This window comes from Muscardinus avellanarius, assembly GCF_963383645.1.
Source record: "Muscardinus avellanarius genome assembly, chromosome: 13".
NCBI classification, from domain to species: Eukaryota; Metazoa; Chordata; class Mammalia; order Rodentia; family Gliridae; genus Muscardinus; species Muscardinus avellanarius.
Window position 1 is genome coordinate 36,660,730 of NC_137799.1, and position 64,742 is coordinate 36,725,471.

Consider the following 64,742-nt stretch of genomic DNA (forward strand, 5'->3'; position numbering starts at 1 on the left):
ACTCACGTCTAAAAGATGCAGCTCAAGTACTTTCCTTTCTGGGAAATCTCCCCTAGAAAGGATGCCGCCTGGTGGCACTCTCCCCAGCCCTCACTACGCTAACCCATCTGGATCTTGCTGCTCCATACTAGGAGGGGCGCTCACGTGTTGCCTTCTCTTCCTGGCAGTGAAAGCCAGGGGCTGGCTTATCTCTGGAATCCAGCCCTTCCTCCACCAATGAGTCTGGCACATCCCAGAGAGTGGGAAGTTCTATGAACTTCTGAAAGCAAGAAGATAGCCATCTACCATTTAGGTTGGTACTTAACAACATATGCCAAACTTTAAGGAAACTTACATCATAGAAAAATAAGGCCTCAAGTTTAAGGAAAATAAGTCATATAGGTTAAACCAAAAATAAACACTTTTAGTTTTTTTGGAGGGGGATACTGGGGATTGAGCTCAGGGGCATTCTACCTCTAAGCTATACCCCCTCCCCCAGCCTATTTTATTTTGAAACAGGGTCTTGCTGGGTTGATGAGTCTTATTTGCTGAGGCTATCCTGTTAACCTGCAATCCTCCTGATTTCAGTCTAAAGCATATGGATAATTGGATTCTAAAGCAAGCCATATGGGGGCTTTGTCAAAACTTTTCCCAGTTAAAAATTCAAAGCCAAGGCCGGGCGTGGTGGCGCACGCTTGTAATCCCCATGCTTGGGAGGTGGAGACAGGAGGATCACGCAGGTTCGAAGCCAGCCACACGCGCTGGCTTATGAGACCCTGTTTCTAAATAAAAATATAAAATAGGTCTGGGAGTGTAGCCCGGAGGTAGAAAGGCTTCTAGGAACCCCAGTACCAAAAAAAAAAAAAAAAAAAAAAAAAAATAAAAGCCAAGCCCAGCTTGGGAGGCTGAGACCAGATTGTAGTTTGAGGCCAGCCTCAGCTACTTAGTGAGGCTCTCTGCAACTCAGTAAGACCCTGTTTCAAAGTAAAGAGAATAAAAAACAGGGTAGGGGTGTAGCTCAGAGGTCAAATTCCCCTGAGTTTCATTAAAAAAAAAAAAAGAGAGAAAGAAATTAAAAGCCAGAAGCCAGTTATGGTGGCCCATGCTTGTAATCCCAGTACTTGGGAGGCTGAGACAGGAGGATTCTGACTTGTGGCCAAGCCTCAGCTACTGAGACCCTGTTTTGAAATAAAGAATAAAAATAGTGCTGGGGGTATAGCTTGGAGGTGGAAAGACCCTGGGTTCAATCCAGCCCCAAGTACCAACCACAAAAAAAAAAAGAAAAGAAAAAGCCAGGCATGTTGGTTTAAACTTGTAATCCCAGTACTTGAGAGGCTGACAGAAGAATCATAGTTTCAAGGACAGCCTCAGAAAGTAGGGAGACTCATCAACCTACTAAGACTCAAAATAATGAAATAGGGCTGGGGGTATATCTTGGGGGTAGAAGGCCCCTGGGTTCCATCTTCAGTTAAAAAAAAAATTAGATCCTTTCATGTTGCTTTTACATGTATCCCAGTAGCTCCAACTAACTTACTAAAACCCTGAAATCACCCACTACAAAAAATACACTGACAATACAATCATATACCTATTGTCACTAAATGGTTGGACACTGGATACAGACTACAGAATATCTTGTCCTCATCCAAACCACTGAAGATCTGTAGGAACAGAAAATCTCCACCTTCTGCTAAAACTGAGCTGAAGCTGGCATAATGGTGCAGGCCTGTGACCCCACTACTTGGGAGGCTGAGAGAGGAGGATTGCAGGTTTGAAGTCAGTCTCACTCAGCAATTTAGTGAGGCTTGTTTCAAAAAAAAAAAAAAAAATTGGTCCGGGGGATAGCCCGGATAGAAGGCCCCTGGGTTCCACCCCTAGTACCACACACACACACACACACACACACACACACACACACACACACACCCCTATCCATTCCTGGACCACGCTTTCCACACATTGTTCTTTAGCACGCCTGTCTTGTAACAAACCACTTTCTGTTCACCCATCAGTCAAACAGGCTGTGTCTCAGCCTTGGAATGAAGGCTATTTTTTTTTCTTCTTCCAGATCTTCCTATCAGTCAGGGACACATACTGTCAGTGCTGCAAAAGACTTCAGAAGCCTGATCACACCCCTTCAATTTTAGACTGGGAGGAAACTCAGAAGTCACTCAAGGTCACACACACAGGAATGAATGGCAGAGCCAGAATTCTGGTCTTACAGAAATCTGGTTAAGGCCTTTTTCCTCAAATCTTTAATTCACATATGACTTGAACCTAACATTAGTTTACTGGTTGGCAAGGGCTCTAGAATACTCAGTTCCAAGCATTATATTTTTCTAGTGCTGAGGATTTAAATTCAGGGTCTTAAGCATGCTAGGCAAGTATTCTACTATATACCACCCTCTGAATATTTTTTATCTTTGCAGTACTAAGGATGGAACCCAGCAGTATTCTAACTCTGAGCTACCCCTCCCCAGCCCTATTTTTTATTTTGAAGCAGGGTCTGAGTTGCAAAGGGCCTAAGCAGCTGAGGCTGACCACGATCCTGTCTTAGCCTTCCAAATGCTGAGATTACAAGGGTGCACCACCACATCTGGCTGAACATTATTTTTATGTACAGTACTGAGAATGAACCCAGGGGCATTCTATCTGAGATACACCCCCCACCCGTTTATTCTGTATATGTGTGTGGTACTGGGGATGGAACCCAGGGGCTACCTCCAGAGTACATTCCCAGACCTATTTTATTTGGAAACAGGGTCTAAGTTGTGAGAGCCTAAGTGCTGAGGCTGGGTTCGAACCTGCATGATCCTCCTGTCTCAGCCTCCCAAGTACTGGGATAACAAGTGTGAGCCACCATGCCCGGCTTACTTTTTCTTTTGAAACAGGGTGTCACTACTAGGTTGCTGGCTGCAATTAACCCGTTTCAGCCTGTCAAGTACTAAGATTATAGGTATGTATCACCATACCTGGCTTATATTTTGTTTTGAAATAGGGTTTTCCCTACCATGCCGAGGCTGTCCTCCAACCTGGGATCCTCGTCTCCCAAGTACTAGGGTTACAGGCGTGTGCCACCATGCCTGGCCTAATCTTCATTCTTGATGACTATGGGCATAAACGAGGCTGACATTTTTTTTTTCTTTTTGCCATAGTGGGGATGGAATCCAGGGGCATTCTACCTCCGAGCTACACCCTCAGCCCTATTTTTTTTTTTTTGAAAAGGGATCACACTGAGTTGCCAAGGGCCTCACTAAGTAGCTGAAGCTGTCCAGGAACCATGATCCTCCTGTCTCAGCCTCCCAAAGGCTGGGATTACAAGCATGTGCTGGGCAGACATTTTGAAAATAATGTTTAGCCTGGTAGTACATGCCTATAATTCCAATACTTGGGAGGCTGAGACAGGACTGCAGGTTGGAGGACAGCCTCAGCAATAAGCGAGACCCTATTTTTATATATAAAAGAGGGAAGGGGGTGTGTGGCTCAGAGCCAAAAAATCCTTTTCTTCAGTGTATTTTGACAGGAGCTTACAATTACAGCCCAATTTTATTTTATTTTTTTTTGGCGGTACTGGGGATGAAACCGAGGGGAATTCTACCTCCAAGCTACAACTTGTCCCTATTTTTTATTCTTTATTTTGAAACAGGGTCTCACTGAGTTGCAAAGGGCCTAAGTAGCTGAGGCTGTCCATGAACCATGATCCTCCTGTCTCAGCCTCCCAAATGCTGGATTACAAGCGTGTGCCACCACGCCTGGCTATACAGGCCCAATTTTAAAATATAAGCATACAACTAGACATTACCAAAGAGTAATGTGTTTATTTCACTTAAAGTCTTAAAATAATACTTTTTTGGCAGTTGTCACATAAAATGTCCTAATGTTAAAACCCACAAAAAACATTGAAAAGAAAAGCATGAAAAAACAGACCCAAAATGTTAAGATTTTATTTACAAAGCTTTTTTTTGTTGTACAGAAAGTAAAAATGCTGTTACAATCTCGGTGTAACTGGTAGCCACAGACGGTTGACTCACCAATCACAGTTATCCACGCTACAGCAAGAGTCTTACACAAAAACCTAACAACGCTTACAATTCTTTTGGGGCCAAGTCCCCAAGCTTGGTGGTGGATTACCAAGAGGGACTAAATGGAGGAGGGTGGAATGTCACAGGAACTATTCTTTGGCTCTTTGGGTGGGTGGGTGTCCTGGGGTTTGTGTCACAGCTACCCTTTTTTTTTTTTTTTTTAAAACAGCTACCAAATCCATGAGCAGTCCAACCAATACTGAACAGTTCTGTTTTTGTGGGTTATTCGGGGCCTTAGTCATCTTCTCCTTCATCATCTGTTTCTCTCTTTCGCTTTTCACCTTTCCCGCTTTCTTCCTCCTCTGTACAACAAAGGAAAAAAAAAAAAAAAAAAAAAAAAAGCAATGTTAAGACCAGTGGAAAGGCATTCGGCCTAACTGATAGGCAAAATACAGAGCAACACTACCCCACACAGCAAAGTTAGCCCAGTTTTCTCAAACTTACATTTTCTTCCAAATGTTTAATTTTTCTTAAACTTGTTGGCTCCAATAACCTAGCAATTATTATTATTAGTAGTAGTAATTGTCAATACTACTGAGCTATATACCCTCAGCCCTTTTTATTTTAACAGAGATTCTTGTGTCAGCCTCATAAGTACTGGGATTACAGGCATGTGTCACAGCGCCTGGTTTAATCACAGCAAAGTGTTTTTCAGAAGTACTCCCTTTCAAGTAACCTTGGGCAAACCACTTAGTCTTCTCGTGTCTGTCTCACTTGTGAAATAGGGACAATGGCACAGACATGAAAGGGTTATTCTGAGAATAAGATACCAAATAAAACACTCAGCAAGTCATGCTGACAGTGACACACATGCATACAGCACTGATGGTCCCCTCCCCAGTTCCCCCACCCAACAGTGTGTTGAGAATGACTTCAGTATATTCACATATGTATACAGAGTAGATGGCAGTATTTCGTCTTCTCTCCCCCTCCCTTAGACCTCCTTGCCTGGCTCCACTGAAGTTCTCCTCCATTATCTGGAGTCCCTCTGGTATCCCATTACTCCCTAGCTATATGTAAGAGAAAACATGCCCCTTCACTTTCTAAGACTAGCTAACTCAAGCAGGATTTCTTAGAATATTTAAAAAAAAATTTTTTTTTGGTGGTACTAGGGATTGAACACAGGGGCATTCTACTTCAAAGCTACACCCCTGGTCCTATTTATTCTTTATTTTGAAACAGTGTCTCACTAAGTTTTGGAGGGCCTAAGTTGCTGAGGCTGGCTGCAAACCTGCAATCCTCCTGTCTCAGCTTCCCAAGTACCTGGATTACAAGTGTACACCACCACGCCTGGCTGATTTTAGAATGTTTGAGAGACACCTACTCCTGTTTTATCAATTAGTAAAAATTGATGGTTATTTTAATGAACTTAATTAATCTGTTAAATCATGTTCCAAAAAGCTCACTGAAGGCAGTACTGGACCAGGCCCCAACCCATGTAAATAGCCTGTGTAAGTTCAGTCCTGCGCTTGGCACAGTGCAGATGCTGAGCAGGTTATCACTCCTTGGATGGCACAGCAAACAAGCTGTTCTCCAAGACCTAACAATCAGGAAAATTTGTATTTCATTTCTTTATTCTTTCCTGCAGTACAGGGGATACTTTCACCAAGCTACTCTTAATCCCCGATCCCCTTTAAAAAAAAAAAAAAAATTTTTTTGGGGGGGGTCTGGAACTCAGAGGCATTCAACCTTCGAGCTACACCCCTGCCCAATTTTTTATTCTTTTATTTTTAAACAGGGTCTCACTGAGTTGCGGAGGGCCTCACTAAGTAGCTGAGGCTGTCTGCAAACCATGATCTTCTGGTCTCAGCCTCCCGAATGCTGGGATTAGAAGTGTGCGTCACCATGCCCGGCTTCAAAAAAATTTTTTTGAAACTGGGTTTCAGTATGCTTTGTGGACTGGCCTCTAACCTACAGTTCTGTCTCAGCCTCTCAAGTAGCAGAAATAACAGGCACTCTGCTGAGAAGCTGTAAAATAACAGCCACTTCGCTAGTCTTGGTTGTTTTTTGCTAGCAGTACTAGGGATGGAACCCAGGGGCATTCTACCTCCAAGCTGCTACACCCCAGCCCTATTTTCTTAAATTCTTTATTTTTTTAACAGGGTCTTGCTGAGTTGCAAAGGGCTTCACTAAGTAGTTGAGGCTGTCTGCAAACTGCAATCCTCCAATCTCAGCTTCCCGAATGTTGGGATTACAAGTGTGCGCCACCATGCCCAGCTGGTTGTTGCTATTTATACACTTAAAAAAAAATAAATTATGATACATGGCCAGGTACGGTGGCACACACTTGTAATCCCAGTGCAATTAGGCTGAGACCAGAGGATCACAGTTCGCAGACAGCCTTACCTACTTAGTGAGGCCTTCTGCAACTTAGTGAGACCCTATTTAAAATAAAGAATAGGTCGCGAGCGGCGCACACCAGCTGGGGCCCGGGTCGCAGGACTCTGGGCCCCGGGCCGAACTGCGCGTAGCACGCCAGACCCCTAGAGAAACCGGGCCCAGTAAGACGCTGGGTTCTGGGCAGGGGTCGCGCGCGGGGCACGCCAGATGGGGCCCAGGTCACGGGACTTTGGGCCCCGGGCCGAACTGCGTGTAGCACACCAGACCCCTGGAGAAACCGAGCCCAGTAAGACGCTGGGTTCTGGGTGGGGGTCGCGCGCGGGGCACACCAGCCGGGGCCCAGGTCGCGGGACCCTGGGCCCCGGGCCGAACTGCGTGTAGCACGCCAGACCCCTGGAGAAACCGGGCCCAGTAAGACGCTGAGTTCTGGGCAGGGGTCGCGCGCGGGTCACACCAGCCGGGGCCCAGGTCGCGGGACTCTGGGCCCCGGGCCGAACTGCGAGTAGCACGCCAGACCCCTGGAGAAACCCCTGGAGAAACCGGGCCCAGAACAGAAAAAGATAAAGAAAATATCAGAGAGGAGGTAAGAAAGCCGTTATGGATGCCAGGACACTGGAGATGCAGACAAAACTTATCTAAATGCATTGGAACTTATGGAAAAATTCGCCGTGAAAGAGGACTGCTATTTCTCTATATTGTTAAGAATCTCAGACATCACCTGTAAGGAGAGAGTTTAGCGGAGACCAAGGAGAAATGCAGTGTTGAAAGAGTTCTCCGCGATGGTGGTGGAGACTTGTATTCAGGAGAAGCAGAAACCGGATCCTACCAACTTTATTTTTTTGGAGAAATTACACCAAATGTCGAATGCTACCATCACGCATGCTTAGGAACACTGGACAACATTCAGAGTGGAAAAAGAACCTGGGAAGGATTTGAAACGGTGGAGGCAGTGGCAATGCCAGTGGCCAATACTCAGGGGAGGCAGAGATCTGATACATTACACCTGGAACCTTTGAAATAATAACCACAGAGACAGTGATCGGAACCTGCTGAGGGGTTAGGCGGGCGCCGGGGGCCAGTGGCCGACATCGGAGCTGCTGTGAGGCAAGGCCACTACTGAGGCCTCCGTGGCCGGGATTGGAACCTGCCGAGGGGTTTGACCAATGCTGGGGCCAGCGAGGCCGGCATTGGGGCCTGCCATGAGGCAAGGCTTGTGCTGGGGCCTCCGAGGCCGGAATAAGAGCCTGCTGAGGGGCTAGGCCGGTGCTGGGGCCAGCGAGGCTGGCATCGGAGCCTGCCGTGAGGCAAGGCCGGTGCTGGGGCCAGCGAGGCCGGCATTGGAGCCTGCCGTGAGGCAAGGCCGGTACTGGGGCCTCCTAGGCCGGGATGGGAGCCTGCCTTGAGGCAAGGCCGGTACTGGGGCCTCCGAGGCCAGGATAAGAGCCTGCCGAAGGGTTAGGCCGGTGCTGGGGCCAGCGAGGCCGGCATTGGAGCCTGCCATAAGGCAAGGCCAGTGCTGGGGCCTCTGAGGCCGGCACTGGAGCCTGCCGTGAGGCAAGGCCGGTACTGGGGCCTCCGAGGCCAGGATAAGAGCCTGCCGAGGGGTTAGGCCGGTGCTGGGGCCAGCGAGGCCGGCATCGGAGCCTGCCTTGAGGCAAGGCTGGTACTGGGGCCTCCGAGGCCAGGACCGAAGCCAGCTTAGGGGTTAGACCAGTGCAGGGGCCAGCGAGACTAGACCTGGGGCCTCCCATAAGGCAAGGCCGCTGCTTGAGCCAGCGAGGTCTGGATCAGTCCACTGAGTAGCCAGGCCACTACTGGGACCATCAAGAGTGGGATCGGTACTTGCAACGCAGCATGCACAGAGAAATATCGCAGAAAATATAAATCAGACGCTTCTCTTAATCAGCAATAACTAGGAGGAAAAGGGCAACACGAAGAGGTTGAGCTATAGAAAGGGCCCTATAGTGAAGCAACTAATGTGACCAATCAGAGGGTATGTAATACTGGAGGATGGAGCCTCTTTAAAACGCAGGAGGTACATAAACAAATGTATCAAAGTAAATCACCAAAGAAGCCTGCGATGGAGGGAGGGGGAGGGAATGGGATGGGGGCTGGAGGAGGGCTAATTGGATGATGTGTGCTTGTATATCCTCTCAAGTCTTGTACTCCAATGTGATTGATATATGACTACAATGCACCAATTTAAAAAATAAATTAATAAAAATAAAAAAAATAAATAAATAAAATAAAATAAAAGAATAAAAACTAGGGCTGGGGGGGTGTAGCTCAGAGGTCGAATGCCCCTGAGTTTCATCCCCAGACCCGCAAAAACAAACAGATACAATTACAATTGTATCATAATTGTGTGTGTGTGTGTGTGTGTGTGTGTGTGTGTGTGTGTGTGTGTGTGACTGAAGATTGAACTCAGGCATTCTACCTCGAAGTTTCATCCCCAGCCCTATTTTGTTTTTACTTGGTTGGAAACAGGTCCTTGCCAGGTTGATGAGAGTCTCACTACTTGCTGGGGCTGTCCTCGAACCTGTGATCCTCCTATGTCAGTCTCCCAAGTACTGTGCTACCACACCTGGCTCTCATTAAATCTTTTTAATAAAAGAACTCCCAACACAGAAATCTCATTCTTAGCAGTAAACCAAATGGTTTCCATCTAAATCTTTTTTTGGTGTGGTACTAGAGGTGGAACCCAGGGGCTTTTATACCTCCAGGCTATACTTGCAGACCTATTTTATACTTTACTTGGAAACAGGGTCTCACTAAGTTGTAAGAGCCTCACTAAGTAGCTGAGGCTGGCTTTGAACCTGTGTGATCCTTCTGTCTCAGCCTCCCAAGCGCTGGGATTACAAGCGTGCACCACCACACCTGGCTTCCATCTAATTTTTAATTGAGGAGGATCAAAGCGCAGGTTTAACACCCACCTTCATCCTCATCCTCATCCTCATCTTCTTCATCTTCATCAACTTCTCCATCGTGTCCAAATTCTTCTTCCTAAAGAATGGCAAAGAGTTTAACAGTATTATATTAATTCTGCCAAGGTGAGAAGAACAAAAGAAACGAACTTTGCAAACAGATGAAAATTGCAATGTTATTTTTATCTACTTGGCTATACTGAGATCTGTTGATTTTCCTTAATGGGTTTAATTTTAAATATTTTTCTTAGAAAATAACTTTAGTGCCGGGCGTGGTGGCGCACACTTGTAATCCCCGTGGCTTGGGAGGCAGAGACAGGAGGATCGCGCAGGTTCGAAGCCAGCCGTGTGCTGGCTTAGGAGACCCTGTTTCCAAATAAAAATGTAAAAATAGGAAAATAGGTCTGGGAGTGTAGCCTGGAGGTAGAAGGATTTCCAGGAACCCCAGTACCACCGGGGGAAAAAAAAAAGAAAAAAAAAAGAAAAAAAAAGAACTTTAGAGCTGGGCATGGGGGCGAACACTTATAATCCCAGTATTTGGGAGACCAACTCATTAAAGGACAAAGTCAACCCATTCCCTTTTTCCTGTCCCTCTATAAGTCCTCTTTTAACATAGCAGGCATACAAATATATTTTTTCTTTCTTTTTGGTGGTACTTGGGGTGGAACCCAGAGGCTTTCTACCCCCAAGCTATACTCCCAGAGCTATTTTTATATTTTATTTGGAAACAGGGTCTCACTAAGTTGCTGAGAGCCTCACTAAGTAACTGAGGCTGGCTTCAAACCTGTGCAATCCTCCTGTCTCAGCCTACCAAGCACTGGGATTACAAGCGTGTGCCACCATGCCTGGCATCAATGTATTTTCTTAATTAAACAGAATGCATAAGAAGTTCAGACTTGGTCAACATACACTTCCTTTAATCCAACAAAGAAAGAGACATATCAGTTATCAACATTTCCAGTTTTGTTACCCTACTGAATACTCAAGAGTCAAAGGGCCAAAACTTATCTTGCAGAGTCAAACACTGTGTTCAGCTGGCATTCACTAGACATTCCAAGTATCGTTTAAAGGAGAACAAAAGCTGAATTCATCACTCATTTTAGTCTACCAAGCGGGCCTTTTCCTTGTCTTTCTCACCACACTCCTTTTGTGTGGTGCTAGGGAGTAAAGGAAAAAACCCAGGAGTCACACATCTGAGGCAGTGACATCCTCAGCCCTTAGTATTTTTGAGACAGGGTACTAGTTGCCAAACAGGCCTTAACTTTTGGTCCTCCTGCCTCAGCCTCTCAAGTACTGGGATTACAGGGGTGTACCACCACGCCCTCCCACCCTTCCTCCCTCCCCTCCCCTTTTTTTTTGTGTGTGGTACTGGGGATTGAACGCAGGGGCATTCTACCTCCAAGCTACAACCCCAGCCCTACTTTTCAATTCTTTATTTTGAAACAGGAGTCTAAATTGAGGAGGGCCTCACTAAGTAGCTAAGGCTGGCCAAAACCCGCGATCCTCCTGGATCAGGCTCCCAAGTACTGGAATTCTAAGTGTGTGTCACCACGCCAGCTGACTTTTTTCTTAACCCATACTTTTGCCTTTACTACAAATAGGAAGCAGGACAGAAAACAAGTGTACTGACCTCCCCACTGACTTCATCTTCATCTTCCTCTCCTTCTACATCTTCGTCTTCATCCTCATCCTCCTCTTCATCAAACTCTTCCTCTTCACCATCCTCATCTTCCTCGTCTTCCTCATCTTCTCCTTCTGAAAATAGTCCAAAATGAAATTCATCAAGTACCTTGATGCATTGTGAGGTAAACCTGCCCAAGTACATCGGAGGCATGGGCTCCCAGCAGAGGAAAGCCCAGGCCGCACCAGTGTCAGGGAAGACTTGTAGTCAATCTTTTTCCACCACAGGCTATAGTTCAGCCCTTCTTCCAAGCAAGCACCATGAATCAAAAAGCTTAAAGTGTTGATGAACTAGATGTAGACTAGCTCTTTTCTTTTACTGATGAAATGATAGGTTTGGGATTTGTTTCAAAACAATATGGGAAGGTAATGAGAACAGGGGTATGCTCATGCAAGACAAGCACAGCTGTGACTAATCATTGCTTAAAGAAATATAGGTTTATTTTACTATTTTTTCTACCTTTATCAGTGTCTGAAATTTTCCTCCCTCCCATCTTGTCTTTGTTTTCTTTATTGTAGTAGTAGGGATTGAACCCATGGCCGCACTGGCACTGAGCTATTTATCCAACCAACTTAATTTTTAAATGAGGTCTCACTAAGTTGCCTAAGCTAGCCTTGAACTTGTGATCCTCCTGTCAGCGTCTCAAGTTATTGGGATTATATTAAGCATGCACCACTGCACCTAGCTAATGTCTGAATTTTTCTAATGCAAAATGTTAAGCCTCTGTTGTAGTCACAGTGCTACGGCACCATTTGTGCCAACCACGAATACAGCAGTAGCTCCCGCCTGCCAGCTCCAAGCCTGCTGTTCTTCCTCTGCACGCTCTGCCCTTTCTTCCCTGGCTGCCAACCCCAACCAATCCCAGTCTCAGTCCTGTTACTTCCGCAGGCAGGTGGCTTGTTAGCCTCCTACTCCTACCAGCTATTACCCAGGAACCTGGTGCTTCTCCATCACAGTGTACTTGGCTCATCCTTAACTATTGATACTATTACTTGGTACCAGAGCTGGAACCCAGGAGCATTCAACCTTTGAGCTGCACTCTCAGCCCTTTTAACTTTTTATTTTGAAAGTCTCCCCTCGAACTTGCAATCTTGTCTCAGCCTCCCAAGTACTGGGATTATAAGCCATGTACTAAACACACCTGGACTACCTACCATGTATTGACAATTGAAAATCATTCTCCTTATTGGACAGTAACCATGGCTTTTATTTCTTTGGAACACCTGTTCTCACAGTGCCTGGCACATAGGAAGTGCTCAACTATTTGTTGTCTGGCTCAAATATTTGTTGTGAGTGGTAGGTAGAGTGTGGACATATATGAGGGCCTCAGGCTCAGTCCTAGGTGTCCTTCCCATCCCAAAATTTGGTCTGCCACTAAGGTGAATTTAAATATCAAGAAGCAAAGCAGCTTTTAGGAATAATTGGAAACCAGCAGCGAAAGGACCGAGGCACATAAATAGGTGGGCCTAGGTCATTAGATGAGATGCTAGCCTTTGTTCATTTATAAACTTGCATCTGATCAGTTTTTGCCTGTTTCAAACTGTTACAAAACAAAATCATAAAAATGCTTCCACAGCCTATATTAATTATATAAATGATTTTTTTTATCATGCTACTTTGAGCTACTTCTGCCTTATGCGTTAATTTTTAAAGAAAAAAGATGTTGAATGCTCCAAACACAACAGGAAGAAACCCAGCAGCATCAGAAATCCTAAGAGACCAAACTGTCTTCCTATTGACAGAGGTAAAAACAAATATCTCTATGACACTTGGAGATGAGAAATCTTTCTGATGAGTGAAATCAGAGTGAAAGAGTCAGTGTATGAAGAAAACAGATTAAGCCAGGCCTGGTGACGCATGCTTATAATCCCAGCATTTGGGAGGCTGAGACCAGAGGATCGTGGTTCGCAAACAGCCTCAGCTACTTAGTGAGGCCCTCTGCAACTCAGTGAGACCCTGTTTCAAAATAAAGAAAAATAGGGCAGGGGGTATATATAGCTCAGAGGTCGAATCCCCCTGGGTTCCAACCCCAGACCTACAAAACAAACAAACAAACAAAAACAAACAAACAAAAGATAACCAAGAGACCTATTTTGGGCAGAAAATATATAACAAAATTCTTAAAACATATCTAGGATATAAAAAATTCTGAGGTAAAAAATATGGAGAAGTAGCTGGGCGTGGTGGCGCACGCTTGTAATCCCCGCGCTTGGGAGGCGGAGACAGGAGGATCGCGCAGGTTCGAAGCCAGCCGTGCTGGCGTAAGAGACCCTGTTTCAAAAATTTAAAAATAGGTCTGGGAGTGTAGCCTGGAGGAAGAAGGGCTTCCAGGAACCCCAGTACCACCAAAAAAAAAAAAAAAAAAAAAAATTAAAAAAAAATAAAAAAATAAAAAAAAATATGGAGAAGTATGCCCCCATCCAACACTAGAAATTAAACCAAGGGGCGCTCTACCGCTAAGGTATATTTCCCCTAATCCTTTTTAATTTTGAAACAGAATTGAGGCTGGCTTTGAAGTTGCAATCCTCCTGCCTCCACCTCCCAGGACTCTGAGATTATAGGTATGCACCACCATATCTGGCAAAAAACTTATTCTTTGGTTCCACATTATGACCAGAGATTATTTCCCTTATTAATAAAAAGTAGAATCTAGCAGAGTACTTTAAAATTATTATTCCCCAAGCCAGGCGTGGTGACACACGCTTGCAACCCTAGCATTTGGGAGGCTGAGACAGGAGGATCCGGGTTCACCAACAGTCTCAGCTACTTAGCGAGGCCCTTTGCAACTCAGTCATACCCTGTTTCATATAAAACAGGGTTTTATATAAAAATATGGTTGGGGGCGTAGCTGGGAGGTAGAATGCCCCTGGGTTCCATTCCCAGTACTGTGCGCGCGCACGCGCACACACACACACACACACACATTCCCCTTTTGTGGTCTTGGGGAATTGAGCCCAAGGGCACTCTACCTGAGTTACTCACCCACTCCTATTTTGTTTGTTTACTTATTATTTATTTATTTTTGGTAGTACTAAGAATTGAACCCAGGGGCATTTTACCTCCAAGCTACACTCCCAGTCTTTTTCTTATTTTGAAACAGGCCTCACTGCATTGCTGAGGCTGGTCATACACCTGTGATCCTATCTCAGCCTGCCAAGTACTAGAATTATAAGGGTGCGCCGCTCTGCCCAGTTTATTGTTTATTTTGCAATAGGGCCTCACTAAGTTGTGGAGAGCCTTGTATTGATAAGGCTAGCAGCGAACCTTCATTCTTCCTGTCTCAGCCTCCCAAATCCTGAGATTATAAGTCTGTGTGCTCCACCAAGCCGTTTTCCCGTCCCCTTTTTTGTGGTACCAGGGATGGCCTCCAAGGGCATTTTACCCCCGAGCTACACCTCCAGCACTATTTTATTTTTAATTTATTTGTAGTACTGGGGATTGAACCCAGGGGCATTCTACTCAAACTACACTGCTAGACCTATTTTATTCTTTATTTTGAAACATGGTTTAAGTTATTAAGGCTGACTGTGGATCTATGATCTTGTCTCAGCCTCCCAAGTACTGGGATAACAAAAGTGCCAAGACGCCTGGCTTTATTTTTTGCTTTGAAACAAGGTCTTGCTAAATTGATGAGACTGGCCTTGAGCCTACAATCTTCATGTCTCAGCCTGGCAAGTGCCAGGATTACAGGTATGTTCCACCTTGCCCAGGCTAAAATTGTTACCTTCTTAGATATCAAAGGCAAGAAAGCTATTTTATTTCTATCTGGCTACAGCAGACAAGCACCAAGTATGGAGTAAGGAAAGAAAAATGTCTCTGCCCCAAATGATACTGTTGCACAGTAGCAAGAGACAAGAATACTGAGTGGCAGGCTGTGAGTTTCTGAAGCACAGACAAAGCTGAGCTTGTCAGGATAGGCAGCAATAACCAAGGGGATAGCTGAGGAAAAGACTGACACCTAAGAGCACAGTTCCTGAAGTACACAACAAATACTTCAAGGGGTTGTATGAAGCAGTCAACAACTTGTAGTTCCAAAGTTAAAGGACAAACCATTATTGTTTTGAATAATTTTAATGTCCCAAAGAGTTTATTAAAATTAAAGAATCCCAAGCTCCAAATCTCACAGGTTGCCCAAATACATAGATGTAAAAATTATTTTTCCTCAATAGCAAGAACATTCAGAAGTAAGGGTCACTAAGATTGGCATGGTGGTGCAAGTCTATTATCCTAGTTTTTCAGAAGGTGAGACAGGAGGATTGCAGGTTCAAGGCCAGCAACTCTGTGAGACCTTGTTTCTTTTCCCAGTACTACAAATTGAACTCAGGAGACTTCTACCTCCAAGCTATACCTCCAGCCCTATTTTATTTATTTATTATTATTATTTTTTGGTGGTACTGGGGATTAAACCTAGAGGCATTCTACTCACAGGCTATACCCTCAGCTAATTTTATTTATTTGGAAACAAGGTCTCACTAGGTTGCCAAGAACCTTGTTAAGTTGCCGGGGCTGGCTTTAAACCTGCGATTATCCTGTCTTAAGTCTTCCAGAACACTGGGCCCACACCTGATTTATTTTTTCTTCTTTGAAACAAAGTTGTTGGGAGGACCTAAATAGCTGGCTGTGAACCTTCAATCCTCCTCAGTTCTTGTAATCCAAGTACTGGGATTAGAAGTGTGCATCACTATGTCCAGCTTGTGAGACCCTGTTTCAACATAAAAAACAAAGGGCTGGAGGTGTAGCTGACAGGTAGAATGCCCCTGGTTTCAATCCCTAGTACAGAAAAAAGTCAAGTATACTCACCTTCATCCTCCTCTTCATCATCCACACCATCCACCTCTGCATCTGAGTCGGGGGCTTCCCGGTCTTCTCGGTCATAGCCATCCAGATATGTCAACTGGGGCAAGAGTTTGAAGACACTCTCTCGATAGTCATTCAAGTTAGTGACCTCACAGTTAAATAGATCCAGGCTTTTCAGACAATCCAGCTTTTTCTGAAGAAAATGATCAAAAAACATAATTCCTAGATTTTACCTGAAGGTGTGAATTCCAGTTCTCTATCAATTGGGTGCTACCTACTTACTTAGACTTACACACAGGAAAACACGACCAAATCCCACACCACCTTATATCGCCTACTAGACTTCAACCCTCCATTCCTATTTCTATTCTTCTAAAGCCTAGAGAACTCTTGCTGGAAGCATTAGTAGTCTAAAGAAATGTGCATCTGAGATAATTTTTATTAAAAGAAAATCTTTTCAAAGCATGAGACAATCATTTTAATAAATTTAGTTCAAACCTTATAGGGGAACATCTAGAGATCTCAATCTCAAAATGCTTATCATTTTACCAGGGGACAGAGATATAAAACAGTAAAGTATGAGGCATAGCAATGCAGATAAACTTTCAGGGAAGACAAGTCAATACTGGGTGGGGAGAAAGACAGGGACTCAGAATTGAAATTTAGAAATATAGAAACATTACACTCTTTTCTTCTTTTTCAAGTTCTGGTGGAAAGACTATTATTCTAGGCTTTTCTGATATAAAATGCTTATCTTGCCACACCTTGGAATTTTTCTGCAGAAATTTGAAATCATTGATTTCATCTAAAACATTTAAGATCTAAAACATTTGGCCCAAGGAAAAGTTTTCTGAGTGACCTTACGATAAAAAATGTCTCATGTCTTAGACTCCAATCTTCATCAGTTATGTCAGTATACAAGTATTTAAATGAAGGTCAATTTAAGAGATTGAGGACAGAAGTGCTATTACAGGCAAGTCAGGAGATAGCAACAGGAAATGACAGCAGACCCTTGTAGGTGGGAAAAAAGGGAACAGCTGAAAAAAGCAAATACAAAATGTATAATAATGTACAACCTGGTGCTTCCAGAATAGGGCAATAAACCTGATGAGTATATAATGTTATAACTTTTAATGTTCTGACTCTAGAGAAAAAGCCTGGTATTTTTAAAGAAAATTACACTTAAAAAAAATAAAAAGTTACTGCTTTATTTGAAAAGCTATTGCAACATTCACAGGGACCTGGGAAGAAATGCAGACAAAACAAGACCTTGTATTAAGGACTTTAGTTATCGATGTAATTCTGGGGAGATAACACTGATCTGAAAACCCACTTTAGAGCAATAGAGCAGGGGTCGACAAACCATAGTCCATTGGCCAATTCTGGCTCACCACCTGTTTTTGCAAAATAAAGTTTCCTCGGAGCACAGCCACACTCATCTGTTCATGTATTATGCATGGTTCCTTCTGTGCAACAACGGCAGAGCTGAGTAGTGTGACAGGGCTGTGTGGCACACAAAGCCTCCTGCATCACTAGCCAGCCTGTTAGGAGGGCTGCTCGACTGTGCACCAAGAACCTTCACCTCCCTGGCTGGGAAGAGGCTCCTGCACTGGCTTGTTCTCAGAGTAACCCTTATGAGCTAAGAGCCAGGGACAACACAGTGGGGGTACACGACAGGCAAATGCACCCTTCAAACACACATGTACAATTCCTGAGTCTGTGGATCAAATAATGTGCTTATGTAAGCCAACCCTGATGTCTTAAGAAAGCTGTCCTCAGCCCTTGGGAGAGCTGCTTTTGTATCAAGTAACTTTCAGATTAGGTTTCCTATTGGGCGGGCCCTGACCTACACAGAAGGTGTAACTCTTGCCAAAGAGGGAAAAATTGCTGCAATACCACCCCAGACAAATAACTAGTACACTATATTGGCTTTCACTTCACTAAGGCTGACTATACCAGCTAAGATATAATCATAAATAAATTTAGGCAGCTTTCCCAAAGAGGCTTAGTCTAAAATTCTTTACCTAAAGGAATGAGCTATTTACATCTCAAAATTATTTCCTAGAAATGAGTACACCAAATATATCCTCTGCCGTTTACCTAATGTTTTATAAAACTCACCCCCCCCCCCTTTTTAGTATTTCAGTATATAGAGCCACCAAGGCTCTTATTTCTGGCAAAGCAACCATTATCAAATAATTTGGACATGCTAAAGAGCATGCCAGAAAAATGCAATGAAAACAAAAACAATAAATCCCAAATAACTGCAGCACTCTAGCCAGCATTGTTTAAAGTAGCAAAATTGTGGTTTAAGGCCCGCCATGCACAAAATACAGACTTCAGGATCCCAATGTAATGTGTAAACACTGCTAAAAAATTTACAACTCTACCATACCAAAAGTTTGACCTAAGCTAATAGGCTAGCCATAATAAACAGTAAACATTTTATTAACAATAATTTTGCTTGCCTTCTTAGAATTTAGAAGGGCTTTGGGGGATGGTTTGGATGGCCCAGGTCTCTTAAAAAAGGTGTCCAAGGAAGTTTGAATTGATGCCTTCTTTGTCTCTCGATTAATGTCCCTGTAGCAAGCAGAGGCATTTACAATCATTGCATTGACTATAAGAACTGGGCTCAACGTAGTGTTCAAAATGTATGTGGTTAATGAGGATGAGGATGGTGTTTTTCCCACTGAAAAATACTTTTAAGAAGTCAAATGAACCCAACATCTCCCCCCTTTATCTTTTCCTACAGATTTGCTTTACTACAAGTTAGAACCTCAGGGAACCAACCTTAACACCCCCCAAGGAATCTGAACAATTACTAAAAACAGTGAGAGCTCTGTTTTTTTCAAATAGCCTTGGTGTGGAGCACTGTGATGTTGTCATGGAGTGGGAGTGTGTGACTCTGGACATGGGATTCAGTTTTACTCAAGCTTCCTTAATATAAAAAAGTTTGAGCCATGCTATATCTTTTTCTTTTCTGGGGATGGAACCCATGGGCATTCGACCTCTGAGCTATACCCCCTGCCCTATTTTTTATTCTTTATTTTGAAACAGAGTCTCACTGAGTTTTGGAGGGCCTCATTAAGTAGCTGAGGCTGTCTGCAAACGGAGACCCTTTGGTCTCAGCCTCCCGAATGCTGGGATTACAAGTGTGTGCCACCACGCCTGGCAGAGCCATGCTATTTCTATCCACTTTGTAGAAAAAAGAGTTTCGAACACTTATAATACGATAACATACATAAAGTACCCAATATAGTGTATGGTATGGGCACAGTGTATCTTTCAAAAATGGTGAATCCAACAAAGATGACTTCTCATTCACAGTGGTGGGGAGCTAAGACTTTCACAGCCACTTTTGCGGGGATCTCATGTTACGGGTCGGATGAGGAACACTCAGGAAAACTCCCACACAATATTTGCTTTTGTCTGCCTGTGTCAGTACACTGACTGACAGACTTCTGATAATCAAAAGATGCCTTGCTCAGGTTACCATGAGACTCTGGCAAGAGCTGGTCATCTAGCATAGAAAAGTACTGTTTGGTACTGTTAAAAGGGGGAGAAGCCAGGTGAGTAATGCCAGTGCTTGGGAGGCTAAGACAGCAGGTTCGAGGATAGCTTCAACAAGTAGGGAGCCTCTAAGCAACCTAGCAAGACCTTGTTTCAAAAACAAAACAAAAACCCACAAAATAGATAAGCAAATAAATAGCTTGGAGAAAGAATGCCCCTAGGTTTAATCCCCTGTACCACAAGGATGGAGGTTGCTTTTATGCTTCCAGGGACCCAGAATTTAGAGTCCTGTCATTAATTAATAAACAAAGGTTTAGTGTAGCCCACCAGACTGGGATTGTCAGCACTTACTTTAGTGCTTCTGTTGAAATTCCTAGCTTAAAAAATTCAGATATGCAGTTAATTTACATGTAGAAAGAATAAAAGGCCCTAAAGGCAGCCTACCATTTATCTCAATCAATTATTTAAGCTCTCTAAACTCAGTTTCCTCATCTCTAAAAGGACAGTCATTCTCTCATCTCTGGGTTATGTGAGGATACAACAGGAAAATGTTAATGTCCTTTCATACAAGCAAAATTGAGCAAGCATCAGGTTAACTATGGGAAATGGGGGCTGGATGGGAGGAAAAACGAGAGAGCAAGATTACCTGGACATATCTGTAACAGAATAAAGTAGGATCCTAACATTTATGAGAATATGCGCTAAACACTACTCACTTAATGAAACGTTAAAGGGACTCAGTAAAAGGAAATTAAATCTGTTTTACAGCCGAGTCCCAATTATTATTATTTTTTGCAGTACTGGAAAATTGAACTCAGGTGCATTCTACCTCTGAGCTACACCAGCTCTATTTTTTAATTCTTTATTTTTTAAACAGGGTATCCTCCTGTTTCAGCCTTCCAAATACTGGGATTACAAGTGTGCACCTGGCTATAAGTCCTAACTACTGACTGGGAGAGGTAAAGACCATATAATAGTGGCAGGAAATCTTCATTAAAAGAAGCCCCAATTTAACTGCCTTCCAGAAATATCAACAGAATTTTTTCCACAAGTGATGTGGAATTCACAGATTAAAGAGACAGATAAAGAGACAATAGACAATGTTTTATCCTCTTGGCTTCTGTTCCTCCTCTGAGTGCTGGAAGACTTCTAGCTGTAGCCCTAGCATGGCCTGGGGGCTGCTCCACACCTGCCTCCAATCCTACTTCAGGAGCTCTTTTTAGGTAACAACAACTTTATTTGAACTGGATTCCCAATTAGCAAAGCTTTCCAGCCAACAAAATAAAGTTGGTATTAGCAAACTTTAAACCTCACAACTTCTAAGTAAGGCAACAAGTTACTGTCTACCCTGCTTTATGAATGAGGAAACTGGGACACAGAGAGAAGCACTTTGCCCAAGGTCACATGGCAACTCTGTGTCACCTGAATTTTGCTTTCCATGACTTAATCCCAATCTGTAAATCTGTGAAAGATCTCAGGGTTTCCACACAAAACTTTAGGCAACAATGATCCAGCATAAAAATCACAAAGTAAAAGACCTAAAACTTATTGGGAGCTGTCCTTGATTGTCCCATCTACAATTTGGATATACCACTCAATACAGTTGTTGTCGTTAAAATATTTAAGTACAGATAGTTTGGCCAGTCTGGGGGAAAAATTAATAAACATGTTTAAGGCTACTACAAACATAGGTATGTTTAAAGGGACCAAGTCACCCCCAACAGATTCCCTTTGAAGGAAGCCACTGCACTATCAGGCAAGGAAAGCAAAGTCATAATAACACACATAATTGGTTTCTGATCTTTAAAATAAGGATTCCTATTAAAAGTTTAAAGGCCTTTCTTTCTCAATCTATTACTCCCAATAATCTCACCCACTACAAATATGAAAATGAAAATGACCAGTAACTCCCAGTTTCCAAATTCTCAATTACTTACCAAAGGTTCCAAGGTGCTGATATCTTTCAGTTTATTTCCACTTAAGTTTAGATGTGTGAGATTTGGAAGTTTTTCTGCTAACATGTCCAGACCTCCAAAGATTCTATTGTCACTGAGCTCAAGCTACAAAAGAAAATGCACACAACACATACACAGAGGAACAAACATAATTAAGATGTTTTGCTTCTTTTATACTGGGGATTAAACCCAGGACCACCCTTGTGCTAGGCAAGCACTGAGCTACATTCACAGCCCTGTTTTTTTTTTTTTTTTTTTTTTTTGAGACAGGGTCTTGCTAAGTTGCCCAGACTGGCACTGAACTTGTGACCTTCCTGCCTTAGCCTCCCTAGTAGCTGGGATTATAGGTGTATGCCACCATGCCCAGCTCGTTAAGTCATTCCAAACAGCAAACACAGTTCTCAAATACTTACTTATCAAGATCAAGTAATCCTAGCTGTGCATGGTAGCACACACCTGTAATCGTAGTATTTGGGAGGCTTAGCCATGAGGATCACAAGAATTAAATGATTTGGCCTCAGCAACTTAGCAAGACCCTCAGCAACTCAGCAAGAACTTGTTTCAAAGTAAAATAATGAAAGAGCTGGGAGTATAGCCTGGAGGTAGAATGCTCCTGGTTTCAATCCCTACTACAAAACAACTCCACAAATAATCACTATTTCTATTTAGGTATATATATTTAGTTTGATTAAATCCAAATACTTAAGAGTTTATAGATCTCAATATTTGGAGTGGGGGAAAGGGACAAGGTGAGAAGGGCTGTGTTTTCTTACAAGCTAGTAATAATAGTTTGCTTAACATCTAACATTAGTGAATACATGTTCTAGCATAAAATGTGGGTCAAAAAAAATTACAATTCTTAGCTAGGCATGATGGTGCATGCTTGTAATCCCAGTACTTGGGAGGCTAAGACAGAAGGACTGCAGGTTCACAGCCAGGCTCAGCTATTCAGTGAGGTCCTCTGAAACTTAGCCAGACCTTGTTTCAAAATGGAATTTAAAAACAAACAAAAATCCTCACCAAATTAAAATTCTTTAAAAAATTGGAATACTTTAGCCGGGCATGGTGGCAAACGCTTGTAATCCCTGCGCTTGGGAGGCAGAGACAGGCAGGTTCGAAGTCAGCCGCTTGCTCTGGCTTAAGAGACCCTGTTTCCAAATAAAAATATAAAATAGGTCTGAGAGTGTAGCCCTGAGATAGAAGGGCTTCCAGGAACCCCAGTGCCATAAAAAAAAAAAAAGTAAAAAAAAAAAAAAATTGGAATACTTTAAATTGCCAGAAAAGGTAAATGGTTTGTGCATTTTGAGCACTTATTTTGCAGCCAAGGAAAGCTAACAATGCCCACCTCAAATAGTCTGGTTCTAGACAGTACTATTACATCATGGTGTTCAGTATCTGGCAAACACCATGACAGGCTCCAAAAATTAGCCCATAGGGAAGCTCTAAGATCTCAGGAAAGTGAGTGTGGGACCTGTGGTATAGCTCAGTCATGTGATGATTCCAGCACCAAAATTAAAGAAAAAGGTAATGACGTAATAGCCTCAGGTTTCGGAAACTATGTCCCTAGAGGCCACTTCTTGCATAAACCTGGTACTAGGTTTTATTTTTTGGTACCAGGGATTGAACCCAAGGGCATTCTACCTCCGAGGTACACCCCCAGCCCTATTTTTAACTCTTTTATTTTGAAACAGGGTCTCACTAAGTTGCAGAGGGCCTCACTAAGTAGCTTAGGCTGGCTGAGAACCCGCCATCCTCCTGTCTTAGCTTCCCCAAGTACTGGGATTACAAGTGTGCACCACCATTCTGGCACCTGGCACTAGCTTTTAGAAGAACCCACTCTAACCTCTTAGCTGCAGGTCAAGCAGCACAGGCAAGTGGTGTTACGATGAATGGATGAGCCTTCATCAAGGAGGATTAGTTTTAGGGTGCAAAGAGCTGGAGTCAGAAGGCACTATGGAGAACAGCTAATGTGAGCTCTTCCTTTCAAAGATAAAAAACTAAGGCCACACAGCAGCCAATTCCAATTCTGTGTTTTGTGTTTCTCTTACATAATACTTAGGTTGGCAGGCATCATCCAAAGCACTAGAAATATAGAAACTGTGTGTGTGTTAAGACAGATACTAGGGATTGAATCCAGGGACATTCTATCTCCAAGCTACACCCCTAACGCCTCTTTTTTTTTTTTTTTTTTTTTGTGGTACTGGGGATGGAATCCAGTAGCACTGCACCTCTGAGATACACCCCCAGTCCTATTTTTTTTTTTTTTTTTTTTTTGGTGGTATTGGGAGTAGAACCCTGGGGCTTTTCTACCTCCGGGCTACACTCCCAGACCTATTTTATACTTTATTTGCAAACAGGGTCTCACTAAATTGCTGAGAGCCTCACTAAGTAGCTGAGGCTGGCTTCAAACCTGTGCGCTCCTCCTGTCTCAGCCTCCCAAGCGCTGTATTACAAGTGTGCACCACCTCGCCCAGCCCCAGCCCTATTTTTTAGCCTTTTTTTTTGTGGGGATGGGGATGGAACCCAGGGGCATGTGATCTTCAAGCTACACTCCCTGCCCTATTTTTCACTCTTATTTTGAAACAGGGTCTCACTAAGTTGTGGGGCCTCACTAAGTAGCTGATGCTGTCTACAAACCGTGATTCTCCTATCTCACTCAGCCTCCCAAATGCTGGGATTATAAGAGTGCACCACCACGCCTGGCTAAGTCTTTGTATTTTTTGAAACAGGGTCTCACTGAGTTGTGTAGGGTCTCACTAAATAGCTGAGGCTGTCCGCAAACCACAATCCCCTGGTCTCCGCCTACCAAATGTTGGGATTGCAAGCGTGTGCACAGCCCCCAACCCTGTTTGTTTTGAGACAGTCTACTAGGTTGCTAAGACTGGCCTGGAACCTGCAATCCTCTTGTCTCAGACTCTCAATTACTAGAATTACAGGTGTGTACTCCTGTATCTGGTTTAGAAACTTATTTGATCTCATAACAACCTTAGGAGATAGAATTATTACTGCCATGTATAAATAAGAAAAATTAACTACAAAGGTATTAACTGGCTTTGTCACAACTGTCAGTGGTGGCCCAAGACTTCAAGCCAGGAAGGCCAGCTTCCTAAGAACCCACGCACCCCTGACCATGCTACTGTACGCTACCTGCAAACTTTTATGCACTGAAGCCTTTGGCATCCAGTAGAATGCACTACATAATGCAGAATAGAGAAAAAAAAAAAAAAAATCCAGCCACAGCCTAGGATTTAAAGCAAGCTAACTGCCATGCTTTAAATGGCACACAATTGCGCTGGGCGTGGTGGCACACACTTGTAATCCACGTTTGGGAGGTGGAGACAAGAGGATCGCGCTGGTTCCAAGCCAGCCACGCTGTTTCCAAAAAAAAAAAAAAAAAAAAAAAGCCTGGAAGTGTAGACCAGTGGTAGAAGGACTTCCAGGAACCTTGGTACCACTAAACAAACAAACAAACAAACAAACAAACAAACAGCACACAATTACTTTGGAGGCTGAGACAGTTGGATCACAGGTTCAAGAATAGCCTCAGCAAGTAGTTAAGTAGTGACTCCCATCAACCTAGCAAGAGCATGTTTCAAAATAAAAATAAAATAGGGCTGGAGGGGTAGTGCAGAGGTAGATATCCCTGGGGGTTTAATCCCTGCACCACACACACACACACACACACACACAAATAAATAAATAAATAAATAAATAAATAAATAAATAAATAAATAAAACAAAGCATACTAGTCTAGCCAGGTATGGAGGAATACCTGTAATCCCACCTACTTGGGAGTCTGGGACAGAAGGATCCCAAATTTAGAGATGTTTTAAAATGAAAATTTAAAAAGGGCTGGGGAAGCCAGGCATGGTGGCGCACGCTTGTAATCCCGGTACTTAGGAGGCTGAGACAGGAGGATCGCGCAGGTTTGAAGCCAGCCTCAGCAGCTTAGTAAGGCTCTCAGTTACTTAAAGAGACCTGGAAATGTAACCCGGAGGTAGAAAGCTGCTGGGTTCCATCACCAGTACACACACACACACACACACACACACACACACACACACACACACGCCGGGAAAGCCAGGCATGGTGGAACATACCTGTAACCCCAGTACTCAGGAGGCTGAGATAGGAGGACTGCAAGTTTACAGCCAGCCTGAGCAACTTTGTGAGGTTCTCTGCAACTTAGTGAGATCATTACAAAATAAAAAGTAAAATAGGGACAAGGGTATAGCTTAGTACCACACACACATACAAGAAATACAGAAGGCACTGTAGTTCCTGAATCTGAGCGCACAAAGAATAAAACCTAGTTAGCATCATCATAATAATGTTAAATATTGGCAGATACATTTCTAATAAAACACTCTTTACAACTATTATCCATTGACCATCCAACATGTATTATTTCCAAACATCACTGAAATTCTGGAAAATCCAATGATGCTACTCCATTTCTTCAGAATTAAAATCCATTCAAGAGTTATCACAAATAACAATTTGAAGCCAGGCATGGTGGTGCACGCTTGTAATCCCAGTATTCGGGAGGCCAAGACAGGAGGATTGAGGTTTGCAGACAGCCTCAGCTACTACTTAGTGAGGCTCTTTGCAACTCAGTGAGACCCTATTTCAAAATAAGGAATAAAAAATAGGGCTGGTGGTGTAGCTCGGAGGTAGAATGCCCCTGGGTTTCATCCCCAGTGGCAAAAAAAAAAGAAAGAAAGAAAAAGAAAAGTGTTATCACAAATAACAATTTGAATACTAATGGTAGCATCACCAATTTCCAGGTGAGGAAACAGCCTGGAGAGATGAGTAACCTGCAGAAGACCAACCATCAAGGAAGCGATGAGAGGGAGACTCCATCCCAGTTATCTGCACATTTCCAAAGGCATGTGCTTTCTGCTACACTCACTGCTTCCTAATAGGCACAACCATACATTTTCCCTCCTTGGCTGGTTCTCTTTCACTTATGTTAAAGAAAAAGCACTTACCTTTTTCAACTTAGGTAGCTTGGGGAGATTTGAAACCGAAAGCAAGCCTACGTCTATTAAACTGAGGAACTCTAAGTTCACAAATTCAGCTGTTAGGCCCTCAATTTTTCCATCATTTGATTTGCAATTGTCCAAGACAAGTTCTCGAACCTGTGGATGACAAAGAGGGACAAATTTTTATGAACATATAGGAAACAAAACAAAGGAAAAACACAGACCATAAATATCCCTCAAACACAGCAACAAAAGCCAGGTGTAGTGGTACACACTTGCCATTCCAGCACTTGGAAGGCTGAGACAGGAGGCTTGAGGTTTGCAGAGAGCCTCAGCTATACTTAGTAAGTTCCTCTGCAACTCAGTGAGACCACAAAAGAATAAAAATTAGGGCTAGGGGTGTAGTTTGGAGGTGGAATACCCCTGGGTTCCACCTCCAGTACTGGAAGGAAAAGAAAAGAAAAAGAAAAAGCAACCACAAAGCTGGACACAGTGGTGCACATTTGTAATCCCAGTCCTTGGGAGGCTGAGACAGGAGGATCACAGGCTGGTGTCCAGCCTCAGCAACTTAGTGAGACCCTGTTTCAAAATAAAAAAATAAAATAGGGTTGGGGGTATAGCTCGAGGTAGAAGGCCCCTGGGTTCAATCCTCAATCACACATAACCATACAGTAGCAATCCTATAATTAGACAAAGATCAATTACAAATAAAAATTGAAAGCTGGGTGTAGTGGTGCATGCTTGCAATCCCAGTACTTAGGAGGCTGAGACAGGAGGGTCACAGGTATTCATGGCCAGCAACTTAGTAAGGTCATCTGCAACTTAATGGGCTGGGGTGCAGTTCGGAGGTAGAATGCCCCTGGGTTCAATCCCCAGCACCACAAAAATAAATAAAACAGGGCTGGGATATAGCTCAGAGGTAGAATGCCTCTGGGTTCAATCCTCAGTACTACAAAATTAAGTAAAATAATGACTGAAGAAACTGAAGCGTACAAGCATACCATAAGTCACCTTTCAACCCTCCCTACTAGACAGATTTCCTTTTTTTATTATAATGACAAGCTATGATATTTGTTTTTGTTTTGAGGTACTATGGATTGAACCCAGGGGCATTATACTTCTGAGCTATACGCCCAGCCCTACTTTTTATTTTGAAACAGGGTCTAAGTTTTGGAGGGTCTCACTAAATAGCTGAGGCTGGCCACAAATCTGTGTTCCTCCTGTCTCAGCCTCCCAAGTACTGGGATTACAGGAGTGTGCCATGCCAGACACGATCATAAATATTTGTTGAGTGAATGAATGACTTCAAAGACTGAATAAAGACTGAATTCAGTCTCTGTAGAGTGGTGAGGGTAGTCAGTTAATTTAGATGATGCTCTCCATGAGCACCCTGCCTCCCTGGTGCTGAGGTATGCTTCCAAGTCCTTACTGAGTGACTCTTCTCATTTCCCTTTTTTTGGCTAAATAAATAAAGCTCTGAAGAAAAAAAAAAAAATAATGACAAGCTAGATGTGGTGGGAGTCCAGCACAGAAGTAGAAAGTCCCTGGGTTCTATCCCTAGTATCACACACATAAACAAAGACATAATGCACAGATAAAAGTATATATAAAATTCCTTTGGAGCCGGGCGTGGTACACACTTGTAATCTCAAGTACTTAGGAGGCGGAGATAGGAGGATCACAAGTGCTCGGCCAGTCGCAGCTACTCAAGTCCTCTACAACTTAGTGAGACTCTATTTCAAAATAAAGAATAAAAAATAAGGCCAGGGGTTGTAGAATTCCCCCCCCCCAAAAAAGCTTTAAGGATCCCCTCCCCCAGAACCCATTTCTAGATGAAAGAATATAAACACCTGAGTATCTGTTATTAAGAGTTCTTTATTGTGTGGGCAGTGGTGGTGGTGGCATATACCTATAATCCCAGTACTTGGGAGGCTAAGACAGGAGGATCAGGTTTAGAAAAAACTTCAGCAAGCTGGGCGTGGTGGCTCATGCTTGTAATCCCCGCGCTTGGGAGGTGGAGACAGGAGGATCGCGCAGGTTCGAAACCAACTGCGTGCTCCGGCTTAAGACACCCTGTTTCCAAATAAAAATATAAAATAGGTCTGGGAGTGTAGCCCGGAGGTAGAAGGGCTTCCAGGAACCCCAGTACCACCAAAAAAGAAAAGAAAAAGCCTCAGCAAGTAGCAAGACTCATCAACCTAGAGACCCTGTTTCAAAATAAAAATAAAACAAAGCTGGGGGTGTAGCTCTCAGGTACAATGCTTCTGGGTTCAATCTCCAGTAAAACACAGACACACACACACACACACACACACACACACACACACACACACAGCACAATTCTTGCAGTCCTTACTGATTTTTACTTTCTGAGTTAACCAATGTTCAAGCTTTCTATTCTATTTCTATTTTTGTGGTACTGGAGATTGAATCCAGAGGCACTCTACCACTGATCTACCATCCGGCCCTTTTTAAATTTTTGAACCTGTTCTTAAACTTGCAGTCTGTTTACCAAATTACTGGGATTACAGGCTGGTATCCTATTATTTTAAAATAATGTTTTCAAAATGACAACAGAACAGATTTACATTAGTGGTTTGGTTCTCAAATGTGTATAGGTGGCAGACTTGTTCAAATGAAAGAAAAACATATATATCCTACTGATGGATATGTAAAGGGACCAATTCTGAAAAGCAACTGAACAGAACAAAAATCCCTTGTAAGTGATCTTACAGAGATGGTTAAATTTCAATCTATGTAAACATTAATAAAGAACCTGTAAAATATTAAATATTGACAGATGAAGATGTTCCGTGTAGTCCTAAAAAAATAAAAACAAAGCAATAAGACAATATACAAGTGAATAGCATGATCCAAGTTGTAAAGTGTGAAAAAAAATTAACTATTCTGGCAGACTGCAGACCAAAATGTGGATAGATGGTAGAATGGGTATGTGATTTCTATTCTTGCTTGTCTTTATCTACTACTACCTTTTGGCTTATTTGTATCTAATTTTTCCTTGACAAAGATGCATTACTTATACAAGGAAAAACCCCCAATTAGTTGCTATGCAACCAATTAGAATATCTGAGCTCAAAATTATATCACAGTAGACAATAGATGTAGGGGTTGAAGGGCCTAAAAAAGAAGATGCAAGCTAAGGAAAATCCCAATCCCACCCTTCCTCCAAGTAAAACAGCTACAGAGGGACTACTCTTTATGGTATGCCACAGCACAGCATATACCACATGGTTTGTTTCATAAAGGCACGGCACTTTTGTGTGTGTGTGTATGGTGTGGGGGCACTGTATCTCTGAACTACACAAGCCACCCCCCTTTTGAAATTTGTTTGAAAGCAGGGTCCCATTAAGTTGCTGAGACTCCCTATATTGCTAAGGCTGTTCTCTAACCCTGATCCTATCTCAGCTTTCCACATACTGGGAGTACAGTACACCACCACACCTAGCTAGGCACAGCTTTTTAACTAGGAAAGATTTACGTGTTGTTGTTTTTTTAAACTTTGAATGAAAAATTAAACAGAATATAAGCCAGACGTGGTGATGCACATTGTAATCCCAGTACCTGGGAGGTTGAGAGAGGAAGATCATAGGTTTGAGGAAAGCCTCAGCAACTTGTGAGACTCTCATCAACCTAGTGAGACCCTGTTTCAAAGTAAGAATAAAATAGGGATGGGGCTGTGTCTTGGGGATAGAAAGCCCGAATTCTAGTCTTAGAACAATAAACAAACAAACTGAACATGAAGACTAGCTACTCCTAGATGCAGGATTAATAGCTGCTCATAAACCTGGCATGGTGGTGTATGCCTATAATCCCAGTACTTGACAGGCTGAGACAGAAGGATCGAAGGTTAGCAAGCAGCATTAGCATTACTGAAACTCTCATTCACCTACTAAGACCCTGTTTCCAAAGATATACAATCAGGCTAGGGATGTAGCTCAAAGATAGAAAGCCTCTGGGTTCAATCCCCAGTGTGTACATACACACACACCACACACACACACACCCCAAACAAAATCTTCACGTAATATAAGTATGAAAACCTCCTAAGGTAGACGAGTTTTCTTTCCCAGTTTTGAAATACAACTAAATTTGGCTCCTATCTTGCTACTGTGTGCCAGGATCTTCTCACCTTACTGACAATACCAATTCCTATGATGCATATGGTATGTTCTAGCAATATACAGTTTATTCTCAATGAAGTAATTGATATTTTGTTTCCTGAGGACTGGGTCCTGGATTAGATTGCCAACACCAAAAAATAAAGTATTTCTTATTCTTGCCCATAAAAGATTTTAAAACAGTAACCACTCTTAATTAAGATTACTTAAAAATGTCATCTTGGGCCATTTTCCCCAATATAAGTATACACTGACAGAAGAGCTGCTTTGGACTTGGAAAAAGCTGAATTATTTCTTTATGAGCCTTTTGGGGAGGAAACTGAGCATACCTGTTTGTCTCATGTGTTTTGTACTGGGGGTTGGGGTTATTATTTATTTTATTTTTTGTGGTGCCAGGGATGGAACCCAGAGGCTTTCTACCTTTGGTCTATACTCCCAGACCTATTTTATACTTTATTTGGAAACAGGGTCTCACTAAGGTGCTGAGAGCCTCACTAGCTGAGGCTGGCTTCAAACCTGCGCAATCCTCCTGTCTCAGCCTCCCAAGCACAGGGACTACAAGTGTGCACCACCACGCCGGCCTCTACACTTTTATTTTGAAACCAGGTATTACTAAAGTTGCTGCAAGCCTTGCTAAAATGCCAAGGCTGGCTTTGAACCTGCAATCCTCTTGCTTCCAGCCTCTTAAGTACTAGGATAACAGGTGTGTGCTACCATGCACAGCCCTGCCTCTGTGTTTATCAAGAACATAGACATATTAACACATGACCCAAACCAATTATCTTGGCCTCATGTACTCTGGCCACAGAACACAAAAAGGTAAATACATGTTACCTCGATCTTCTTCAAACCCCCAAATAAGGCAAATGACATATATACCATCAAATTTCCATTTAACCTCCTCAAAACACTTAAATCTCACTTGAATTCTGAAATCATTATAGTTAACCATGGGACAACCTGTTCTCTATTCCAGAGCATCATGCCCATACTTTAACAGTATGGGCAAAAACTCTATACTTTACTCCATACTTTAACTCCATGGGCGAAATGGGATCTTCATGTTTTTCCAAAAGTAAAAAATTTGCAGGGGCCCAGAGACCAACTTCTCCAGCTAAATATACCACCAATTTCTGTGATATCTAGACTACAGATGGGATGTCATGAGAACGATTTTAATTTATTTTAGTACGAAGATTGAACTCAAGGTCATTCTATCCCCGAGCTACACACCTAACCCTATCTTACTATTTTCATTAAATCCAGGGGCACTCTACCTCTGAGTTACATGTCCAGCTCTATTTTTTATACTTTATTTTTGAAACAGGGCCTCCTTAAATTGCAGAGGCTAGGCTGTGATCCCTCTGTCCCAGCCTCCCAAGTACTGGGATTATAAACATGGACCACCACCAGGTCTGGCTATTTTTTTTATTTTTGAAACAGGGTTTTGCTAGGTTGATGAGAGTCTCACTAATTGCTGAGGCTGCCCTCGAACCTACAATCATCCTGTCTCGGCCTTCCAAGTACTGTGATTACAATGTGTGTCACCTCACCCAGGTGGCGACTGATTTTATAGTGGCCATCTTGAACTTTTCCCGTGCCTTTACAATAATTCAGCTGGATGTGGTGGCATATGCTTGTAATCCCAGTACTTGTGAGGCTGAGACAGAATTACCAAGTATGCAGCCAGCCTCAGCAATTTAGCAAGGCCCTCTGCAACTTAGTGAGACCTAGTTCAAAATAAAAAAATAAAAAAAAAAAAAGCCAGGCATAGTGGCATAATCCTAATATTTGGAAGGCTAAAACAGGAGGATCTTGGGCTAGAGGCATGCCTCATCAACTTAGACCCATTTCTTTTTTCTTTTTTGGTGGTACTGGGGGTGGAACCCAGAGGTTTTCTACCTCCTGGCTACACTCCCAGACCTATTTTATTTGGAAACAGGGTCTAAGTTGCTGAGAGCCTCACTAAGTGAAACCCATTTTCAAAATAAATAATAAAAAGCCGGGTGTGGTGGCTTGTAATCTCACATTTGGGAGGCTGAGACGGGGGAATCACGGTTTGCGGACAGCCTCAGCTACTTAGTAAGGCCCTTTGCGACTCAGTAAGACCCTGTTTCAAAATAAAGAATAAAAAATAGGGTTGGGGGCGTAGCCAGAGGTAGAATGCACCTGGGTTCCATCCCCAGTACCGCAAATAAACAAATAACTTGATGCCTAACACAATTTCCTTATTTCCAAATCTACAGCATTTTCTCCTGATAATGCCTTCAGTTTTAGGTCAAACATCTACCAATCCAACACTCAACTACCACTGGTCTCAGCTGTCCTGTTAAGAGTGCCCAAGACCTAAGAGCAAGAGGGAGACCCTGTTCTCACCAGCTTTCCAGGCCCTGGTATACTGTGAATGGCCAGTTACTAAACCAGAGGGCTCTGGAAGCCAGTGCTGTCCAGTGCAGTATCCACTAACCAACTGTTGCTTTGTGGGACTCCAAGTGTGTGTAGTATAACCTGCAAACTGACTTAATTAGTCACATGGCTCTGGCCGGGTACTGCCAAGAATTTAGTATCTGCACATATATTAGATATGTTCAGTTGTGTGTGTGTGTGTTACTGGGGACTGAACCCCACCGCATTCTACTTTTAAGCTACACCCTTGGCCCTATTTTTATCTTATTTTGAAACAGGACATCACTAAGTTGCTGAAACTGCCCTCAAACCTGTGATCCTTCTCTCTCAGCCTCTCCTAAGTACTGGAATTACAAACATATGCCACCACCCCCGGACACATACATGAACTTTTAAGACAAATATATTAGTTCATATACATAGAACACCACAAACTGGAAGCAGACACGTGGCATTTCCCGGAGGGAGCAACACTGCACTTTACTAGCGTTGTAATAGGCTGTGAGCACACTCTGAAAAACGCAAATTCTAGATTTTAAAGCATCCTGAAAGAGCTGGGGCTGTGGCTCCGTGGCAGAGCACTACCTTGGCACGAGGTGAGGCGAGTTGAATCTCAGGTAAAGACACGTAAGAATAAAACACCCTGAAGATCTAAAATTCTAGACGTCAAAGCCTGCGAAGACCCGCGTGCCCTTCGCCTAGTTTTTCTTACTCCGCCTTCTACCGACGTGCATTTAAAGTCTGGAAGCGGCGCCTCCAGGTGGGAGCCCGTCACGTCACGCCGTGTGAGGACGTTTAACCATTCAATACACCAGCACGTGGCGGCCACAAAATGTCTGCTGGACGGAGGGAACACGTGCCGGGGCCCGGGACCCGCGGCGTGGAGCCCCGCACCTCGGCGGCGGGGCGCGGCGGGCCGGCGTCCGGCGGGCACGGGGGCGCGGGCCCGAGCGCGGCCGGCCGGGCCCCGCGTCGCCCTTTAAGAGGCGGCGGCGGCGGCGGCGGGGGCGGCGCGGGCCGGGCGGCGCGGCTCCCGCCAGGCTCCCGGCGCGGCCGCTCGGCGGAGGGAGACGGCGCCGCCAACATGGCGCTGTGGCCGGGCCGGGAGCCGCCGCCGCCCACGCCAGGGCCGGCTCCGGGACCGCGCGGGCCGGGCGCGGGCGCGCGGGGCCAACGCGGCCCGAAGTTTTATTTTTAGGCTTGAAAAATGGCGGGAAGCGCGTCCTTTTTTCAAACTCGGGCCGGGAGGGGCGGCGGTTGCGCCACCCCCGCGCCGCCCCTCCCCCGCCGGGCCGCGCCCGGCCCCGCAGGCTGCAAACATGGCTCCCGCGTCACTCCAGCCCGCGCCCGCCCGCCGCTGGGCGCCAAGGAGTTAACGCCGCGCCCGCCGCCCGCCCGCAGGTGGCCTCCATTACGTGCAAGTCATGGGGGCGCGGGCTGCACGTACCGCCGCCGGGGTCCGGTTCCTCAGCTCCAGGTGGATCCTCCTCTTCATGTCCATGTTCCCCGCGTCCCCCCTCTTCAAACTTAACTTTCCGCGGCGGGGCGGAGGGGGGAGAGGCGGCCCGGCCTGCGCGGCGACGGCCGGCGGAGGGGTCTGCTCGCGGCGGCGCGGGACGGGCGGCGGCGGCGGCGGGCGGCGCGCGGAGCCCCCGGAGCCAAGTTACTCGCGGGAGCGGAGAGAAACCATGGAGGGAAAAGGGGGCTGGAGCGCGGCGGCGCTGCTCACTACCGCCGCCCCCGGCCGCGGCCCGCACTGCGCTGAAGCCGGCGACGCGGCGCCGCTCGGCTCGGCTGCTCCCTGCGCGGCGGCGGCGGGGCGGGGCCAGGGCTGGGAGGGCGGGGCCACGGGGCGGGAAGGGCGGGGCTGCGGGTGGAAGGGCTGGTTCCCGGGGCGGGAGGGCGGGGCCGCGGGGAGGAAGGGCGGGGTCAGGGGATGGGAAGGCGGGGCCACGGGGCGGGAAGGGCGGGGCCAGGGGATGGGAGGGCGGGGCCACGGCGTGGAAGGGCTGGTTCCCGGGGCGGGAGGGCGGGGTCAGGGGATGGGAGGGCGGGGCGCGCTGCCTCTCGCGGCCGCACGTGGCCGGCTGTGAGGCTGCCGGGCAGCTCCGCGACTTGGGCTGGAGGGCGCTGCGGCTCGGAGCCTCCCACGCGCTTCAGTCCCTTCGTGGAGGCGGGAGGTGTGAGGGCGACCCCGCAGGGTTCGGGTCCACCCCTGCCCCAGCAGTCCAGGGAGAAAAGCGGGAATCAACCCGCCGTCCGCTTGGCCACTTGTCATAGAGGACCAAAGTGCCGGCCTGAGTTGGACAGCGTGGCCCCGGGCGGAGTGGACAGTCCCGGCCGGTGCAGCCAAGTGTCCCCCTCTTCAAAAGACAATCTTGTACATTTTTTTATTTTTACTTTTTTTTGTGTGGTACTGGCGGTGGAACCATCTTGTACATTTTTTGAGGGGAACCCAGAGGCTTTCTACCTCCGAGTTATACTCCCAGACCTATTTTATATTTTATTTGGAAACCGGGTCTCACTAAGTTGCGGAGAACCTGCGCGATCCCCCTGTCTCGGCCTCTCAAGTACAATAATTACAAGCGTGCGCCATCACCCCCGGCTTTTGTACATTAAAAAAAAATTTTTTTTTTTAAAGTCGGGCGTGGTGGCGCAGGCTTGTAATCCCAGCATTCGGAAGGCTGAGGCCAAAGGATCACGGTTCGCCTCAGCTATTTAGTGAGCCCTTTGCAACTCGGTGAGACCCTGTTTCAAAATAAATAGCCAGGCGTGGTGGCGCACGCTTGTAATTCCCGCGCTTGGGAGGTTGAGACAGGAGGATCGCGCAGGTTCGAAGCCAGCCTCAGTTTCTTAGGCTCTCAGCAACTTAGTGAGACCCTGTTTCCAAATAAAATATAAAATGGGTCTGGGAGTATATCCCGGAGGTAGAAAGCCTCTGGGTTCTACCCCCAGTACCACCGAAAGGAAGGAAAGAAGGAAGAAAGGAAGAAAAATGGGGCTGGGTGTAGCTCAGAGGTCAAATGCCCCTGGGTCCTATCCCCAGACCGCAAATAAGTAAATAAAATAAATAAAAATTAAAACATTTTAACATGAGGTCGGGGAGGAAGCAGTTTTCATTTCCAATGCTGCCTCCCTCAGTTTTCTGTAGGCTTTATTTTACTTCTAAGGGTACCCCTGTGCGCTGTGTGAACAGGGTAAAGGTGGCCTGGTCGGTTGATTTCTTTGTAGGCCACTGGGGAGGAAAGTTATGTTCAACTTAAGTAAAGTGTGTCAAAACAGATACCGCCTCATTTCTAGTGTAGACGAGACACTAAAGATAAACGGTTTATTAGAGAAAAGCTTAAAATCCTCTGCATTAACCTAAGGTTTAATGGAAGTTAAGAAAGCCTCTCCTTTCCCATTTTGCCTTAGTGGCAACCAAACAACCCAAACTTAGTTTTAAACCAATTATAGCTGGGCATGATGGTACATGCCTGTGATTCCAGCACTTGGGAGGCTGAGACAGAAGGATCACAGCAGGTTCAGCAAGTAGTGACACTCATCAAACCATCAAGACCCTGCTTCAAAATAAAATAGAGCTGCAGGTGTAGTTCAGACGTGGAATACCCAAATTCAAACACCAAACACAAAAAAAGTGATAATCCTAAATAGATATAAAATTTCAAAAGAAAAGAGAGTTTTGGAAGGATAATGGGAAAAGACAGAAACTTTCTCAGCAAAAGCTTCCTGACTCCTCGTGCATGCTTGTTCTCCCTACGGCGCTACAGAAGGTCTGTAACTATAAGGTCATGGAAACTACCCATGAAACTTTTCTCCCCAAACTGGAATCTGTTCCAGGAGCTAACAGGCAGTTATCCAGCATTTGCATTTTTGCATTTAGGGTCTTGCTATTTTCTTTCTCATTTAGTCCCCAGACAACCTGGTGAAGCAGGTGTTATTTTAGTCTTTGTACAGATGAGGAACTGAGACTCAGGCACCCTAGGCTGAGTCACCCAACAAAAGGCGCACCTGGGGTTCAGGTGCAGGTCTGGCTCCATAGGTTACCATTTTTTCTGCTCCACCAGTGATCTGGAGTCCTGGCATGGGGGGCCTGTTTCAAAACAGTCAGTTAAGATACTTGCAAAGACCTTTTAATACAAACAGCATGCAGGCATCATTTGCAGGTAAGGGAGAGATGAGGAAGGAGCCCTCAGTTGTGGTAGGCCGGTGCTACAGAATGGTGTATTGGTGGCAGAGGAGATGGTATTGATCTTAGGATCAGGGCAAATCTGTCATCTCTTTATGGCCAACTCTAGGCTATGAGGGACTCTTTCCCTGTGGCACATAGCTCACAAGACAAATGTTTTTTATGGTAGTAAGCTACAAAGTAATTAATAAACACAGCCACAATGTGCAGCAAATAAAAAGAAAGCAAAGGAGCCCAAGGAGAGACTACAGATGCAGCACTGTGCCTCTTACACAGCAGGCGCTGCTGGCCTGCACCTCTGTGAACAAGGAGCGTGTGTTCCAGTGACACGCTGCTTTGTCAGGGGCTTCACTGCCAGAGGCATAAATAACACAGGCAGAACAGGGTGTGTCTCACTGCCTGGCTAACTTCTATGGGACTGTCAGTCCCTGGGCCTGAAGGGGCTGTTGTCACAGGGCCCTGGTTTTATTTTATTTTATTTTTGCAGTACTGGGGATGGAACCCAGGGACATTCTACCTATGAGCTACACCCCCAGCCCTATTTTTTATTCTTTATTTTGGAATAGGGTCTCACTGAGTTGCAGAGGGCCTCACCAAGTAGCTGAGGCTGTCAGCGAACCAAGATCCTCCTGTCTTAGCTTCCTGAATGCTGAGATTATAAGCATGCGCCACCATGCCCAGCTTCCCTGATTTTAAATATTGCTATACTTAACATCATTCTGTGTCTGCATCTGTGTAGGAGAAAGAGGTAGGATATGTAATTGTATCTAGTCCAGTTATTATCTTGTCCATGAATTTATTTATTCAAACCAGGGCTGGAAGGGAATAAGGAAAAGTTAAAACAGCTTACTTAGTGAGGAAGACTGAACTATGGGTGGATTTCATTTTATTCCCATAGATGTTTATGTTTACAAAATAAGTAATAAAAATATCAAGTAATGCCAAACTTTGGCACCCCCCTTCAAATCATTAAACTGCCTGTTGATCAGAATGTGTGTGTATTCCAATAAGCTCCAAAATGTCTGAGGAAAACACCCTGAGCTGGTTGTAACTCCTTGGACCTACTCCCCACCAAGTCATCAAATGACCCAAGCCTTCCACAAACTTTGTGGCTGTGGACAGACTTTAATCTGAGGATGAAAGGAAGCAGCTTCATTCAGGAACTGGTTAGCTGGCTTTGAAACCAGTTAAACAGAATGGGCGCATTTTCTCTTCAGTAAAGACAGCATGGCTGGGCATGGGGGTGCGTGCCTGTAGTCCCAGTACTTGCTAAGACAAGAGGATCACAAGTGTGAGGGCAGCCTCAGCAACTTAGTGAGACCCTGTTTCAAAATAAAAAGTTAAAAAGGGCTGAGGGTGTAGCCCAGTGGTAGAGCACCCCAGGGTTCAATCCCAGTGCCACCCCCCCCCACACACACACAGTATGAAGCTGATGCATAATGCAAGGAAATCATTAGAACAGATTTCCCCCCTGAGTTTCTACAATAGAGCGTGTACCTCTGTTAAAGCAGTTGGGCACCAAATGGTAGTCATTGAAAGATCTAGCTTCACAGCTAAACTGTGAACTCATACAAATATTTTTGGATAATAATAACATAAAGGAGAGGCCTGGAGTGTAACTCAGTCTCCAAGCACTTGCCTTAGCATGAGTGCAGGTGTGAGGCCCTTGGTTCACTCTAACAACAGGGAGGGACACAAACACACACACACACACACACACACACACACACACACGGAAAAGGAGATTGGGGACACCTTTAGAACATGGTAGATAATTTGCAAATGTATGTTATATTGAAAATAATGTCACTTGCACTAAAAGTTGCATTCTAGGCAGCCTACATTGTTGAGTTGAGGAGGAGGCAACTAGGTGAGAATGTGTCAAGGAATGAGATTCTCTTAGTCTCCACGTGGTAAAACACAAGAGAGGGTGTCAGGTATGCAGGCAGCTCCAGGTAAGATTCCTTTCTCTTCTCTGAAACCAGTGTGGTGCTGCCAGGCCTTCCTGGGGCAGCAAGGGAGGGCCATCCCTACCAACAGGTCTGATGTTAAGAGCTATCCTTATGCCAGCACTGTGCTTGGGACTTTCATGTACATTTCCTCTCAGTTCATCTTGGCAACAGCTCCCTGGCAAGACTGTAATGCACTTTTTTTTCTTTTTTCTTTTTTAGTGTTTATGAAACAGGCACAGCAAAGCTCTGAGGTTTTTTTTTTCTTTTTCTTTCTTTTTTTTTTTTTTTTTTGTGGGTCTGGGGATAGAACCCAGGGGCATTCGATCTCTGAGCTATACCCCCTGCCTTATTTTTATTCTTTAATTTGAAACAGGGTCTCACTAAGTTGCAGAGGGCCTCACCAAGTAGCTGAGGCTGTCCGCGATCCACGATCTTCCAGTCTCAGCCTCCCAAATGCTGGGATTACAAGCATGCGCCTCCACACCCGGCTCAGGGTTTCTCTGTTATTAAGGGCTCGTGGTAGTTTGTGTGTGTGTGTGTGTGTGTTGAACCCAGGGGCAATAGCCCAGTCTTATTTTTATTTGGAAATAGGGTCTTGTTAGGTTGATGAGAGTCTCACTTCTTCCTGAGGTTGTCCTTGAACCAGCAAATAAAGAATAAAAAACAGGGTCAAGGGTGTAGCTCAGAGGTAGAATGCCCCTGGGTTCAATTCCTAGTAGCATGCACACACATGCACACACACACAAAAATTTTGGTTTTTTCTTCTACTTTGGGAAGATTTACATGTTAATTGTATGTGAATGGGGAGATTAAAAAAAAAAAAAAACACTATAAAAACTAAATTCCAGCTGGGCATGGTGGCGCATGCTTGTAATCCCAGTACTTGGGAGGCTGAGACAGGAGGATCACACAGGTTCAAAGCCAGTTTCAGCTATTTAGTGAGGCACTCAGCAACTTAGATCCTGTTTCCAAATTAAAATATAAAATAGGAAGATGGCGACCGAGAAAAGCGGGGCTTAAGAGTCCCGCTAACAACCAATCTCCATTACCACAAAAAGAGCGCCTTTCATAGCCAGAAAACACCATCACCAGAAAAACAAAAAAACCACCAGGCTCCAGAGAGAAAGCGGACTGAGAACAGAGCTCAGGGCCACAGAGGAGACACACGCGCCCGAGGACGCGGCAGCAGCGCCATACTGCCGGCGGCAGCGGCGAACTCAGCGGACGGCTACAGCAAGCCGAGGTGAGCCTATGCGGAACAGCCAGGCGGGATCTTTCGGCGCAGACAGCATTTAAAGCTCCCAGTGGCTGAGCTCAGCACACGCTGCAGGGATTCAGAGTGGAAATCAAAACCAGAGAAGAAAAAATACGCCAGCCTCATGGCCGAGGGCGTGGCAGAGGCGCCATATTGCCACTGGCGGCGGCAGCAGCAGTGAATTCACCGAGTCCAGTACAGCTACATCTACGTACTCAAGAACAGTGAGTCAAATTGCGGGCCACAGAGGAGAAATCCCAGTATTGTGCCTCCTGGGACTTGACCCAGTGAGGGAGTGGTGGTGGCAGAGATATCACACCATAGGAGAGCGTGCAACCTGGCACCCCCCATAGTTTAAAGCAGCCTCTATCGACTCCCTGGGTCGGAGACTCTGTGATACAACCCAGTAAAGGAGTAGTGGGGTCTGAGATAATACAGACTCGAGATCCAGAGCACCTTAAGTGAAGCCATTGTGACCCAAGGGAAGAACCCAGAGAAGGCACAAACCTCCGAAATCATGGGAAAGAGGAATAACACTGAAGTAATGAATGTGCACAACCCCACAGCATCAGAACCCGATAAAACAGAAAATCAGAGATTTCTAGAAGATCAAATCAGGAAAATAACTGTAGAAATAATAGAGGTGCTTCGAAAAGAACTCAGAGAGAGCCAAAAAGAGATAAAGGATGCAATTAATGAAGTAAAGGCCTCAATTCAAAGCACAAACAACCGATTAGACCACATGAAGAACAGAATCTCGCTCTTAGAAGATGAGCAATCCAAAAATGAATGCATAGTTTCTAATCTAGAAAAAGATATCCAACAGCAGGAATCTGACATTGAAGAAATATGGGCCCATCTTAAGAGAGCTAACCTAAGAATAATTGGAATAGAGGAGGGAAAAGAAAGTGATACCAAAGGGATCAACAATCTCTTCAAGGAAGTAATAGCAGAAAATTTTCCAAATATAGAGCAAGAGGTTGATACACAGATCCAGGAAACTTATAGAACTCCCTTTAGACAGGATCCGAGAAGAGGATCCCCACGCCATATAATTGTCAAAATGACCAATGTGGAAGCCAAGCAGAGAATCTTAAAGGCAACAAAAACAAAGGGCCAACTGACATTCAGAGGCAAACCAATTAGAATCACTCCAGACTTCCCAAACCAAGTCATGAGAGCCAGAAGGGCTTGGAGTAACATATTCCAAACTCTGAAAGAAAACAACTTCCAGCCAAAAATTTCCTACCCAGCAAAACTTTCTATCAAATTAGATGGAGAAATAAGAAGCTTCCATGACAAACAGAAACTGAAGGAATTTATGTCTTCAAAACCAGCGCTAGAGAAAATACTCAAAGAGATTAACTACAAAGAAGAAATAGGTAACACTCACCAGAACCAGAGAAACAAGATTTTCCATCCAACAGACAACTAAGATTAGTTATCTGTGGAGATTCATTATTTATGTTAGTCTTTTACCTATCTCTAAATTGTATTGTTTGCCTTTATTGTTGTTAATTTTTAGGATTTCTAGTTGGAATATTAATATACCTTCAAATATAGCATTTGGAAATATTTTATCCAATTCTACTAGTAACTTTTAACTCTGTTTACATTGTCTTTGGATATACAATATTTTCTTTTATTTTTTAGGGAGTTTGTATATTCTTCTGTTGCCTGTGCCATTGAAATCATATCCAAGAAATCACTGCCAATTTCAATGTTGTGAGGTTTTATGACCCAGATTTTCTCCTAAAAGTTTATAGTCTTAAGATTTATATTTAGGTCTTTTATCTAGTTTGAGTTAATACTTGTATGTGGGATTAGGTAAGGGTCCAATTTTATTCTTTTCCATGTAATTATTATTTTTCAACAATATTTAGTTAAAAGATTATTATTTCCACCACCAAATCTTCGTGGAAACCTTGTCAAAAATAACTTGACAATATAGGGAAGAAGTTAGCTCTAGGCTTGTATTTAACTCTAATGGTCTATATATCTGCCTTTAGAACAGTACTACACTGTTTCAATTATTGTAGCTTTATATGGTTTGAAATCAGAAAATATACGTCTTCTAGCTTTGTTTTTGCTTCGAGATTGTTTTGGGTATCTAGAGTCCATATTCCATATCAGGATAGATTTTTTCTGAAAAATAAATATATGATAGTTTCACCTAAAAAAAAGAAAAAAATATTCTCTGGTAAGAAAGAAAGCAAAAAGAAATATTGAAATGTTATCTTTAAGTCATCAAAAGCTTGGTATCAGACAAATGAAACTGTTATGTGAGATTATCATTTTTAATTTTGGATAAATTGCTATAATACTAGATGTCAACCACTAAGCCAAGCATGGGGAGGGATGGGGAGAGAATGGGGTGGGGATCGGGTGGGGGCTGACTGGGCGATGTGTGCATGTATGTCTACAAAAGTTTGTATCCCACTATGATGTATGAATACAGTGCACCAATAAAATAAAATTTAAAAAAATAAAATAAAATAAAAAGAAATTAAAAAAAAATAAATAAAATAAAATATAAAATAGGTCTGAGAATATAGCCCGGAGGTAGAAAGCCTCTAGGTTCCACCCCCAGTACCACCAAAAAAAAAAAAAAAATAGGGCTGGGAGTGTGGCTTGGAGGTAAAAATACCCCTGAGTTCAATCCCTAGTACCTAAAAAAAAAAAAAAAAAAAAAAATAATAATAATAATAATAATAATAATAATAATTCCTGCCAGGTATGGTGATGTGCGCTTGTAATCCCAGCATTTGGGAGGCTGAGACACAAGGATCGCCGTTCATGGCCAGCCTCAGCTACTTACTGAGGACCTCTGCAACTCAGTGAGACCCTGTATCGAAATAAAGAATAAAAAATAGGGCTGAGGGTGTAGCTTGGAGGTAGAATGCCCCTGGGTTCCATCCTTAATACCATACACACACAAAAAAAAATCTTATCATCTAAATAAAACTAATATTAAAGTATGTTTATCTGTGTCTGTGTTTATCTCATAGCGCCCCACTCAAACTATACCTAGGGATTGTTGAAGTGTTTTTAGAAACTCCCCTTTTCCACCTACCATTACGATAAGTAATGAATATAACTCAATGTTTCCCATTTTAGAGGCTCCAGTGAGACAGGAACCCCATTTCATCACTCACTACATGTGTGCTTTTGGACAAAGCCCATCACCTCTCTGGGTGCTGGGCTGCTCATCTCAGGACGGCCGTCAGGAATAGCCATGATTCTGTGAGTGAGCCGCCTTGGCCCCGTGCATGGCACTCTCCTCTGCACCCGAGCCGGCCTGCAAGTTCCGCCCTTACCCTGAGCAAAGTTCCAATGCTGGCTGACCTCTAGAACCAGCAACAACCTTCTGTGGCCATGGCACTCTACTCTGCCCATGTACTTACCCTACCCTTAGGCAGAGGAGAGAAAGACTCACCCCAAACCAGTATGGTTTTTGTTTGTTTTTTGGTGGTATTGGGGTTCCTGGAAGCCCTTCTACCTCCGGGCTACACTCCCAGACCTATTTTTACATTTTTATTTGGAAACAGGGTCTCCTAAGACAGCGCACGCGGCTGGCTTCGAACCTGTGCGATCCTCCTGTCTCTGCCTCCCAAGCGCGGGGATTACAAGCGTGCGCCACCACGCCCGGAAAACCAGTATGTTTTTGACTCCCAAAGGATCAGACTAGTTTTCTATTTCACATAATCCTTTTTGTGAACATGTTATGTGCAGCTTATTTTCAGTACTGGGGATTGAGCCAAAGGTCTGTGCACTGAGCTACATCCTCAGCCTTTTTTGTTGTAGTTATTTTTATTGTGATAAATGGTCTCTTTAAGTTGTCCAAGCTAAGCTTCCAAGCTGCGATCTTGTGATCCTCCTGCCTCAGCCTCCTAGTACTGTAATTACCAGTGTGTACCACCATACCGCACTCAGTCCTTGATATTGCCTTCCTCTTCTTCTCTCTCGCCCTCTCTCTCTCTCTCTCTCTCTCTCTTCTCTCTTCTCTCTTCTCTCTTCTCTCTCTCTCTTGTTTGTGTGTGTGGCACTGAGGATCAAACCCAGTGGCATGCTACCTTTGAGCTACACCCCCAGGCTTATTTTTTTTTTTAATTTTCAAACAGTCTCACTACGTTGCAGAGGGCCTCACAAAGTCCCTGAGGCTGGTGGCAAACTTGTGATCCTCCTGTCTCAGCCTCTCAAACACTGGGATTACAAGTGTGCACCACCACACCAAGCTTCCTTGATCTCCCATGAAAACAGGCCCTTGAGCTAGAGAGGAAAATAGCTGAGTGCCTCTCCTACATACTTAGCCAGCATTCCCACCATCTGGACCCTGAGGTACAGCATAGGGATTTCCTTGTTCGCACAGAACTAAGGCCGATCCGAGTCCAGCTCTTGCTGCCTGACACGACCATCTGTTCTCCAGCTTGTGTTACCTGCCCCTGCCCAGCCAGGAGCCCTTCAGTGGGCATGTGGGTTGCTCCTCCCTCGCTCTGGACCCTGGCACTGCCAAGACTGTTTATGTGGTCTCTAATTTGATAGTTTCTTTCTCCCTCCACTTTTTTGTTTGATAGAGAATCTTTCAAATTCCCAACAAAATACATTTTATTTCTTCCATGAAATCAAGGCAGCCAGGCTCTTTGCTTCTTTTTATGCTTATCTGTGTATGTAGTATAACTTGGAAACATAGTTAAACAAGAAGAAAATTAAAATCTCTGTATTGGGCTAAGCATTCTTTATGGGTGGGTTTTTGTTTGTTTCTATTTTGGGTACCAGAGATTGAACCCAGGGTCATTCTACCTCCAAGCTACACTCCATCCCTGTTTTTAATTCTTTATTTTAAAACAGGGTCTTACTAAGTTGCTGAGGACCTCACTAAGTAGCTGAAGCTGGCCATGAACCTGTGATACTCCTTGTCTCAGCCTCCCAAGTACTGGGATTGCAAGCATGCGCTAATAAGTCTGGCCCCTGTTTTTATTTTGAAGTAGTCTAAGTTGCTGAGGACCTCTCTAAATTGCAGAGGCGGGTCCCTAACCTGCTCTCCTCTTGTCTCAGCCTGTAAGTATTGGGATTACAGATGTATACCACCACGCTTGGTTTCAGTGTTACTTTTTTTTACTCCCATTAGCAGAGTACAAGACTTTCTTGAACCCTAGTTTATACTACGAATTACATTTTTAATAATCTGTCAATTACTTTTCAACAGGGTGCCAAGATAATTCAATAGGAGAGAGAATAGTCTTTTCAGAAAACTGCATGGTGCTTCAACAATTGGATAGCCACATTCGAAAGGCTTAAATTGAATCTATAACCTCACCATTTACAAAAATTAACTCAAAATGGATCACAGTCAAACCAGGCGTGGTGGCTCATGCTTGTAATCCAAGCATTTGGGAGGTGGAGACCTGAGGATCACAGTTCCAGGCCAGTCTCAGTGACTTAGCAAGGCCTTTTGCAACTAGGTGAGACCCTGTTTCAAAAATAAAAAGAATAAAAAATAGGGCTGGAAGTATCACTTGGAGGTAGAATGTTCCTGGGTTCCATCCCCAGTACCACACACACACACACACACACACACACACACACACACACACAAAATAATAATAATAATAAAATAAAAAATAAAAAGGTCATAGTCTTGGATATAAAAGTTAAAACTAAAAGCCCGAAGCTGGGTGTAGTTGCACAAGCCTGTAATCCCAATACTTGGGAGGGTGAGACAGGAGGATCTCAGGTTTGAGACCAGCCTCAGCAATTTAGTGAGACTCTCAGAAACCTAGAGACCTTGTTTAAAAATAAATAAAAGGACTAGGGAAGCCAGGCATGGTGGTAGTACATTCTGTAATCTCAGTATTTGGGGGGCTAAGAAAGGATAGCAGTTTTGTGGCCAGCCTCAGCAATTTAAGGAGGCCCTTAGCAACTTAATGAGATGCTGTTTCAAAATATAAAATTAAATCAAACTGGGGTGTAGCTTGGAAGTAGATGCCCCTGGGTTTAATTCTCAGTTCCAAAAAAAAAAAAAAAAAGAGGGGGTGGGGGTATAGCTCAGAGGTGAAATGCTCCTGGGTTCAATATTTAGTACTATGGGGTAGGGGTGGGGGGATTCCAACAACTAAAAGACTCAGAAGAAAACTTAGCAGTAATTCTTTGTGATCTTGAATTAGGCAAAGCCTTCTTAGATTGGAGCCAAAAGCACAACAAACCAAAATGATAAACTTTAGCAAAATTAAAAACTTTTGAGCCAGGTGTAAAGATGCGAACCTGTAATCTCAGCACTTTGGAGGCTGAGACCAGGAGGATCAAAGGTTCAAGGCCAGCATGCAGTATTTAGTGAGACCCTGTTTCAGAATAAAAAAGACTTTATTTTGTGGTACTGGGGATTGAACCCATGGTAATTCTACCTCGGTTACACCCCAGTCCTATTTGATTTTTTATTTTGAAATAGGCTCTCACTAAGTTGCTGCTTATTGGCCTCAAACCTACAATCATTGCATCTCAGTCTCCCAAGTACTAGGATTACAGACATCATCATCACACCCAGCTTTCATTAAACTAATTTTTTTTTTCTTTTGGTACTGAGGAGGATTGAACCTAGGAGAATTCTGCCTCTAAGCTATACCTCCAACCCTTTTTATTTTAATTTTTTATTTTGAATCAGGGCCTCACTAAATTCCTGAAGCTGGTCTTGAGCTTGCCATCTTCCTGTCTCAGCCTCCTAAGTACTAGGATTACAGGGTGCCCCACCATGTTGGTTTAAATGATTTTTTTTTTTTTTTGGTACTAGGGATTGAAGATTGAACCTAGGGGCATTTTTCCTCTGAGTTACAACCCCATTCTTTTTTATTTTTGGTTTATTGAAACAGGATCTTACTAGGTTGTTGAGAGTCTCACTACTTTCTGAGACTGTCCTTGAACCTGCAATCCTCCTGTCTCAGCCTCCCAAGTACTGAGATTACAGGCCTGCACCACTATACTCTGATGATGATGATTTGGTGGTACTGGGGTTCCTGGAAACCCTTCTACCTCCAGGCTACACTTCCAGACCTATTTTTTTATATTTTTATTTGGAAATAGGGCCTCAAGCCAGCAAGACTGGCTTTGAACCTGTGCAATCCTCCTGTCTCCGCCTCCCAAGGGAGGGGATTACAAGTGTGTGCCACCATGCCTGGCATCATCATCATTGTTGTTGTTGTTGTTGTTATTATTATTATTATTATTATTTTGTGCTACTAGGAACTGAACCCAGGATCATTAAACCTCCAAGTTACACCCACAGCCAAATTTTATTATTTATTTATTTATTATTTATTTATTTATTTATTATTATTATTATTTATTTTTGGTGGTACTGGGGTTCCCGGAAGCCCTTCTACCTCCGGGCTACACTCCCAGACCTATTTTTACATTTTTATTTGGAAACAGGGTCTCCTAAACCAGCGCGCGCGGCTGGCTTCGAACCTGCGCGATCCTCCTGTCTCCGCCTCCCAAGCGCGGGGATTACAAGCGTGCGCCACCACGCCCGGCTTATTTATTTATTTTTTATTTATTTTTTTTTGTAGGTCTGGGGATGGAACCCAGGGGCATCTGACCTCTAAGCTACACCCCCTGCCCTATTTTTTATTCTGTATTTTGAAACAGGATCTCACTAAGTTGCAGAGAGCCTCACTGAGTAGCGGAGGCTGACAGTGAACCGGATCCTCCGGTCTCAGCCTCCTGAATGCTGGGAATACAGGCGTGCGCACCACGCCCAGTTTATTTTTTCTTTTGAAACAGTCTCCTAGGTTGCTTAGAGTCTCACCCCGTGTGGAGGCCATCCTCAAACCTGTGATCCTCCTATCTCAGCCTCTCACGTACTGGGATTACAGATGTGGGCTACGATGGCCAACTAGAAATAGGCTTTTTAAAAGACCAGCATGCTGGGCCCAGTGGCTCACGATTTTAATCCTGGTACTTGGAATGCTGAGACAGGAGTATCACAGGTTCAAGGACAGCTTCAGGAAAGTCAGAAGACTCTCATCACCCTAGCAAACCCTGTTATTTTTGTGTTTGTTTGTTTATGGTACTGGGGATTGACCCCAGAGGCATTCTGCCTTTGAGCTGTACCCTTAACTTGATTTTATTTCTTGTTTAGAAACAGGGTCAAGCCGGGCAGGGTGGCACAGGCTTGTAATCCCAATACTAGAGAGGCCGAGGCAGGAGGATCACAGGTTTGTGGCTGACCTCATTAACTTGGTGAGGTCCTCTGCAATTTAGTGAGACCTTGTTCCAAAATAAAAAATAAGATTGGGCTGGGAGTATAGCGTGGAGGTCGAAGGTTTCTGGGTTCAACCTCCAGTGCCAAATAAACAGAAAATAAAATAAGGCTGAGGGTGTAGGTCAGAGGTAGAATGTCCCTGAGTTCAACTTCAAAAACAAATAAATAAGCCAGGCATATTGCACACCTGTAATCCCAATACTTGGGAGGCTGAGACAAGAGGATTGCAGGTTCACGGACAATCTCAACAAGTATTGAGGTACTGAGACTCTTATTAGTCTGTTTCAAAATATAAATATAGGACTGGGGCTAACAGGGCGTGGTCGGGCACACTTGTAATTCTAGTACTTGGGAGTCTGAGACAGAAGGATCACAGGTTTGAGGCCAGCCTCAGCAATGAGAGTCTCATCAACCTAGCAAGACCCTATTTCCAAATAAGAAATAAGATCAGGATGGGGATGTAGCTTGAAGATAGAATGCCTCTGGGTTCAATCTACAGTACCACAAAAATAAATAAAAATAGGGCTGGAGGTGTAGTTTAGAGGTAGAATGGATTTAATCTCCAATACCACAAAAATTAAAGAAAAAGAAGAAGAAAGAGAGAAAGAAGAAGCCAGGCTTGGTAATGCATGCTTGTAATCCCATTTCTTGGGAGACTGAAACAGGAAGATCTCAGGTTCCCAGCCAGCCTCAGCAAATTTAGTGAGACCCTCTGCAACTTGGTGAGACTCTGTATCAAAATGAAAATAAAATAAGGCTAGAGGTAAGGCTCAGGAGTAGAGTGCCCCTGGATTCCATGCCCAGGATCACAGTAAACAAACACACAAACTCCGAACAAAAGCCAGGCATGGTGGCACTTGCCCAAATTCCTACACTCAAGAGGCTGAGGAGAGAGAACTGTTTGAGTCTAGGAGTTTGGGCAAGACAGTGAGACCCTGTCTGAAAACAAAACAAAAAACCTTGAGTAGAATAATATAATTCTGTAAAGGTTTAGATACTCTAGCCTGCCATTAACCAAGATGTCTTCTCACTTTTTTTTTTTTTTTTTTTTTTTGTACTGGGGATTGAATCCAGAAGCATTCTACCTCCAAGACACACCATAGCTGTATTTTATTCTTTTATTTTGAGACAGGATCTCAAAGTGGGGCATGGTGGTGCATGCCTATGATTCTTAGTGAGGCTGTCAGCAACTTAGTAAGACCCTGTTTCCAAATAATAACATAATAATAGTAGTAATAATAATTAATAATAATAATAATAATAATAATAATAATAAAAACAGGCTAGGAGTATAGTTTGACGATAAAATGTCCCTGGGTTCGATCTCCAGCCCCCCCAAAGAAAAAGAAACATGGTTCCACTAAGTTGCTGAGGCTGGCCTCAAGCCTGCGTTTCTTCTGTCGCAGCCTCCCAAGATAGCTAGACCCAGTCATGGTGGCGCATGCCAGTAATCCCAGTATTTGGGTGGTTGTGACAGGAGGACCGCAGGTTTTATGCCAGATTCGGCAACTTAGTGAGACCATCTCAAAATAAAAAAATCACACTGAGGGTGTAGCTCAGGGGTAGAATGCCCTTGAGTTCAGTCCCTAGTAAAACACGCACGCACACTCAAAAGATAGCTAGACAACAGAATTATTTCTGCTTAATGATGAAATAAAGGAGAGGCTACTTGAGAAGAGCAGCGCTCTGGGTCCTCATCCTCGCTTAGCTGGGTAACTTAGGTGGCCCTTCCCTCTCTGTGCAATCCTGACATGTGACCCCAGCTCAGACATGCTAGAATATGATGCTGATTTCTTAGCAGTAGAGGTTGCCTCCCTGCAGTATCTTTAGAGGATTTGCTAGTGGCATTTTTACATGTAAGACAAGAGTACAGCAAGGAATAACATGATTATATTTTCACCTTATTTACTTCCTTTGATAGGAGGTGAGTCAAGTGCAGGGCTGTGCTTTCCAGAAGAAAGAATCCAGCTGTTATCACAGCAGCAGCATGGTGCGACTTCAGTGCTGTTTGCTACTGATAATCTGGTTAAGGCTTCATCAAATACATGTCATGAATATGCAGCACTTACTATGGCCATCGGTGAATAGAATCTCAAAGACCTCATACATAGTACAAATTGTAATGAGGCTCAAACATGAATTTGGTGCTCCTAAGGGGCAGCTGCTTCTCCTCCTCTTCCTCCTTCTCCTCTACCTCCTCCTCCTCCATCTCCTCCTCCTTTTTCTTCTTTACTGGGGATCAAACCCAGGGCCTCACACATGCTAGGCTCTACCACTAGGCCTCGTTTTATTTTATTTTTTTAATGTGGTACTGGGTATTGAACCCAGGGACATTCTACCTCCAAGCTACACTTCAGGCTTTTTTTTTTTTTTTTTTTTTTTTTTTTGCGGGTCTGGGGATGGAACCCAGAGGCATTCGACTTCCGAGCTACACCCCCTGCCCAATTTTTTATCCTTTATTTTGAAACCGGGTCTCACTGAATTGCGGAGGGCCTTACTTAGTAACTGAGGCTGTCTGCGAATTGCGATCCTCCGGTGGTCTCAGCCTCCCAAATGCTGGGATTATAAGCGTGCGCCACCACGCCCGGCTTCCTTTTTATTTTTTGTTATGAAACTGGGTCTCACTAGGTTGCTGAGGCCCAGTGAGTCACTAAGTTGCTAAGGCCGTCCTTGAACCTTTGATCCTTTTGTATTAGCCTCCCAGATACTGAAATTCCAGGCATGTACCACCATGCCCAGCTTCCTTTCTTTTTTGTTTGTTTCTTTCTTTTTGTGGTTTTCTGCCCCTAAGCTATACCCAGCCTTATTTTATTTTTATTAATTAATTAAAAAATTTTTTTTTTTTTGGTGGTACTGGGGATTGAACCCAGGGGCATTCTACCTCTGAGCTACACCCCTAGCTCTATTTTATTTTTTATTTTATTTATTTATTTATTTTTGTGATGCTGGGGACTGAACCCAGGGGCATTCTGCCTCTGAGCAACACCCTCAGCCCTATTTTTTAAGTCTTTATTTGGAAATAGGGTCTCAATGAGTTGCAAAGGGCCTCATTAAGTAGCTGAGACTGTCCATGAACCATGATCCTCCCGCCTCAGCCTCCCGAATGCTGGGATTACAAGTGTGCGCCACCTCGCCCGTCTTTATTTATTTGTTTGCTTATTTTTTATTTATTTATGGTACTGGGGGTGGAACCCAGGGGCTTTCTACCTCTGTGCTATACAGTCAGCCCTATTTTATAATTTATTTGGAAACGGTCTCACTAAGTAGCTGAGGCTGGCTTTGAACCTGTGCGACCCTCCTGTCTCAGCCTCCCAAGCACTGGGATTACAAGCGTGTGCTACCACGCCCGGCTTCCTGGCTTTATTTTTCATTTTGAAACAGGGTCTTGCTAAATTGCCAAGGCTGTCCTCAAACCTATGATCCTCCTGTCTTAGCCTCCCCAGTACTGGGACTACAGGTGTGCATCACTACATCTGGACCTTCATTTCTTTTTCTTTTCTTTTCTGTTTTTTGTGGTACTGCAGTTTGAAACCAGGGGCATTCTACCACCAAGATACACCCCCATCCCTATTTTATTTTTATTTTGAAATGGGGTTTTACTAGGTTAAGAGTCTCACTCAATACCTGCTGAGGCTGTCCTTGAATCTGCAATCCTCCTGTTTCAGCTTCCTGAGTACTGGAATTACAAGCCTGCAACACCAGGCCCAGCTCTTGGCTGTGTGTGTATGTGTGTGTGTGTGTGTGGGGGGGATATTGGGGATTGAACCTAGAGGCATTCTACCTTTGAGCTACACCCCGAGCCCAATTTTATTTCTTATTTGAAAACAGTCTTGTCTCGCAAGGCTGCTGAGGGCCTCTCTGAGTTGCTGAGGCTGGCTTCAAACCTGGCTCCTCCTGTCTCAGCCTCCCAAGTACTGGATACAGGCATGCATCCAGCTCTGGCTTCTCTTGAAAGATCTAAAGATTTGTAGTTGCCTCCCCAGTATAATTTCTGTTTTGTTTTTTCTTTCTGTACTGGGGATTGAACCCAGGGGTGCTCTAACACTGAACTACATACTCTCCTAGCCCCCCTCCCCCCCTTTTTTTTTTTTTTTTTTTTTTTTGAGACAGTCTTGCTAAATTCCCAAGGCTGATTTTGAACTTGCAATATTCCTGCCTCAGCCTTTGGGGTAGTTTTGCTACTGCAATAGGAGATTCCTGCCATTTTATTTTATTTTATTTTATTTTATTGTGGTACTGAGAATGGAACCCAGGGGCCTTCTACCTCCGGGCTACGTCCCCAACCCTATTTTATATTTTATTTGGAAACAAGGTCTCACTAAGTTTCTGAGAACCTCAGTAAGTAGCTGAGGCTGGCTTTGAACCTGTGCAGTCCTCCTGTCCCAGCCTCCCAAGTACTGGGATTACAAGCCTGCGCCACCATACCTGGATTGTGGGTTTTTTGTTTGTTTGTTTGTTTGTTTGTTTTTAACAGTTCAGGTTTGTTCCAGTTGCCCTCCTCCCTGACTCAGCTCTAAGTCCAGTCCTGTTCTAGGATAGGCCATGCAAATTAACCCTAGTTTATCATCATAGTCCACCCCTCTTTATGTTTGTTGATTTGGAAGTGAGCACTGTTGTAGAAGCATGTGCAGTTCTGGGGATCAAATCTGGGGCCTTATCGTGCTAGGTGTGCGCCCTACCACTGAACTACAGCCCCAGCCTAAGCACTGTCTTAAATTGAGTTCCCTGGAAATAGTTTGTTTGTTTATTTATTTATTTATTTATTTATTTTGCAGGTCTAGGGATAGAAACCAGGGGCATTCGACCTCCGAGCTATACCCCTAATCCTATATTTCTTCTTTATTTTATTTTATTTTTCTGGGTCTGGGGATGGAACCCAGAGCCATTCAAACTCTGAGCTACCCCCAGCCCTATATTTTGTTCTTTATTTTAAAACAGGGTCTCACTGAGTTGCAAAGGGCCTCACTAAGTATCTGAGGCTGTCCACAAACCCGATCCTCCTGTCTCAACCCCCCCTCCCAATGCTGGGATCACAAGCGTGTACCACCGCGCCCCGCTCTGTCATTCATCTTTTAATGGACACAGCGTGGCATGTGGAGCTGCATTCCCTGGCATAATATGCTGATCAGTAGCTGCTCACCCCCGCCCCTTTTCCCCTGTGGTACTAGGGATGGAACTTAGAGGCCTTCCACTTCTAGGTTACATCCCTAGTCCAATTTTTATTTTTATTTGGAAAGAGGTCTCAGTAAGTTGCCGAGGCTGGCTTTGAACTTGTGCTCCTTCTGTCTCAGCCTCCCAAGTACCGGGATTACAAGCCTGCGCCACCAAGCCGAGCTACTGCCTCTTTTTTAGTGGGTCACTCACTTTCCAGTTTGCTGGTACCCACGTGACTTTTAGGAGGGTCAGAGACAGCTAAATCCTGATCTTCTAGAGGAGGAAGTCAACGGATGTCTGAAACAGAAAAAACAAGAAATGGCAACAGGAGCATGTGTTGGTAAATATGAAAGCAAACATCAACAGGAACAGCTAAAAGGGCTGACAGCGGTCACCTCAGGGGAGTTCTGTCAGGGTGGATGGGGCGAGGGACAACAAGTGATTTTTGTTATTAGACCAAGACATGCTCTTGGATTTGGAAACTGTATCCCTGCTGAGACTGTAGCTCTAGGTGTGTGGCTGGCTCTGTGAATCCCCATCTCCTAGATCTCCTGTCTTCTCAGGCTTTTTTTCCCCCTTGGGCAGTGGGTTTCCAAAGTGCTGGCTTTTGTGTGTGTGTGTGGTACCCAGGCTCCAAAGTGCTAGCGAATGATGTTCTTAAGCTCCCCTTTCTTTTTTTTTTTTTTTTTTTTTGGTGGTACTGGGGTTCCTGGAAGCCCTTCTACCTCCGGGATACACTCCCACGGGCTACACTCCCAGACCTATTTTTTAACATTTTTATGTGGAAACAGAGTCTCTTAAACCAGTGAGGCTGGCTGCGAACCAGCGCGATCCTCCTGTCTCCGCCTCCCAAGCGCGGGGATTACAAGCGTGCCCCACCACGCCCGGCTAAGCTCCCCTTTCTTGATGTACTCCCTCAGCCTCTTGCTTCTGGGAGGCTTCTTTCCTTCCTCCTCCTGTCTCCCTTTAGGCACCAGATCCCCATTTCTTTTCTTTCTCTCCCCTCCCCCCCTTTTTGGTGGCATTTCTTTTATGGGGAGATGGCCAAGGTCTCTAATAGCTCTAGGACTCCCAGAAGGCTGAAAAATACATCAAAGCATCCACCTGAGTATCAACTAATGAAGCTGGGTGTGGTGACACACGCTTATAACCCCAGTATTTGGGAGACTGACACAAGAGGATAGCAGGTCGGAGGTCAGCCACAGCAATTAAATATCACCCAATGAGATGGAAGGATGGCTCTCTTTAATTTACTATTATGAGCCATTTGTTCCTTTGTCAGAAGAAACAGGCATTTATTGAGCATCAGCCGCCCTGTGCTAGGTTGACACCAGGTTCTATCACATGGTTTGGCTATTTTTTCCCTGTGTGTGTCTGTGTGTGTGTGTGCGCGCACACGCGTGCTGGGCTTTTGGGAGAATAAGAACATATTCCTGCTCTTAAGAGTCACCTTTTTTTTTTTTTTTTTTTTTTTGGTGGTACTGGGGATGGAACCCAGGGGCCTTCTACATCCGGGTTACACTCCCAGACCTATTTTATATTTTATTTGGAAACAGGCTCTCTTAAACGAGCTGAGGCTGGCTTCGAATATGTGCGATCCTCCTGTCTCACTCAGCCTCCCAAGCGTGGGGATTACAAGCGTGCACCACCATGCTCAGCAAGAGTCACCTTTTAAGCCGGGTGTCATAGTACACGTGTGTATCCCACTACTTGGGAGGCTGAGACAGGAGGATCACAGGTTGGCAGCCAGCCTCAACTACTTAGTGAGGCCTCTGCAACTTAGTGAGACCCTGTTTCAAAGTAAAGAATAAAAAATAGGGCTGGGGGTGTAGCTTGGAGGTAGAATGTCTCTGGATTCAATCCCCAGTTTAAAAGAAAAATCACCTTTTAGCTGGGCTTAGTGGTGAATGCTTGTAATCTCAGTTCCTGGGAGGCTAAGACAGGAGGAGCACAAGCTCAAAGCCAGCAACTTAGCAAGGCCTTCCCAAACTTACTGAGACCCTGTTTCAAAATAAAAAAATTAGCTGGGTGCGGTGGCACGATCCTAATCTCAGTATTTGGGAGGCTGAGACAGATGGATTGCAGCTACTTAGTGAGCTCTCCACAACTTAGTAAGACCCTGTTTCAAAATTAAGAATAGAAAATAGGGCTGGGGGTGTAGCTTGGAGGTAGAATGTCCCTGGGTTCAACCCCCAGTTCTGCAAATAAATAAATAAATAAATAAATAAATAAATAAATAAATAAATAAATAAATAAAGCTGGAGGAGTAACTCAGAGGTAGAATGCTCTTGGATTCAATCCCTAAACACCAAACAAACAAACAAACAAACAAAAAAAACAACAACAAGAAACCCCCATCTTCTGCGTGTGTTTAGAGGTAGCCTAGGAAGATTTCACAGAAAGAATGTCAACTTATTATACATTTTATTTTATTTTTTTGTGTGTGCATGGTACTGGGGATTGAACCTAGGGACATTCTGGCCATGGGCTACCCCCAGCCTTATTTTATCTTTTATTTGGAAATAGGACCATGCTAAATTGTTACGAGTCTCACCAAATTTCTGCAGCTGGCCTTGAACCTGTGGTTCTTCCATCTCAACCTCCCTAGTACTGGAATTGCAGGTGTGCACCTCCATGTCCAGCAGGGGTATCATTTTAGATAGGCTTTGAAGTACAAGTCGTAGTCTTCCAGGCTGACAGGAAAAGTATTTTTCAGGTAGCTAGACTAGCGTAGGCAAGTCAAAAAGATTATTTTTTTTCCTTTTTCTAAAGTGCTAGGAATTGAACCCAGGCCTCACTTTTTTTTTTCCTTTTTTTCTTTTTTTCAGTATTGAGGATTGAACCCAGGGACAATTCTACTCTGAACTGCTACACTCCCAGCCCCGATTTTTTATTTTAAAAATAAAGACCAGGCTTGGTCCAGGGCTTCACTTATATCAAACAAATGGTTTACCAATGAGTTATAACTCCAGACCCTTTAATATTATTATAAAATTAGCTGGGCACAGTGATACCATACATTTGTAATCCTAGCAACTCAGGAGGCTGAGGCAGAAGGACTACAAGTTCAAGTCAGCCTGGGCAACTTAGTGAGATTCTATCTCAAAATTAAACATTTTAAAAGGACTTGGAAAACCAGGTGTGGTGGTGCGTGCTTGTAGTCCCAGTACTCTAGAGGCTGAGACAGGAGGATCGCGGGTTTGTGGTCAACCTCAGCAACTTAGTGAGGCTCTCCACAACTTGTGAGACCCTGTTTTAAAATAAAGAGTTAAAAATAGGGCCGAGGCCGGGCGTGGTGGCGCACACTTGTAATTCCTACACGTGGGAGGCTGAGACAGGAGGATGGCACAGGTTCAAAGCCAGCCTCAGCTACTTAGGGAGGCTCTCAGCAACTTAGTGAGACCCTGTTTCCAAATAAAATATAATATAGGCCTGGGAGTATAGCCCGGAGGTAGAAAAGCCCCTGAGTTCCACCCCAGCACCACTAAAAAAAAAAAAAAAAAAATAGGGCTGAGGGTGTAGCTTGGAGGTAGAATGCCCCTGGTTCAATCCCTGGTACTACAAAACAAAACAAAACCAAAACAACAACAAAAAAAAGGACTTGGAATGTATCCCAGTGTTAGAATGCCATTTGGGCTCACTCCCTGGAATCACTATCTCTCTCTCTCTCTCTCTCTCTCTATATATATATATATATATATATATATATATATACTTATTATGATGATGAAAATAATTTTGAAGTTACAGACCTGCTGAAAGGTATCAGTATCCCCAAGAGGTACATAGACCAGACTCTGAGAACTCCTCATAGAGATCATTCAAGGCATGTGGCTCTAGCTCCTTATTACAGCTTCTATTTCAAGATCATCATGTCCCTGAGTCCAATCTGAAGCCTCCCTAGCGCAGGCTCTCATCTCTGGTGAAGAATATGTCAGCCAGTTCTACAAAACTGAGATCAGTCATAGAACAATGACTAATCATTGGGTTCATAGTTCTAAATTGCTCTAAGGAACCAAGCAACTAAATGGTGACATGTTCCTATTAGTAATAAATCTGAATATGTTTTTTGTTTTGCTTTGTTTTAGTGCTGGTGATTGATCCCAGGGGCTTTCTAGCTCTGAGTTACACCCCAGCCTTTTTAAAAAAAATTTGTATTTTTGTTTGTTTGTTTGTTTGCGGGTCTGGGGATGGAACCCAGGGGAATTTGACCTCCAAGCCACATCCCCCGCCCTATTTTTTATTCTTTATTTTGAAACAGGGTCTTACTAAGTTGCGGAGGGCCTCACTAAGTAGCTGAGGCTGTCTGCGAACCGCGATCCTCCAGTTTCAGCCTCCCGAATGCTGGGATGACAAGCGTGCGCCACCATGACCAACTAATATTTGTTTTTTTTTTTTTTTTTGGTGGTACTGGGGTTCCTGGAAGCCCGTCTATCTCCGGGCTACACTCCCAGACCTATTTTATTTTTGGAAACAGGGTCTCCTAAACCAGCGCGGCTGGCTTCGAACCTGCGCGATCCTCCTGTCTCTGCCTCCCAAGCGCGGGGATTATAAGCGTGCGCCACCACGCCCGGCCTAATATTTGTTTTTGAAACAGGGTCTCTAGGTTGCTGAAAGTCTTACTAAGTTATTAAGGCTGGTCTCAGAACCTGTGATTCTCCTTTGTCATCCTCCCAAATACTGGGATTACACATGTCCACCACCACGCCCAGCTGAATTATTTTTTCCTTTGGGGTACTGTGGATTGAACCCAGAAGCATTTTACCTCTGAGCTACACTCCCAGCCTTTTTAATTTTTATTTTTTTCGTTTTGAAACAGGATCTTGCTAAGTTGCTGAGGCTGCCCTTGAACCTGCAACCCTCCTGTCTCAACCTCTCAAGAACTGGGATTACGTGTGTGCATGCCACCACACCCAACTGCATTTCTCTTTTTAAAAAACTGTACCACAAACTTATCTTCAATCAAATGCTGATCACTATCTGCCACCATCATTATATTTTTATAATCGCAGTAATTCTCTTTTCCTTGTGATGAGAGCTGTCATGTACTTTTAAATATCAGGCAGCAGCCCCTGCTATCAATTGCTAACCCCTTTCTCCTCTAATGATCACGGCTTATTTTATTCTTCAAGTATTCTTCTCTTCTATAATTAGCGTGCTTATTATACAGCATATTCAAATGTTAATGTGCAAACTGTACTGGCGCTGCTGTGAGACTCATTTTGCTCAGGAGCTAAAATTATGTTGCCATTCTGCTTGGTGTTAGAGGTTCTGGGCCTGAAACCTGTTTTCCACATGCAAAGAGCCAAGGTTATTTCATCAGAATGCTGAGTAGAATGAGAAGAGTCTGGCACTTAACATAGAACCTATAAACCTAATGGGGTCAGCAGGTGTAGGGCCTACACACTTTGAATCAGCCATCCATCACTGTGCAGACAGACCCGGTTTGAGCAGGCTGGCTCTGGGGCATGCTGGATATTGCTCCTCCAGGGTTTCTATGAAACTCTGCTGCTGCAGGTTTGGCCACCAGACATCACAGTTCTGACTACTGGAAACATTTTCCTGGGGCGAAGCTGAAATCTGCTCCAGTTTTCACGTGTGAGCTTTTGCTCTGCCCTCAAGAGCGCTGTGACTGCCCTTCAGGAACTGAGGTCAGTGACTCTGGCCCATGGTGCACGCCCTTGTTCCAGGTCCCTTCACCACCATGAAGTCCAGTCAGAGTTTGTTAATGCTCCCTCTTTGTTTTAGGAGGGATGCTCATAGCCTCAAACAGCGATCCAGGTGTGGTCTATTCACTGTGGCAGCAAAAGGCCAGCACATCCTGTTGGATACTATACTATTGGTACATTCTTGTTCATGACCAGCTGAAACCACCAGCAAGTATTGAAATCACATATGTTCCCTTAGGCAACTGGGCCATTTAGACCCCAAATCAAGATCAGAAACTTGTCATAATTACATCTCATCCTGTTAAATCTGGCTCAGCGCTTTGGCCTGTCAAGAAGCTTTTTATCCTGAATCCCTCTTTTCCATCTAAAAATGTAATACATTCATCAAAATTGCTATTTTTATATAAATAAAAGTTCAAATTCCTGACAGAAAAGGCTTCAGAGAATGGAGTCCTTTGCCTACTGTCAGATACCCTGAGTCAAAGTGTTCATGCAGCCAGCTAGGTTTCCTGGCTAACCAAAGTAGCCAGGAAAAGAGGAGAGACAGTGAATAAGGTGTTCAGAAGGCCTACACACGGCGGTTCCAGAGACTGTGAAGATAACTTCTCAAGGCCACATGCCAGCCCAGGTTGCGAGGTGGCAAGGCTGAGTCAAATGGAAGACCATCCCGGCTTCTGTGATTTCAGAGAAAAAATCAATAACCAGGAAACAGAGTCAATTCTAGAAGCTGGAAGGGAGTCAGTTAGTGTGTCAAACTGGAGGGAAGAGGCAGAGGAGGACAGACAGGCAAGGGTCACCAGGAGGATGAAGCCAGGATGGAGCATGTGAGGTGTTATCTGGGGATGTAATACTGACTCCTGATCTGCAGGGCCCCATACGGTGGCCACCAGCTACAGGGGCTACTTGAACTTAAATTAGGGTTAGCGTGTAGCTCAGTGTTAGAGCACTTGGCTAGCACTACAAAATTATAATAACGATGATGATGGTGTGGTGGCACGTGCCTATCATCCCAGTACCTGGGAGGCTGAGACAGGAGGATCGAGGTTCGAGGACAGCTTCAACAAGTAGTGGCACTCAGCCACATAGCGAGACCCTGTTTCAAAATAAAAATTAAAAAAATAGGGCTAGGGATGTAGCTCAGATGTAGAGTGCTGCTGGGTTTAATCCCCAGTATCACATACACAAGAAAAGCTTTAAAAAAGTAAAGTAAAATATAAAGTTCCTCAATCATATTGGTCAACCTTCAAATGCTCAGTAGTGCCGGGCTTGGTGGCACATGCCTGTAATTTCAGTACTTAGAAGGCTGAAGCAGGAGTATCACAGGTTTGAGGCCAGTCTCAGGAACTTAGTGAGACCATCAGCAACTTAGCGTGACCCTATTTCTTTATTTTACTTTATTTATTTTATTTTATTTTTTGGTGGTACTGGGGTTCCTGGAAACCCTTCTACCTCCGGGCTACACTCTCAGACCTATTTTTATACTTTTTTATTTAGAAACAGGGTCTCTTAAGCAAGCTTTGAAGCTGCACGATCCTCCTGTCTCCGCATCCCAAGCGCGGAGATTATGAGTGTGCGCCACCACTCCCGGCCTTAGCGTGACCCTATTTCAAAATAAAAAAAATAAAAATAAAAAGAGCTGGAGGTGTATCTCAGAGGTAGAACACCCTTGAGTTCAATCCCCAGTACCATAGGAGGGGAAAGCTCAGTAGCTATTTATGACGAGTGTTTACCATATTCCATAGTACATAGTATGGAAGAATATTTCTATCTAAAGTTTTGTTGGACAGTACTATCTAAAGCATTCTAGAAAAAAAAGCCAAACTAGGTAATATATCATTGTAGTGTATTTATTTTTCCTTTTCTTTCCTTCACAACCCAGTTCAGCTGGGGATGGTGACTTATACCTGCAATCCCAGTACTTGAGAGACTGAGACAGGAGAATTGCAGGTTCAACAGTCTCAGCAACATAGGGAGACCATCAGCACCCTATCAAGAAAGGGGGGCTGAGGATGTAGCTCGAAGGTAGAATGCCCCTGTGCTCAGTTGCTAGTAACACACACACACACACACACACACACACACACACACACACGGCCTGGTTCAAGTACTGATTCTCCTTCGGGCGATTCTTGCTATATAACTTTGTGCTATAGGAGCAGAGCATCTCGAGTTGATCTTGGTGATACCTGGTGCTAATGGAGAATCAGGCACAGCCATCTGTCAATCCTTAATCGTCCTCGTTTGGAGAGGCATCCTTCTTAAAAAGCAATTCATTTGGGGGCAAAGGAAGGATGGGGCCAGTGGTGGTGGTGGGAGGGAACTGGTGGAGCCAGTTTTAGTCAGATCTGCTAAAAACACCTCCTTTCATTCTCCGTAAGAAAAGAAAAAGTTTGTAATAAAAGCTTTCGACCAGCCGGGTGCAGTGATGCATACCTGTAATCCTAGTACTTGGGAGGCTGAACAGGAGGATTGCAGGTTCAAGGCCAGCATGCAATAATTTAGGAAAACCCTAAAATAAAAATAAAAAGGGCTGGGGATGCAGCTCCGTGGTAGAACGCCCCAGGGTTCAATCCCTAGGAGCACACACTTAGGAAAGCCTTTAACCTACTGTCTGCAGCCATTACATGGGCCATCTTGTCCAGGCAGTCAAGAAGTTACAATCAAGGTCTGATTTGTTTGGCGTAAGGTATCTTGTCATCTTACCTGTGGGCCCTCGCTAAATTCTCAGTCTGCCTTCTTTCTTTTTTAATTTCCTGTCCCAGAGGTTCCTAGAATATCTAATAAGATCTATCAGTTCCACCGCGTACATCTCTCTAGACTCTGTCTCTTTCTTCAATACTCTCAGTCCATTTCTCATCTTTCCTTTTCCACTTAGCCCCCACATGGTCACCTCCATGCTCTGAAAACCTTACATGACGTTCTGTCCCTAAACTTCCCCATGACATCACCAAGGCCAGGCTCTTTGGGTCTCCACTACCTCTCCTGCTCCAGGGCTCTCCACCTCCGGGCAGGTGGTAACACCTGGCCTCACTGGCCCTCACTCCATGCCTCCCACACCTCTGTGCCTTTATACTTGCAGTTACCTCTGTCTGCAATTTATTTCTTGGTGAATTTCTTTTTTTTTTTTAAATTTTGAAACAGGGTCTCACTGAGCTGTGCAGGTTTGCCTCGAACTTGCAATCCTCCTGCTTTAGCCCCTTGAGTAGCTGGGATTACAATCATTTGCCATGCGGCTCCCAGGTGAATTTCTATACTTCAATTAAGGCCCAGTTAAAGTCTTGTCTCTTCCGAGAAGCCTTCCTTGAGCCCTAAGACAGATTTCAGTGATCCATGAGCGGTGCCCAGAGACTGCTGGCTTTGGACATCACGCATCCTGTGTATGACACTCATGGGTCTGTTTCTCCCAGTAAACTGTGAGGTCTCAAGGGCAGGCAGCATGTCTGACTCATCTCTCATCCCTGGTGGCTTAACACAGGATCCTAGTCATAACCCATACTTGCTAAATGCTCATGGCCATTCTGAGCTTTTACTGTAACTGAACTGGAAGACTATGAGAATCTCTGTGGCTAGCTGTCGCCACGCTCCTTGAGGCTCACCCATGCTGACAGAGGCCTATGGACCAGTGGCCCCGGAGGGCGAGGATGTGGGCAAAAGCGAGAGGTCCGCAGCTGCTCCCGCTGAAAGCGCCTCTGTCTGCTGCCTTTTACCCGGTAGACACAGCCCATTCCTTGTCTTTCATGAAACAACAGAGGGCCCTTGAAGAATGCTCTCTTAGGAACCCCATCTGTGGCTACCTCTGTAGGGAAGAATTATGGGCCAAGGGAAGAAACCCCTTAGTAGAACAGGGAGTGATAAAGCATTTTGCTCCTCTTACAGAGTGAGGGGGTGTCCCTGGCTAGGGCAGCCGACCGACTTTCCTGCGAGCCCCTGACTTGTGCTTGTGTTAGATTCCTTGGACCATGTTTCAAGATGGGTTGGGTGGGTCTGGCTAGGGAATGTGGCAGCTATGGCAACACTTTCTATTTTAAATATACTACATACCTTAATGGTTACCAAGCCACATGCTGCTTTTTTTTTTTTTTTTTTTTTTTTTTTTTTGCAGTACTGGGGATTGAACCTAGGGAAAGGTATTGCTGAGTCTTTCTTGACTGACATTTTCCTAAGCATCTGTGAGTACCTTTGCTAGACGGGGTCCAAGATCTGATCTGATCTGGTTTTATCAGTACATATGGTGGGAAAACTCAGTGTGAGAATGAAGCATCCCTTTGTGCTCATCTGTGTCCTGTATTGTCACACTTTATTGTTAGCTTTTGTGTGTGTGTGTGGTACTTGGGATCAAACCCAGGGGCTTTCTACCTCTGTGCCACACCTTGAACCCCATGTATTATTTTTAACAGGATCTCATTAGGTTGACGAGTCTCACTACTTGCTGAGGGTGTCTTCGAACCTGTGATCCTCCTGTCTCAGCCTCCCAAGTACTGGGATTACAGGAGTGCTCCACCATGCTCTGCTCTCCTTGCCTTCTAAAGAGGCTGGCCTTGCTCAGCAGTGGTAGACACCTGTGTGGGAGTCACATAGCAAAGTCTCCCCCTTGACCGGATGTGAAGAAGGTGGCAGGCCTGCCCAGACTTTGTGAGGAGGGTCCCCTTTCAGCAAGAAGCACATCTTATTCCTATGTTTAAATGTCAGAATGTCCTTGGTGATCAAGAGAGAAATTAAAACAAACCCAGACAGGCCATTCTTACAGGCTGCTAGGATCCAGGATTACTCATAATTCTTCTATCCGGAGGGCTTTGGACTTCTCAATAAAACAAAAATAGGATAGTATACATTATAATTGAGATAACTTTCATCATTGACACTGGACACTGCATTTCACATCTCAGGGGACACTAATAGGAGCAATTATCCTCTGAAGAGTGTGCTGCAGTGGATGGGTCCTGGGCTCTTGAGTCAGAAGACAGGGTATCTATTTTTAACAGAAGTCTAAAAAATTCTGTTTTTACCCAGTTCAGATGGAGGTGTGATTCTCTGTATTCATGCAGGGAAAATGGGGAGAATCCTATCAGATCCTAAATAAATTAGTTCATCTAACCAAGGCAGACTGCCCCTTCCAGGGAACCATGCACTCCAACTTCTTGCTGGGCATAGGGGCACATGCCTATAATCTTAGCAACCTGGGAAGCTGAGGCAGGAAGGATTGCAAGTTCAAAGCCAGGCTGGACAACTTAGTGAAACCCTGTATATAAAAAAAAAGTTTTTTCATAAAGGGCTAGGATGTAGCTGGGTTCAATCCCTATTAGCATCAACAGACAAAAATCTTCCCCTAGGCAGGAGTGGCGGCATATGCCTAGAATCCCACTACTTGGGAGGCTGAGATAGGAAGATGCAGGTTCAAGGTCACTTAGCAAGGTTCAGTAACTTATCAAGGCTCTGTTTAGAATGCCCTTGGGTTCAGTCCCCAGTAAAA

The 64,742-nt window shown here is 44.3% G+C and overlaps 1 protein-coding gene across 1 annotated transcript; it reads right to left on the bottom strand.

Annotated features, from left to right (window-relative positions):
- Positions 1-4,029: 4,029 nt before the first annotated feature.
- On the bottom strand, positions 4,030-34,300 carry ANP32B (acidic nuclear phosphoprotein 32 family member B; the record flags this gene model as incomplete). Its single annotated transcript, XM_080709374.1, has 7 exons — positions 4,030-4,363; positions 9,335-9,404; positions 10,956-11,080; positions 15,807-15,996; positions 21,251-21,373; positions 26,261-26,410; positions 34,247-34,300. 7 exons carry the CDS (start codon positions 34,298-34,300, stop codon positions 4,296-4,298), a joined length of 780 nt encoding a protein of 259 aa, XP_080565500.1. The 3' UTR covers positions 4,030-4,295.
- Positions 34,301-64,742: the final 30,442 nt, after the last annotated feature.